Raw genomic sequence first — 55,083 nt, 5'->3', positions numbered from 1 at the left:
AATTTGAATTTAATTGCTCATCCTGATCATAGAATGGAATAGACGGCTAGGCTTGATATGGTTAGTAAAAATAGGAGGCCTATATTAAAATTAATTAGACGATCTGATATAGGGAGGGGGGTTCACAATAGGAGAGCGATAGAAAGGGACAGGGTGGAGCCATAACATAAAGGGTAGTAGTAGATGTTGAGGGCCATAGGGGTTCTTTGCTGAAAAGTGTTATTGTGTCAGCGAATGGTTGAAGCAGTCCCTAAGGGCTTACAATGTTAGGCCCTTTGCGTAGTTGTATGTAGCCTGAGTTTTCGTTAAGTGAGTGATTTAAAATCAATACCGATAATAATGATAATAATTATTAAATAGTTATATTAATGATAACAATAAAATTATTAATATTAATTATTAAAAATGACTGATATTAACAATTGATACTGATCTTATTAATTAGAAAAACAATAATATTGGGTACCAATAATTAATATTAATATAATATGAAAACTTTTATTGCAATTATTTTCTCAATATTGATTTGGTAATTAATATTAATGTTAATAATAAGTAATAATTAACAATCATATTACTCCTATTACCGCAGTGGGTGTACACCCACCTATGATATTGTTCCTAACGTCCAGGGAGGGAGAGAGCATGGTATTACTTTCAATATCGCAGTAGGTGTGCAACCCACCCGGTGATATTGATTTCCGAATATCCAGGGGGTGGAGTATTGGACGTTACTCCCAATATAGCAGTGGTGTACATCCACCCGGTGATATTGCTCCTAATATTCACGGAAGAAGAGAATGATATGACTCCCAGTATCGCAGGGAGTGTACGCCCCTTCTGTGATATCGTTCTAATATCCGGGGGGGAGAGGGTGATATTACTCCCAATATCACAGGCTGTGCACACCCACCTGCGATATTGTTGCTAATAATATCCAGGAAGGGAGAGGATGATATGACTCCCCACACAGCAGCAGCTGAACACCCACCCTGGGATATTATTCCTAATATCCATGGAGGGTAGAGGCTGATATTCCTCCCAATATCGCAGGGGTGTACATCCATTCTGTGATGCTGTTTTTAATATTCAAAGGCGGAGAAGCTGATATTACTCCCAATATCACAGAAAGTGTACAAACCCGTGTGATATTGTTCCTACTTCCGGAAGAAGAGAAGATGATATTACTGCCCATGTCGCAGGAGGTGTACACCCACTCTGTGATATTTTTCCTAATATGCAGGGCGGGAAGGATACATTATTGTTAATAGCGCAGGATGTGTACACCCCCCTGTGATATTGTCCTTAATATTCCAAGGCGGAGAGGATATTACTCCCAATATCGCAGAAAGTGTACACCACCCAGTGATATTGTTCCCATGATCCAGAAGAGAAGAGGATGATATGACTTTCGGTATCACACGGGGTGGACACGCCCCCAGTGATACTGTTTTGAATTTCAACGTGGGAGAGGATGGTATTACTCCCAATATCGCAGGTGGTATAAACGCTTCTTTGATATTGTTCCTAATATTCAGGGGTGGAGAGGATGTTATCACTCCCTACATTGCAGACGGTGTACACCCATCTGTGATATTGTTCATAATTTCTAGTGGGGGGATGATATTACTCACAATATGGTAAATACGCTGTGTGTCCACCGTGGGTCATGATATCGAGGGAGGGAGAGGAGGGTGATGTTACTCCCCATATCGCGGGGGGTGTCCTCCCCGCCTGTGGTACTGTTTCTTATATGCAAGGTGGAGGGGATGATATTACTACCAATATCAAAGACCTGTACAGCCCCCCTTGTGAGATTGTTCGTAATATCCACGTTGGGAGAGGATGATATTACTCCCAATATCACAGAGGGTGTACACCCCGCCTGTGATATTGTTCCTACTATCCAGAATAAGAGAGAATGATATTACTCCCAATAGTGCCGGGGTGTACACCCCCCCCCGATATTGTTCCTAATACCCAGGGAGGGAGAGCATGATATTAATAACTGCCAATATCGCTATGGATGTACACCCACCCTGTGATATTGCTCCTAATATCCAGGGGGTAGAGTATGACATTACTCCCAACATAGCAGTGGGCGTACATCCACCCGGGGATATTGCTCCTGATATTCATGGAAGAAGAAAATGATATTACTCCCAATATCACAGGGAGTGTACACCCCTTCTGTGATATTGTTCCTAATATCCGGAGGGCGAGAGGTTGATATTACAGTCAATATCGCAGGCTGCGCACACCCACCCTGTGATATTGTCCCTAATATCCAGGAAAAGAGAGGATATGACTCCCCATGTAGCAGGAGGTGTAAACCCACCTTGAGATATTGTTCCTAATATCCTTGGAGGGAAAGAGCCCGATATTACTCCCAATACCTCAGGGGCTGTACATCCCCCTTGTGATATTTCTCTTAATATTCAAAGGCGGAGAGGATGATATTACTCTCAGTCTCAAGAAAGTGTACCCTCCGAGTGATATTGTTCCTAATATCAGAAGGGGAGAAGATGATATTACTACTCATATCGCAGAAGGTGTACACCCACTCTGTGATATTTTTTCCTAATATGCAGGTTGGGGAGAGGATAATATTATTGCCAATATCGCAGAGAGTGTACACCCGCCCTGTGACATTGCCTTAATATTCAAAGCGGAGAGGATGCCATTACTCCCAATATTGCAGAAAGCCTACACCTCCCATTAATATTGGTCCCATGATCCGGAGAAAAGAGGATGATATTACTTTCAATATCACAGGGAGTGTACACGCCCCCAGTGATATCTTCCTAAATTCAACGTGGGAGAGGATGATACTACACCCAATGCCGCTGTGGGTAGAAACACTCCTGTGATACTGTTGTTAATATCCAGGGGGAAGAGGATGCTAATACTGCAAATCGTGCAGAGGATGTACACCCGTCTATGATATAGTTGGTAGTCTCCAGAGGCGGAGAAGGTATTACTCACAATAACGTAAACACGCCGTGTGTCCACCGTGGATGGTAATATCCTGTGGGGGAGAGGCGGGGTGACATTACTCCCTACATCACGGGAGCCGCCCGCCCCCCAGCGATGTGGATCCTAATATCCAGGCGGGGAGAGGGGAGTGATATTACTCCACTACTAGGATTTTACCTCTACTGCCACACTTGGTTAACACCCTGGGACATTATTATCCATATTCTAGGAGGATGGCCCTACCAAAATCACAGGGGGTGTACACCCTGCTATATTATTCATAATATTGTAGGGGAATGTTCATCCTGATGTCACAGGACTGTACACACCGTGACATTATTCACAATATCCTAACGGGACATTAATAATAATGTCACAGTGTGTGTACACCTTGTGGTATTATTCGTAATATCCTAAGGGGAGGTTACTTTTATTGTCACAGGGCGTGTGTTCCCTTTGATATTCGTAATGACCTAGAGGGATTTTACTCCTTATGTCACAGGGTTTGTCCACCTTATCAAATTACTCCTATTATCTTTATAAGATGTTACTCCCTATATCACAGGGGGTGTACACTCTGTTGATATCATCATAATATTCTAGGCAAATGTTACTTTTAATGTCGCAGAGGGTGTACACCTTGTGAAATTATTCGTTATAGTTTTGTGGGATGTTACTCCTAATGTCACACGGGGCGTACACACAGCGTAATATTCTATGGAAATGTTACTCGTAAATCACAGTTCCTGTACACCCTTTAATATTCTTTGTAATATTCTAGGAAAACGTTACTATGAATGTCACAGGGCATATACACCCTGCGATAAATTTCATAATATACTAGCGGGAGTTCACTACTAATTTCACAATGCGTGTACACCCTTTGATAGTGTTCGTATTATCTGAAAGAGATGTTATTACTGATGTCCCAACGCATGTACATTCTCTGACTTTATTCTCTTTATCCTCAGGGGATATTATTTCTAATGTCACACGGGGTGTACTTCCTGCATTATTTTTCATAATATCCTAAGGGAATTTTACTTTTAATGACACAGGAGGTGTACACATTGTGATATTCTTCCTAGTATTCTAGAAAGATATTACTCCTCAGGTCACAGGGGATGTACACCCTGTGATATTATTCATACTATCATAGGGGACGTTACTCCAAATGTCACAGAAGGTGTAAACACCGCGATATCACTTGAAATGTGTCAGGGAAATGTACTCGTAATGTCAAAAGGCATGTACCTCATGTGTGCACAGCCCCTGTGATGTTCTTTGAAATATTCTCGAGGGATGTTAATCCTAATATTACCTATGCTGTTAACTATGTGTGAACACCTTTGTGGTATTATTCCTAACATACTAGAAGGATGTAACTCCTAACATCACCTGGGGTATATGCCACGTGTGTACTCATCCTGTGATATTATTCATAATACCTTAGGGAGATGCTCATAATTTTAAAATTATTTACGTAATATTTTAGCGGGATGATACCCCTAAAGTCACAGGAGGTGTAAACACAGCGATATTATTCAGAATATTCCAGGGGGATGTTACTCCTAATGTCACAGGTGTGTATAACCTGTGATATTATTCACACTATACTAGTGGGATATTACTACTAATGTCACAATGTGTGTACACCTTCTGAATATTATTTGTAACATCCTGGGGGAATGTTACTCCTAACATCACAAGGGTGTACACTCTGTGTTATTATTAGTAATATTCCTGGGGGATTTTACTTTTAAAATCACATGAGGTGTCAACCCTATGATCTCATTCGTAATATCCAAGGAAGATGTTACTCCTAAGGTCGCGTGGGGTCTACACCGTGGGATATTATCTGGAGTACCCTAAAGGGGTGTTGTCTTAATGTCATAGGGTGTGTACACCTATTGATACTATTTGTAATATCCTAAGGAGATATTACTTTAAAAATCACAGTGGGTGTACACACATGATATACACCCTGTGATAATATTTCCAATATCCCAGGGAGGTATAACTTTTAATATCACAGCAGGTGTTCTCTATGTGTGTACACCCTGTGATACTATTCATAATATTTTAGGAAAAATGACTCTTAATGTCACAGTGGGTGTACACACTGTGATATTATTCGTCATATCCTAGAAGTATATTACTCCTATTGGCACAGGGGTTTAACATCCTGTGACATTATTCGTGGTAATCCAGGGGAATGATTTTCCTAAAGCCACAGGGTGTGTACACCCTGTGATATTATTCGTAATATTCTAGAGGGATGTTACTCCTAACGTCGCAAATGTGTACACCCTGCGATGTTATTCACAATATACTAGCCGGATATTGTTACTAATGTCACAATGCATGTAAACCTTGTGATATTATTTGTAATATCCTAAGGGGATGTTACTCCTAGTGTCACAGGGGGTGTGCTAGTATCCCAGGGGGATGTTACTCCTACCATACAAATTGTGTGCACTTTGTTATATTATTCATCATATCCTAGAGTGATGTTACTCCTCATGTCAAGGGGGTGTACATCCTGTGATGTTATCCTTCACATTCTAGGAAGAGGTTAACTCCTAATATCACAGAGGGTGTACAATCTGTGAAGTTATGCGTAATAGTTTCGGGGGATGTTACTCCTAATGTCACACGAGGTGTACAAACAGTGATATTATTTGAAAGGTTTTTTGGATATGTCACTCCTAATATCACAGGGGCTGTACACCCTGTCATATTATTTGTAATATCCTAAAGAAATGTTACCACTGATGTCACAGGCGGTGTATACGGTGTGGTATTATTCCCAATATTGTGGGATAATGTTACTCCTAATGTCACAGAAGGTGTTCACACTCTGATAATATTCATAATATCCTAAAAGGATGTCACTACTGATGTCACCATGCGTGTACACAATCTGATATTATTTCTTATTTCCTTGGGTGATGTTACTTCTTATGTCACAGGGGGTGTACTCCCTGTGATATTATTCATAATATCCTAGGTGGATGTTACTTCTAATGTCACAGGGAGTGTACCTTTTGCGATATTATTCATAATATTTTAGAAAGATGGTACTCCCAATGTCACAGAGGATGTACACCCTGTGAAGTTATTCCTAATAGTTTTGTATTCCTAATGTCACCCGTGGTGTACACACGGTGATATTATTCGTAATATTTTATGGAAATGTTACTCCTAATATCACAGGGCTGTACATCTTGTAATATTATTCATAATATCCTAAAGAATTGTTACCTCTAATGTCACAAGGAATGTACACCGTGTGATATTGTTCCCAATATTGTAGGGGGATGTTACTCCTAATATCACAGGGGGTGTTCACAATGTGATAATTTTCATAATATCCTAAATGGATGTTACTGCTAATGTCACAATACGTGTACATCCTCTGTATTTGTTCATTATATCCTTGGGGGAGGTTACTCCTACTGTCACACGGGGTATACTTCCTGTGATATTATTCATAATATCCTAGGTGGATGTTACTCCTAATGCCACAGGGGCTGTACATTTTGTGATATTATTTGCATTATCCAAGAAAGATGTTACTCCTCAGGTCACAAGGGATGTACACCCTGTGATATTATTCGTACTATCCAGGGGACATTACTCCAAATGTCACAGGAGGTGTACACTCTCTGATATTACTCGTAATGTGTCAGGGAAATGTACTCCTAATGTCATAGGGCATGTGCGTTCTGTGTGCACACCCCCTGTGATGTTATTTGTAATATTTTCGAGGCATGTTAATCCTAATATTACATACGCTGTTATCCATGTGTGAACGCCTTTGTGGTATTATTCCTAACATACTAGAAGGATGTAACTCCTAACATCACATGGGGTATAAGCCATGTGTGTACACATTCTGTGATATTATTCATAATATCTTTGGGAGATGCTGCTCCTAATTTTACAAGCTATGTACATTATGGGTGTACACCCCCTCTGATATTATTTGTAATAATCTAGGGGAATGTTGCTGCTGAATCACAGGGGATACACCATGTGTATTACATGGTATATTACATTTTTACACTACTTTCCAGGAGTCAATCAATTTTGTCAATCAATTCACTATTCTTGTTGCCCCAAAGGGTAGAGATAATCACAGATCACAGATCTGTCTAGCATTAGCTAAGGCCGTTTTATTACAGAGATGGATGCATGTGTGTGCCTGCGCATGTGTGTGTGTGTAATTCAATCATAAATCGAAGGTTTAAGTGTTGTGTGGGTGGAACATAATTCATTCTGACTCCTGGCTTCAGAGTCCCATGTTTATTGGGAGAAAAGAGAGTCATGCTGGGAAGAATAGTAGTCCTGTGCCCTCCAGAACTGCAGCATGCTTGGGAATTGTGAGGCTTCCTGCTTTCCAGGAGATTTTGGAACTAGGAGGATGTCACCAGTGACTAGCACAGTACCACCTTCCTTACATCTGCCTGTCATCCCTCCTCAGGGCATCCAAATGTGGCCCTCTCCTCAACTCCTTCCTCTGCTTCTCTTCTCACAACCCTGGGATCTGAGCACTCTCTTTACCTGTGCACAGTATCTACTTAGGGAAGCCCCAGCACCTGCTGCAGTCAGGGCTGCAGCCCTGAGCTGAGTCTAGTAGAAATTTTGTGAACTAAACATAGAGCAAGAAATGTAAATTAGTGCACCCACTATGGAAAACAGTCTGGACATCTCTCAAAGAACTTAACACGGAGCTACATTTTGATACAATTATCTCATTACTGAGTATATACTCAAAAGAAAGTACATCATTCTACCAAAAAGACACATACCCTCCTATGTTCCTGGGTGCACTATTTAAAATAGCACAGACCTAATCAACCCAGGAGTCCATCAATGGTAGACTGTATAAATAAAATATGGTACATATACTCCATGGAACACTAACAGCTGTAAAGAGAATGAAATCACGTCCTTTACAACAATGTGGATGGAGCTGGAGGCCTTAATCCTAAGCAAATTCATGCAGGATAGAAAGCAAATGCTGTATGTTCTCGCTTACATGCGGGGAGCTAACTATTTGAAACACACATAGACATCAATATGGGAAAATAGACCTCTGTGGACTACTTGAGGGTGGCGGGAGAAGGATGGGTTAAAAAAATACCGACTGGGGGCGGTCTCTACAGCCTGCCTTGCCTGTCACTCTCTGGGATCGCTCCTCCTCCTGCTCCTGTCCTGCTCCTGTTGGGCCTTGTGACCACCTGGTTACCTGTAGGCAGGCCTCCATTCAGAGTAGCATTGCCAAGGGATGGGTCCTGTCAGTCCCGCACCCCCACCCCCAACCCAGTTACCCTCCCCTGAGCCCGGTTTCCCTGTTGAGGTCACTCAGGGAAAGGAGACCTGGGACCACGCGGCCCGCCGGCCCTACCAGCGCTTCTGCCCTGGCGTGGGAGGCACCACACCCCTCCCTCTGCCCCATGCTGGGCCTGAAGGGGCCCCTTCAGATCACAGCCGCCACCATGGCCACTGCCTCACACCTGGAGGGCATGACACAGGGGTGGCTTTCCCAGCTGGCTGCCACAGGGGAGCTCTAGATGCTTAGCCCGCCCCGTGGAGAGACCTAAAATCAAGGCATGACTTAACAGCTTATTTTGTAAGAGAAAAGCTCAACCCAAAGGCAGATTGTTAGTTTAGACTTTATTGCAAGCAGAACTGCTATGATGTGCTTTTAGCACTGAAGTGAGTTCCAGGCTAAGAACAGACAGCGGCTTCTCTGCTTTCCCTCCCAAGCACAAGTGTATTCACCTTGCAGACTTGAATCACTGAAGATGTAAGCCAGCTGTTACTCTCATCTTGGGAGACACCCTGTGGACAACATGAAGACTCCCTGATCAAGTGAGGAGCGCCTCTGCCTGGCCGCCCTGTCTGGGAAGTGAGGAGCCCCTCTGCCCGGCCACCCATCGTCTGGGATGTGAGGAGCGCCTCTGCGTGGCCCCCCCGTCCTGGAAGTGAGGAGCCCCTCTGCCCGGCCGCCACACCATCTAGGAAGTGAGGAGCGTCTCTGCCCGCCACCCCATCTGGGAAGAAGTGAGGAGCGCCTCTGTGCAGCCACCCCATCTGGGAAGTGAGGAGCGCCTCTGCCCGGATACCCCATCTGCGAAGTGAGGAGTGCCTCTGCGCGGCTGCCCTGTCTGGGTAGTGAGGAGCGCCTCTGCCTGGCCGCCCTTCTGGGATGTGAGGGGCGCCACTGCCCGGCCCCCATCTGGGAAGTGAGGAGCACCTCTGCCCGGCCACCCATCATCTGGGATGTGAGGAGCGCCTCTGCCCAGCCGCCCCACCGGGAAGTGAGGAGCCCCTCTGCCCGGCCGCCACCCTGTCTAGGAAGTGAGGAGCGTCTCTGCACGTCTGCCCCGTCTGGGAATTGAGTAGCACCTCTGCCTGGCCGCCCCGTCTGGGATGTGGGGAGTGCCTCTGCCCGGCCGCCCCGTCCGGGAGGTCTACCACAGAGGCCAGAAGCAATGTGTGGGCTGGATGTGGTGGCTCACGCCTGTAGTCCCAGTACTCTGGAAGGCTGAGGGGGTTGATCGCTTGAGGCTAGGAGCTTGAGACCAGCCTGGCCAACATGGCGAAACATATGAAAAATACAACTGTCAACCCAACCAATCAACCAAGCGACAACAAAACAGGTCTACCCTGGAGTTATACTCTAATTTTTTCTATTTTCCTCCCTTTCTGATCCTTTATCCCACTTTCTTTTTCTTCCTCTTCCTTCTCCTTCTTCTTTGTCAAATAGAGGATTGAGTTATTATCATTGATCCATACAAAGTCCCTCTCTCATTTATTTTCTTTAATTCCCACCCCCCATTTCTATTTCCCGTCTTCCCATGTGCAACCTTCTTAATAAGTTTGATATGCATCTTTTTGTTTGTATGTACTTTTAGAAAATGTTTATTGTTTTGTGTGCAAAAAATAATCCCTTCCTTACACCTTATACAAAAATTAATTCAAGATGGATTAAAGACTTAAATGTTAGACCTAAAACCATTAAAATCCTACAAGAAAACCTAGGCATGGGCAAGGACTTCATGTCTAAAACACCAAAAGCAATGGCAACAAAAGCCAAAATTGACAAATGGGATCTAATTAAACTAAAGAGCTTCTGCACAGCAAAAGAAACTACCATCAGAGTGTACAGGCAATCTACAGAATGGGAGAAAATTTTTGCAACCTACTCATCTGACAAAGGGCTAATATCCAGAATCTACAATGAACTCAAACAAATTTACAAGAAAAAAATAAACAACCTCATCAAAAAGTGGGCAAAGGACATGAACAGACACTTCTCAAAAGAAGACATTTATGCAGCCAAAAAACACATGAAGAAATGCTCATCATCACTGGCCATGAGAGAAGTGCAAATCAAAACCACAGTGAGATACCATCTCACACCAGTTAGAATGGCCATCATTAAAAAAGCAGGAAAAAACAGGTTCTAGAGAGGATGTGGAGAAATAGGAACACTTTTACACTGTTGGTGGGACTGTAAACTAGTTCAACCATTGTGGAAGTCAGTGTGGCGATTCCTCAGGGATCTAGAACTAGAAATACCATTTGACCCAGCCATCCCATTACTGGGTATATACCCAAAGGACTATAAATCATGCTGCTATAAAGACACATGCACACGTATGTTTATTGCGGCACTATTCACAATAGCAAAGACTTGGAACCAACCCAAATGTCCAACAACAATAGACTGGATTAAGAAAATGTGGCACATATACACCATGGAATACTATGCAGCCATAAAAAATGATGAGTTCGTGTCCTTTGTAGGGACATGGATGAAACTGGAAAACATCATTCTCAGTAAAGTATCACAAGGACAAAAAACCAAACACCGCAAGTTCTCACTCATAGGTGGGAATTGAACAATGAGAACTCATGGACACAGGAAGGGGAACATCACATTCCAGGGTCTGTTGTGGGGTGGGGGGAGGGGGGAGGGACAGCACTAGGAGATATACCTAATGCTAAATGACGAGTTAATGGGTGCAGGAAATCATCATGGCACATGGATACATATGTAACAAACCTGCACATTGTGCACATGTACCCTAAAACCTAAAGTATAATAAAAAAATAAAAAAATAAACAAAAATTAAATAAATAAATAAAATAAAATAAAATAAAAGACTGTCCCTGATCAAGGTCTTTAGTAAGCAGGAAGGAGTCAAGGTTAAAGAATGTGTTTGCTTACCCTGGACAATGCACTCTCTACCTATATATAGCCATACATTGTAACACAGGCACATTACCACTAGTACAGTAGAATGTAACACATTTATACACATAAATTACAACACCCATAAGCCATTTATAGAACACACAGAGATTAAAAAATTACTAGATATTTGGAAACTATTGCAAAACACTTACAATCTATACAAATAACTTAGAAATACATTAAGTAAAAAGTTAATCATAACCTTAATTTGAAGAACATGTAGCAAGTCAGATGACGAAAATGTTAATTTGTAAATAGGTTAAGTAAATGGAGCTTGTAAACCTATGGATTATGTTTAGAATAATTTTAAAAAAGAAATGGAGCCGTTTTTTTAAAACTCAGAAAATGAGATCATTTCATCTATAAAAAAATCTAAGTTTGCAGATAAATTAAAGTCCCCAAATTTTGTTTGTTTTGGTTTGTAACCTAATAGTAGCTCCTACTCTGGAAATCGTGTGCTTACCTCAGAAAAATATCTATGTTCTCACCAAAGCCTGCTGTCAAATAAGATGAATTCAGTTCAGGGATCAGAGCCTCACCGTGCAGTGCTCGTAGCTTTTGGAAGTCTCCAAGGCCAGTTGCAAAGCCACTCTGTGGGTTCTGGAGAAGAATGAGCTTGGCTCTTGAAGTGTCCTGATATAACTCTCTGAAGACCAACCCCTTTCTTTCAACTGACTGCATTTCAGGGGGCATAGGGGGGTGTTAAGATAGATGATGATTAAGTCTTTTCAAAACAGAAATGTTTTTTTTTTTTTGGATGGAGTCTTGCTCTATTGCCTTGCCTAGGCTGGAGTGCAGTGAAGTGATCTCGGCTCACTGCAACCTCTGCCTCCCAGGTTCAAGCAATTCTCCTGCCTCAGCCTCCCAAGTAGCTGGGATTACAGGTGCCCACTGCCATGGCTGGCTAATTTTTTTTTTTTTTTTTTTTTGCATTTTAGTGGAGTGGTTAGTAAAGTGCTGGGATTACAGGCATGAGCCACCGTGCCCAGGCGATTCACTTTTATTGTAATGTAAGAATTTAATCTAAGAACACTGTCGGCCTCCACTCCAGAAGGGACATTTCTCCTGCTCCTCATGCTCCAGACGAAGGCTTTCAAGGGCCTCTCAGCAACCACAGGATTTAGGATTCCCTCCTATAATACCTGGCATTGCTCATCCCAGCTCAATGGGTAAAGGAGGGAAAGTCTACAAAGCTCCATCTCAGGGATCTCCCTGGGCCACGGTAGTGTACGGCATGTTGCTCTGAGATAAATTGAAATGCATTTCTACTTGACAAAGTAATGATGGCAGGGCTTCATCTGAATGCATTTATTCTACCGCTCATGGAGAGGAGTGACATGCCATGTCAGACACATGAGAACACTCTCTGCCTAGTTACCGGTGGCTCCAGATCTTCATGCAGTTATGGAAACCCATGCTGCAGATTCTGGAGAAGCAGCTCAGACCTCGTGCAGACAAGAGTTCTTCAAGAACCACCTTGGCTATGCAAAGACTATCAGGCTCAGCAACAGTCTGAGCTGGATGAGAGATAGATCAAAGCTCCCAGGAGCAGCAGAAGCTGTAAGGGAGGGAAAAGGGAAGGAAGAAACTCTAGATTTCAGGATATCCCCTTTATCTCTATGAGAATCTCAGCACCCACAAGGCCACCTTTCCTTTATCTGACTCCTCTTGGATCCAGGAATTTTCCTGGGTTAAGCCATCCAGGGATAGGACAGGAGATGCCATTTGGCTCTAGGAGCAGAGGAGAGAAACTCAGCAGGAAGAGTATCTCTATGGGAGGAATTCAGTTGAGCATGTTTGTAGAGTCACAGGGCTGGATATGGGTAGAGTCTAGTGTACATGTTCAGAAGCCACATTTCCCCCAGGTCTTCTGATTCTAACAAGTACACAGAGCCAATCAAATGAAGGAGGGGCAGGTCAAGGGAATTCAGGGACAAGGGGAATGAAGGATATTAGTTGCAGGAGGATGCTGTTGAGGTCAATAGGCAGACATTCTCCTCTCCTCTTATACTGAGAAACAAGTAATGAAGCTTTAAAGTGTTGCTTGTGCTCTGTGCCAAAGGCAGCAGAGCACTTGTCTCTGGTCTCCATATACACTTGACGTATTTACTTTCAGTATTCCCAGTAAGATTTTGATTCATTTCACACGGAATAACGCTCACCTACCATGCTTAAATTGCCATACATACTATGAGACTTTACTGATCATAAGTAATTTACTCTCAACCTTGAGATCTGGCTTCAGCTTTCTCTACTCTCATTCCTTCTCCTTTATATCAGAAGCTTCATAATAGGCAATGGGGGCAAATATGGTGTGGAGAAATAATCAGTTTACATTTAGATATTTTTAATGTAGTTATCGCTTCCTAAAAAGCTAGGAAAAATCTGAAATACAAGAAATAGCCACGCGCCTTCGTTTCTGGCCTCCTTTAGGTATCTGCCCATATATTTTCTATACTAGGTCTTTTCTGACCATGATATTATAAATTCAATTTTGGGCTGGGTGCAGTGGCTCATGCCTGTAATCCCAGAACTTTGGGAGGCTGAGGCGGGTGGATCACGAGGTCAGGAGATCGAGACCATCCTGGCTAACACGGTGAAACCCCATCTTTACTAATAATACTAAAAAAAATTAGCCTGGCGTGGTGGTGGTCGCCTGTAGTCCCAGCTACTCGGGAGGCTGAGGCAGGAGAATGGCGTGAACCCGGGAGACGGAGCTTGCAGTGAGCTGAGATCGCGAGAGTGCACTCAAGCCTGGGCGACAGAGCGAGACTCTGTCTCAAAAACAAAAACAAAACAAAACAAAAATCAATTTTGTCTATGATACTTTATTTATTTTCCTTTCCTGCTGTATTTTTCTCTGAAGCACTTATCACACTGCGTTTCTCTATAAATTTTTTTTTTTTCAAAACAGGGTCTTGCTCTGTCATCCAGGCTTAAGCATGGTGCCATATCAGCTCACTGCAGCCTTGACTTCCCAATTTCAAGCAATCCTCTCATCTAAGCCAGTGTCTGAGAATACAGGAACATGCCACAATCCCAGCTAATTTTGTTTCTCTTTTCTTAGAGATGGGCTCTCACTTTGTTGCTGAGGCTGGTCTTGAACTGCTAAGCACAAGTGATCCTTCTGCTTCAGAATCCTGAAGTGCTGGTATTATAGGCCAGAGCCACTGTGCCAGCTTCACTTTTTCAATGTTGTATTTTGACTTGTCGACTTGTGTTTCTCACCCTGCGACCTCATTAGCTCTTTAGGTGCAAGAAAATCTGTCTCATTTGTTCATTTCTGCATTGGCTTAGAATGCTTATTAAGACACAGTAGGCACTTGATATTTTGAAGAAAAAAGTATTGTAGTTATATCCTTAAGGATATCACCTTTAAAGCATCAAGATGACTTATAACATAAATAATTAAGCTGATGATATCTCTCTCTTTCTCGCAGAGCCAATTTCTTTCTTAGTGCTTGGGAGTGTCTTTAATATTATTTGATTTTACTTTTCCATCAGGAAATCTTTACTTCTTTCAGAATGTATATGTAATTTCATTTCATCTCTTCTCTTCATAGTATTCATTTTATGTTTGAATTAGTAAATGATCCATACAGATTCTTCAGCCATGCCTCTAGGCCCCATCTTGAACTACCCTATGCTACCTTTTCTGCTACATCTCTAAGCACTGCCTCTCTCATCATATGTGTGTTAATCACATATGTGAACTAAGTGGAAATCCAATAGTACAATGGTTTATCTAGTGTAGTTTCCAGCACCCCACGCCCCAATTTACCTGCCTGAAATTCCAAGAAATTTTCTATTAATTTTTTTATGTAATGTATTCTAATTTTATTTAGAAAATTAGAGAATATAGTTTTAAAACTTTTGACCTATATATACTGTTGACCCTTGAATAACACTGGTTGGAGCTATGTGAGTCACTTACAATTGGAGTTTCTTCCGCTTCTGCTACCCCTGAGACAGCAAGACCAATCCCTCCTCTTTCTCCTCCTTCTCTGATTACTCAACATGAAGATGATGAGGACGAAAACCCTTATAATGATCCACTTCCACTAATTAGATTTAGTATGCCATTAATGAATATTAAATATATTTTTCTTTTGATTTTCTTAATAACATTTTCTTTCCTTTAGATAACCTTAGTGTAAAAATACAGTATACATATAACATATAAAATACGCATTAATCAACTGTGAATATTATCATTAAGGCTTCTAGTCGACAGTAGGCTATTGATAGCTAAGTTTTGAGGAAGTCAAACGTTATACGCTGATTTCTGACTACATGGGGTCTCGGCACCCCAACCACCATGGTGTTCAAGGGTCAACTCTAAGTTTATTAAATATCATTCAAATAATCTGAGAATCTCTTTGTGAACAAAGACTTTATCTTTCTGTGAAACCCTGTTTATCTCATACAGTAATTATTGCATTTCATAGTGATAGTGTATTTTATCATGCTTACTGATATTTTATATCATTTCCCAGGAAACAAAATTGTTTTAGCTGAATATTTTGATATTAGCAAGAAATCCTAATAAAAAGTTTGCTCCCATGTTGAAATGATTAGATAGAACCCTTTTGCTATTGTTCTGCTGCTCACAGTAGCATAACAAGTGACACCATGGTTGTGCCCATTGCTCTGTCTGGTACACTGAAGCATATGCTCTCCATGGATTTCTGATAATATCGTGCATTATATTAATATTTTTGAAATTAATAGCTATATATTTCTAAAGTGTCCAAGAACAGTCACAAAGTTCTATATTTTGTCACAGTATTTTCGTTTCTTGAATTATTTCTTAAGAAAAAGTCTCAAATTTGGAAAAGAAAGACTGCTTTGAAAAAGACTTGAGTTCTAAAATGATAATAGCAAGTATTTCAAAATAACCTCTTGCCTAAAGAAGTCGATATTCCCCAATGAGAACATTTTATAATCGTTAGAATCAATGATTAGAGTCAGGTGTCGTGACTCATACCTGTAATTCCAGCAATTTGGGTGGGTGAGACAAAACTCCTGAGGTCAGGAGTTTGAAACCAGTCTGGCTAACATGGTGAAATCCCATCTCTACTAAAAAACAAAACAAAAAAAACAGAAAAACAAACAAACAAACAAACAAAATACTAGCCAGGCGTTGAGGCAGGCACCTGTAATCCCAGCTACACAGGAGACTGAGTCAGGAGAACCACTTGAGCCCAGGAGGTGGCCAGCCTGGACGACAGAGCAAGATTCCGTCTCAAAAAAAAAAAAAAAGGTTATTAGAGATACAATATAAGAAGACATTTACAACAAAATATGAAGTAAGCAGAAAGAATGTAAAGTTGTATATATAATTTGATTAATTTTATTCACCAAATATAGGAAAAACTTAAAGGGAGTTAATCAGTTAGTATATGCATTGCATTATCTTCAGAGGAATATTGGGAGAATTGTTTCCTTATTGTTCACAATTCTTTCCAATTTTTTTTATGTGGGTAAAAGGTCAACAATGAGAATGAAAATGTAAGCAGATTCCATGAAGCTGATTTTCTATCTTTAAAAGAAAAATGATGTTTTCTCTCCCTGACAAAACGCCTCATCATTTGAATTATGGTTTGTTAAGGATACACAGCTTTTTCTTCCTTGAGTATTTCTATATTTGTTTCATTTTCTCCAAATGATAGTAAAGATTCAGTCTGTGTCTCTATAAGACGTTTACAATTCCTGAAACACCTGAGCAGTGCATTGCATGTAATAATAGTAATTTCTCACTAAGTAAATTAAGTTGAATGTTGAATTTCTCAACAAAAACTTTGAAATCTAAGGAAGAGACATGTCTTCATCCTGCTTTTCTTGTACGACTTCTTTCCCCTGTATCAAAGGATACAGGGTGTTAACACAGGATACAGAGAAAGAGAAGTGTGTGTGTGTGTGTGTGTGTCTTTGTGCATTTACATGGGTGTAGCCACATCAATTTTTGTATTTGTAGCAATGGATTGTGAATTTGATTCAGAAACCCATAGCATTTTATTGAAATTATGTTTTATTTGATTGTCTCATCTGTTTATGAGAGCTGCTAACAGATAGTCTGTGTTTCATTTACTATATACTATTTCAAAATCTGAGTTCATGATGCTAAATTCATAAATGTTGAATAGAGCTGATATCCAAATTATGGGGGTTGTAGTTATTCCTATTTTTCCTTTGTCAACAGGGTGCAGTTGAAAGAACAATATAGACCTCCCATTTCATTCTAAAACTATCTAGTGTGAATTTAGGTAAGTTATTTAACTCCTGATCCTTTATTATCTCATCTATGAAATGGAGCTACTAGCCTGCCCAACTTGCAGAATTGCTCTGAAGATTAAAAATCATGTATTGTATAAACATTCAAAACAGTAATTGGCTCATAGGAGGTGATCAGCCAGTTCTAAATGCCAACTGTTAGTAAAACTACATTATAAAAAGTAAGAGATAAATGAATGAATATAATAATTAATGCTTTCTTAATGTAATGATGGTTTCTCCTTAGTTAATTACATTGTGACAGAATGGTATATTCAATTCAGTGACTCATTGTTCATCTACTCAGAGCTTGTTGATACAGTTTCAATTAGATCGAATCATTCTTATTGCAATAGCAACCCCATCACTCCTTTTGGAATGTAAGTTCTGTGAAAGCAGGGAGCGTTTGATTCATAGCAGGCATCCAGATATTGTAGAAAGACTGAAATAAGCACCATGTTTTGTGTTCCTAATAAGTTTAGCTTTAAAAATTAGAATATTGTTAGTTATCACTTGGTAAATATTTATAATTTGTCAGGCATCTTACTAAATATTACCAGATTATTTTAATTTAATATTAATATTATTTCTGTGAGCAGATTACTAGGAGACCTAAGGTGAAGAAAGTCTTGCCTATATTTGTATACCTGGGTTTATCAGTTAGTTATTATCGATGCAAATAAAAATCACTATCTTTTTTCCCATTGGCACATGCAGCTGTTTATGTGCTTTCATAAGCTTTAGCAGAATAGTATTTTATAAGATTTAAAAATGTGGTAGCTATGTATTTTATTGTTCTTCATTTGCATATTAGAGGAATTTAAAATACACATTTCATACTTGAAGATCACTGATTTGAATTGCACAGGTCTACTTAGGCACAATGTTTTTAAAAAATACGGTCAGCCCTTTCGATCTGTCGATTTCACATCAGCAAGCAAAGATAGGTAGAAAATACGTGTTATTCACTGTAATCCCAAGTACTTAGGAAGCTGAGAAAGGAGAATTGCTTATGCCCAGGAGTTTGAGGCTGTGGTGAGATATGATCAAGCCACTGCACTCCACCCTGGCAAAAGAGCAAAATTCCATGTCTTAAGAAAACATAATAAAATACAGTATTGAAGGAAAGAACCCCACGTATGTAGAGGGCCAACTTTTTATTTTTAAAGATGGTAAACTTTATTTTGCCAAATTATTTTTTTCAAACTTATCTTTTTAAATATTAGTATTGCATACAGAAAATGATTTTGTTAAAAATATCACAAAGTAGGGAGGATATAAATCCAGAAAAAAAGGCTTTTAAGTGAGTCAATTTATTTCTATGTAACAAACCTCAACAATTATTTTTCCTTTAGCTTTGATATGTTAGAAATTTTTTCACAGAATGATACTCATTACATGAGCTTGAATCTGAGAACCTCAGATGTGGCCAATAAAGAACTAATGAAAAATGTGTAAAGTAAGAAAATTATGAATGTTTTTCTAAAAAACAAAACAAAATAAAGCAAAACTGTTACTTTCCATTGGGACTCTTAGCCATGTTTTTCAGAAATATTTTCTTTTATATTATTGCCTACTTCATTGTCTTAACAGTATGAAGACCAGGATGTCAAAGGGCATTAGGCACGTGGTGGGAGTTATATTATGGCCAGTTAACCCAAGGGAGATCAGATGTGGCTTCACATTCCACATCTGCAGCTACCTTTCCTCACTGAGGCAGAGCAAGGTAATCCAGAAAGTCTTTTCAGACTCTGAGAATGCTGGACTTACATTATTCGGAAAATCACTTGAAAAGATGAAATATTAAATAATTTATACTGAAATCTGGATTATTATTTTGATAAATCAATTTGATTTGTTTAGTGGTTTTTTCACATTTGGCTTGTTAATTCCACAGAAGAGGGGGCCATACTTTTCATGTATACGTGTCTTTTCTGCAGGACTTGAGTATGCACAAATTTTTATCTCTGTCAGTGTCCTGGAACCAATCCCCAGAGCTGACTGATTAAGTTCAGTTTTGTTCTGAAATTTTTATTTTGTCTATAGAAATGCATTTTCATGAAGTTATAACTATATTCATTTTATTTCTCATTCCAATATGATTGAGAATTATAAATAATCAACCAGTGTTTCTGTAATGAGCATTTATTGATCCTTAGGGTTACCAGATAGATGTTTTTATAGGAAGGAAAAGAAAAAATGATTCCCTGTTGTAATATCACTTTTTCTTTTTTTTGTACTGTGGAAAAATATCATAGATGATTTCTTGCAAGCCAGTAGAAAATTTCAATATATATGTAGTAATGATACATATAATATTCTCTCATACAATGTAATATAATTTTTGCATATCTTTATTTTCAGTATCCCTTTGTTTCTTATTTTAAAATGTTTATTTTAGAAACTGTAAAGATCAAGAAAGCCACAGCAGAAAGTAAATATCTCCCTAATTCTATCAGAAAATTATGAAATCATGGTTATATTCTTGTGTGTATAATTCTAGCCCGTTTCCTATTTTAAATATGTTTTTGTGTACGTATACACAAAACCCAGTAAATCTCTCTATATTTAAGGTATATAATCAACACATCTTTATTTGTTCTTTTTCATATTTTTGATATTTAGAGGTGTTTTTCTTCCTAAATCTTGACTATTGTAATTTTTTTCAGCCAAACATTGACTATCCCCAGGTTGATCTTATATGTATTGAAAGGGGTTAGGTCATTGGACAGCCAGAAATGGCTCCATCTTTCTGTCCAGGGATTATCAAAGTGTCTGGCTTGGGAGTAAGAGCATGTTTTCAACAGTTCGATTGGTTGGCCAATGGCAGCATATTTTTAACTTACCCATTGCCCCAGCTTATTTTGTTGTTGTTCTTAAGAGACAGGTTCTCACACTGTCTCACAAGCTGGAGTTCAGTGTGAAATCTCAGCTCACTGCAGCCTCAAACTCCTGGGCTTGATCAATCTTTCCACCTCAGCCTCCAAAATCGCTAGGACTACAGTCACGTGCCGCAGTGCCCAGCTAATACTTTTACTTTCATTTGTCGAGACAGGGTGTCCCTATGTTGCCCAGGATGGTCTCAAACTCCTGGCCTCAAGAAATTCTCCCACTTAAGCCTCCCAAATTTATGGAATTACAGTAATGAGACACCGCTCCTGGCCTTATTTATCTCTTCAGAGTTTGTCCTTCCTTTCTAGGTCTATGACATGAAATGTCTCTGTCCGTTCCATAAAACATTCGTCTGTCGTGGTCATATGAAACATTACAAAATTATTTTTGATGCTTCTTCATGTTTTATGTTAAGTATTCTAACATGGTAGTGTGGCTTTTTTAAAAAGGGCAAAGAAAACACAATAGATGGTTGACTAATCACAAACAGGACTTTAAGGATCACAGTTGTGCTGTCATTTATTATGATATATTAAAAAATCAGCACATACTCGTAATGTGCCTTGAGACAAACCGTTTAGCAACTTGATTTCTCAGACTTCAGTTTCCTCCTCTGGGAAATACTAATATCAACTGTGTGTAGTTTATCTTGAAGAATTAGAAAAATTCTTCAAAATAAATACTTTATTACCAAGCATGATTGCTGTGGTTACTTTATCATTGTTACTGTTGTAGCACTGAAGCACTTACCACTTTAGGTTATTTGTTCGAAGTCAAATATTATTAATTAACACATATTTCATAAACTAGTCTTTTCCATTTTATTTATTTATTTATTTTTTAAAGGATGGAGCCTTGCTTTGTAGCCCAGCCTGGATTGCAGTGGCGTGGCATGATCTCAGCTCACTGTGACCTCTACCTGCCAGGTTCAAGCAATTCTCCTGCCTCAGACTCCTGAGTACCTAGGACAACAGACACGTGCCACCATGCCTTGCTAATTTTTTGTATTTTTAGTAGAGAGGGGGTTTCACCATGTTTTCCAGGTTAGTCTCGAACTCCTAACCTCATGATCCGCCAACCTTGGCCTCCGAAAATGCTGGGGTTACAGGCTTGAGACACCGCACCTGACCATACTAGTCTTTAGAGTTGATTGAATGTGGAAGTTTAGATGACAAGTGGCTGGTTCAAATTGTTAAATTAGAAATATTCAATGTTAGAATTGTAGAGTGCCCTTGTGTTTCTCTTCCATATCATTTGGGCAACTAGTAGACAGTATACTGTTTTATCAACAGGTATGTCATCTATGCTCCAAGCAGCCACAGCAAGTATTCAGGGAAGTCATTTCCAGGAATTTCTAATGCTCTGTTTGATATTGAAAGGAAAGTGGACCCATGCAAGGCTAAGGGAGAAGTGAAGAGAAAGCTTTGTTGCAGCCTTCACCGTGCAGGCAGCTTCAGAGGCTTGAAACAAGTAGCCTAAGAGGATTCCTTAGAGAATCCATATTGAATTTGTGTGGTATGTCACTCAGAAAGAATCATGATGGGTATATTGATGTATCTTAAAATTAGTATTTTAGAAATAAAGATGGATAGTATACACAGTTATGTGAGTGTGCATATATTTGTCTGTGTATATATTTTTTCTTTTATTTTCTCGTTGTGGATTAAGAATAAAAAATCAAAATTTATAATTATACAAGATTATTCTGAAGTGGAAGAATCAAAGTCAGTATTAAATCCAAGGGGAATGGACAAATATCGTAAAACTCTCATCTGGCATTTTCGGGGAATCAAGTCTAATGTGTCCATGTCGCTTCATACATGGGAAAACATCAGTTTGTCATAGAGCACACTGCGGAATATGCACAACTGCTCCAAGCTAGAGGCCTCACGCCCTGCCTGGCCTCCCAAGGCTGAGAGGATCACTATCTCAGCACACTAGTTGGGACACTGATTAAATTACACTTTTAGTATATGTAATCACTCTATAGCATAATACATCATTATTTTTTATTAAAATATTTTATTTATGTAAAAGACTATAATATAACACACAAGTATAGAGAAAAATAGTAATGAACATTTGTGAACCTACTAGCCATATTAAGAAAATAACATTTCCAATATCTTTGGGTTCCCTGTACAATGATGACAGTTTTGCTTTTTCACTTTCTTGAATTTTGTGTTTATCTTTATTTCCTCTGTTATTCTTTATAATTTTATCACACATGGCTATATTATTTACGTGCTTTATGGTTTGGCTTTAGGTAGTTTTGAACTTTTTAAAATAAAATCATACCACGTATAGTTTTGTGGTACTTGATTTTTTTCCATTGGTCTTTAAGTGTTCACATAGATAGATAAGTAAGTAGATAGATAGATAGATAGATAGATAGATAGATAGATAGATAGATGATAGATAGAAAGATGATAGATGATAGATATAGATAGATAGATAGATAGATAGATAGATAGATGATAGATAGATGATGATAGATAGATAGATAGTATTTATTCAAATAAAAGGAAGATTCAGGGTCTGTCAAGACAGAGAAAACATATAATAATGTGAATAGGGAAAGTTAATATAAAGAATGATTAATTATAACAGCATTTGAGCAAGGAAATATTGTCTAGTAGAATGTAAGAAGTGTAAGTAATACGTGATGAGCACATACAAGGAATTGCTATTATTTCCAGGGTGAAGTTGGAGTAGCCAATGAAGAGTCCCCTCACCCCTTGGCCTCACTGAATGTTAAGAAATCGCTGTGCTGTTGCGCTTGAAAAACTTGCTTTAAATCCACACTTCAGAGCTCCCCAGAAACTTGCCTTCTGGGCCACTTGTAAAGCTGTTTACAAAGAAATGTCACGCCAGACAGGCTCCACTTCAGATTTGGCAAAGGGCAGTATCAGGAGAAGCTCGTGGCTGCTGAGTTCTCCTGGCCACCATGAACTTCAGGAAGTGGCTACTATAGCTGCTGCCTGAACTACACAATCTGGGCATTGGTGTATCCCTGTATGCCCTCCGGGCCAGACACTGGAGGCGTCATTTCCAAAGCAGATTGGAAGCACTTTTTTGGAATTTCTCTCCAATGTTTTCTACTCACAAAGATTGACATCTTCACACGTGGCAAAGAAAAAAATATTTAAAGAGTCCAGATCTATTTATGTAAACAATCAAGAGTGAGTTTGTAGTGGAAAACCCAAATGGTGCATAATAATATATATTTGTTCATTTTCTGCTGTTGTACATTTGAAATGATTTTTGTATTTTGATTTTGTGAACATGTCTCCTAATGTAAATAGCCAATAGATTCTCTTTCCGGACAGTATCTTCCGATAACTGGAATGTCTGGGTTATAAAATTGGTGGATCGTCAATTCTATTGGGCAATGCCACAGAGCTTCAAAGTAATTTTATTTATTTATATTTCCACTGACAAGGTAATCATGTTATACAAAATAATAGAAGTATAGATGATTGTGGCAAGTTAAAGAAATACAAGGAACTCACCCTTACTAGAATCCAAGGCATTTGTGAGAAGAACAATTCATACACTGAGCACCAAATACATCAAGTACGTTTTGTTTGACACCGAGAGGAATGTAACTACTTTCCTGTAGTTTATCAAAATCCCATAATAAGGTTAAGCAGGTAGGAATATAGGCACATTTCCATTTCAGAAAGCATTCTGGCCTAGATAGAATAGAAGGATATCAACCCAGGAAGAGGACAGAACTAATATTTTTTGTGTGTGTGTGTGAGACAGGGTCTCACTCTGTCACCCAGGGTAGAGTCAGTGGCACAATCCCTGCTCAATGCAACCTCTACCTCCTGGGCTCGGGCAATTGTCCAGCCTAAGACTTAGCTGGGGTTACAGGCATGCACCCTCATGCCAGTCTAATTTTTGTATTTTTTGTGGAGATGGAGTTTCACCATGTTGCCTAGCCTGGTCTCAAACTTCTCAGCTTGACCAGTCAAGCCACCTCGGCCTTCCAAAGTGCTGAGATTACAGGCATGACCCACCATGCCAGGCCCCAAAATCTTTTCTCATGACAACTGCTGTCACTTAGATTTTACTATCAGAAAAGACAAGGCTACCCTCATCCTTTGGGTTTCAGCTTAGGTGTCATTTCTTTTAGGAAGAATTTTAGGATGACTGTCCCTTCCTTTGTATCAACTACTAGACCATGAGCTCCTTACGGACTTAGTCTTGGTTTTTTTTACACTTTTTTTTAAACTTTTGCTTTAATTTTTGGGATACATGGGCAGAACGTGCAGGCTTGTTACAATTTTGGCTCCAATCTCTACCAGTAAGGAGAGTCCATAGCAGACACTTATTTTGTGAGTAATCAGAGTAGCGCACATAAGAGACCCTCTGAGACATTCTGTGCTTTGAAAAGAAAAGCTGCACTGCACACTAGGATTTCCACAATGCCTTTGTTATGGGGTTTGGCCGAGCATGCCCACAGGCTTTTTGTGATGTCATTGATAGAGGGTTGGATGGTATGGTAGATGTAGGACAGTGTGCATATTATTATTCAAAAAAGTGGACCAAAGCCTGCACAATACTTGAAAGCTTTGTCAACTTTCAATCAATTCTGCCAGCATGCAAGAAGCGTCCCACCAAAATATTGTATGAAATTTGGTGGCTTAGGAAGACACTTTGGCAACATATTTAATGTCACTGAAAGGAAAACAGTTTTCAGAGACAGACTGCCTGGTTTCTAACCCTAGTTCTCCTACTTAATTAGAGTATGCCTATGGACAAATTATTAAAGTTTCCTGTTCTTATGTTTCTCAATCTTTAAATGAGTATAAAATATTATTTATCTTACGGGGTTGCTGTAACAATTAAGTAAGCTAGAACATGTGAAGCACTAGAACAGTTTTTAGCACAGAATTGGTAATCGATAAATGTCTGATATTTTCACTTAAATGACAGAGTATTTTTTAGTTAGGTAAGGAAATACTGCCTTTTCTCTCTTACCTACCCTGCATGATAACACACTTGTAGTAAAATAGATAACTTTTTCAGCTTCTAGCACTAAAATTTGCAACTATTTTTTATTCTTTCATATGCATCTCATAAGTTGCTTATTGTTTATTTCTGTCTAATACAGGGCAGTCTACAAAATGTAGAATCAAATTTTTACTGAGAAGTGAGAATACCAGAAAGTCTTTCTTCTCTACACTTAGGTAGATAATATGCAACATTTTAAGAAGTGTTTGAATCTGTTTCCAAAGAACAACATTTGTGGAAAAGTCTGCATATATATTTCTATGATTACCTTTTCTTAACTTTATTGGATATATTTTTTGAAGCATAATGCTGATCAAATGACACTTCAGAAAACATACTAATTTGCAATGCCATGGACTGATTAAAAAGACAGCCACTTCATCTTTTTCTAGGATACGCTGACTTTTATGAATTTTATAATTTTTTAAATGTCTCTTAATATGTAAATGGTGACTTTTATATAGGTTTCTACTTTTTCAACTTCTAGCAAGGTTTGTTAATTTTAAGTTTATAGAAATGACCTAAATCCCCAAACATTAGATAATTTATGAATACAACTACGTATAAACACTGGTGATTTATTAAATCGTGGTAAAAGACAACAAAATCTGTTAATATGGCAACCGTGTTACAAATAACTTTCATGCACTATTAAAGATAATTATGGACATAATTATTGTGTAAATAACAGCCAGGTGCCATGGCTCATGCCTGTAATCCCAGCACTTTGGGAGGCCAAGATGGGCGGATCACCTGAGGTCAGGAGTACCAGACCAGCCTGGCCAACTTGGTGAAACCTTATCTCTACTAAAAATACCAAAATTAGCCGCTCACGGTAGCAGACACCTGTAATCCCAGCTACCTGGGAGGCTGAGACAGGAGAATCACTTGAACCTGGGAGGCAGATGTTTCAGTAAGCCGAGATCATGCCATTGCACTCCAGGCTGGTTGACAGAGGGAGACAGCATGTCAAAAGAAAAAGTAATAATAATTATTATTATTGTGTAAATTAATTATTATATAATTTTAAAAATATGAATGAATAACATTGTTATAGATAGTTATGTACATATATATGTAAAGTTTCAGTTTTAAAATTATTCAAAAAGGTGGATAAATAAAAAACATATTTTATTTTATAAATCCATCATTAGGAAATAGTCATAAAATAGTAAAAATAAGAAAAACAGCTAATTATATCAACCATTATATATACGATTTTGTGAAACACAATTAAGTTCCTTGTTATACTTTTTTAAACAAGAGAGTTACACAGCACAGATGTGTTGCCAATCCCAGTTAATGTTTTATCTTTGAACATATTCAGATAAATAATGGCAAGGCACTTAAGCAATTGTAATTTTAAAACGGAGTGAGAAACAAAATTTTAAAGTTAGCATGTGGCCCAGTGCAGTGGCTCACGCTTCTAATCCCAGCACTTTGGGAGGCCAAGGTGGGCAGATTACCAGAGATCAGGAGTTTGAGACCAGCATGAGCAACATGGTGAAACCCCGTCTCTACTAAAACTACAAAAATTAGTTGAGCGCAGTGGTGGGTGACTGTAATCCCAGCTACTTGGGAAGCTGAGGCAGGAGAATCGCTTGAACTCGAGAGGCAGAGGTTGCAGTGAGCTGAGACCAAGCCATTGCACTCCGGCCTTGGTGACAGAACGAGATACTGTCTCAAACAAACAAAAACAAAAACAAAATAAAAGAAAAATTAGCATGTGATAATATTTAGTGAAATAATTGTTATACTTAAAATATTTCTTTGAATACCCTGTGTTAAGTCAACTTTCTTGCATCTCAGTCCAAACTTATCTGTTGAGCTTTGAGCCCCCAAGTGTGGTTTTCAATACTTTATAAACCTAATCAGCCAAGGTTGGTATCAACCTTTTCAGACACTGTAGATGAGACAACATTTCCCTAAGATTGGGTATGAGGAAGGTGAAAGAAATAGGATAGTATATAGAGTATATAGAGTATATAGAGTAAAAATATAGTAAAAGTAAAAAAAACTGCATAATGCGGTGTATGGCAAAATGTTTTTTAACATGTAGGTGAATCAGACATGGAAAAATCCTAAAAGAGAGATTAATAGAGGAAATAATTGACTCAGTAACAAATGTGAAGAAGCGTCACAGTGACAGAAACCAGGAGTCTTTATAAAGGTTTGATTTAAAAAGGAATAGAGAATAGGAACATTGAAAAAGATGGACAGAAAAAGATAGCAAATATTCAAGACTCCTTGCAAGAGTGAGGCAGAAAGTTTCTAAGTTGCTTGATTACACCCAGCATATAATTATTTGAAGTTTTCTATTGAGAGTGAGAACATGTAATCCTTTTAACCAAACGTCACTGCAGCACTATGTGTCATTAAGGAAGAGGATAATCAGTATTCAATATCAAAAGATGCATATATATCTCGAAGAGGAAGAGCAACTGCATCTGCAGGCACTGGAAAGAGAAGCAAAAGAGCTTTTCCAACAACTACAAGACAGTCAAGTGAGAATGACCCAACATTTAGAAGGGACGAAAGACACATACAGAGAGCTGTGGGAGACATGCCGCATGCCTGACGTGGAGCTGCTCCAGGTGAGGAGGGAGGGTACATCCTCAGAGACAGGAAGGCTTTGCTGGACAGTGCTGCCAGGACATGCAAATATCAGCTGCATATGTCACTGCTCTAAGCTAAGTGACACATGCTGTCTGACTTCCACCATTTCATTTCTCCATTCAGTTATTACTGCATACTTTGGTAATCTTTGGGAAATTTTTGCCATTTTAGCTGATAACATATAACAAAGTTCTCTTCAATATAATTTGGAGTGCTACCCACACAGAGAGATCATCCAAAATCATTAGAACTCTAGGCCAGGGGAAGGTTAGTAATACTCCATTTACATGCCCTAGTTCCTCCTCACTCTGATGTTCCAGACAGCAGTGATTTGCTGAAGACATTGAGGGGTTTCCCCTTGCCTGGGCAAGATTTCTCAAAGCTGCTCATCAATGTCCATGTACTCTGTTTCTCATATGGTTCTCTGTTTTGTTTTAATAGTTGTCATATGTGGTCAGACCTTTCCTTGGAAATAAGATTAGGAAATTAATGACACTGGAAACCTAGATATCTTTGCTTTACTTCACCATCTCTTGCTGAGCTCCTTTCTTCTTAATGCCCACTGATGAAGCTTTTTATTGTTTAGTTGAGGTTCTGTTATTAATGTAGGCTTGAATGATTCCTTAGCAGGAAATAAAAAGATATACATTATTAAAACACTAAAACAGAAAGAAACAAGAGTATGAGAAAAGATGCAGAAGGAAAAATCTCTCATAATTAACATTATCTTTTATTTTTTTTCAGGATGTGGCAAATGTATCAGCAAGGTGAGTTTACACTAAAAATAATGCTATTTCTGAAAAGTTTGTTCTCTTGTGAATGAAGGGGATGTATACATTTTGAGTACTAACATCGTTGTCAGGGGCTATTTCCAATTTTGTTTCAAAAGCGGGCCTGAGGTCTTCTTCTCTTTGGTCTGGAAAGTTTTCATCTTAAAATTTGTATGAATTAAAATATACATAAAAACAATTTGCCATTAGGAAGTTTGTTCACCCAATTCATCCATCCTGACCAGCCATACCCCACAGATCTTAATACAAAATTACTCTGAGTAATCATAGAGGAGTCTTCTACTCTAGAGGGGTCAGAGGTTAAAAAAAAAAAAAAGACAGAGGGAGGAGAGAGATTCCCTAAGGATGGGCTGAGGAGGGATGTTTTGTTCCTAAAAGCATCAATGACCCAGGCCTGCTCCATCACCGTACACCCAGTTCTAGGAAAGACCTCAGGAAAATGGTTGCCTCGGGACCCTCAGCAGCAGGGTTCTCAGGCTGGAATTAGACTCCTTTGATTTGCACAAAAGATTAAAGCCTTTTGTCTCAGTGAACATTCTCTGTTAGACACTGACTAGCGTTAGTGACAACTGCAGCCTGAGGTCCCAAAGGTTTTTGTCTGAGTTTTCTGCTCTCTGAAATATTCCCAAGATTTCTGCCTACCCTCAGGGGGTGTGATGGGCAGAGGGAGGCAATGACTTTTTATGACTTTAGAAGTTGTATAATGTCTGAGAATAACATACCTGGGGAAATTGGGTTTTTATGGAATTAAAATTTAGAAAAAGTGACATCCTTATGGCCCCTAGAGTGTGGAATAAAATGTACAACCAGTTAACCAAAACGGGCAGAATTCTGAGGAAACATCTTATATGAAAATGTGATATCTTTGTATGACTGTGTGATTAACTCTGGGCCTGGAAATATAACTGAGACCATTTTTTTTTGCAGGACTGATTTGGCACAGATGCAAAAGCCCCAGCCAGTGAACCCAGAGCTCACTTCATGGCGCATAAGTGGGGTCCTAGACATGCTCAACAACTTCAGAGGTAAGAGCCAGCTGCTTGGCAGTCTAGCCTCAAATTATTTCCTTATTGGGTCCCTTGGTTGAGGCTTTTCCCATTTAAGTTTTATTAGTTTTGACATGTAGGTAATACATACTTTTCCAAAACATGTGCATCTTCTCTACCTGCATAGTAATATTACAATGATCAAAACTCAATTTCCTGACTTACAGTTTGATGAAAATGTAAGGAAATATACACACTTTATCTGCAGAATAAGAGGACAAAGAATATTCAGATCATGTAGTTATGAAGACACTGGTTCTCATGGTGGCATCAGTATTTCGTGTTTATTCGATTTAATTCAATTTTGAAGGCTTAGATTTGGCATAATGGTTTTTAATTGTTTCCATTCTATGTGCATTTACATGCATTCTACAAGTAACTTTTATTATGTACAAAATCAGAACATTTTGATCAACAAAGAAAATGACTGAAATATCCATAATCAGGACAATTCTAATGCCATCAGATACATCTCGTAACAAGTGAAAAGTGAGGGATCTGTGAACATGGCTGAACCATGTTAGGCCCATTCTAGAGAGCAGGTCTAAGTAGCAGAGGGCAGGAACCCAGAGTAGATTGAATCAGGAGCTAAACAGATAATGTAAAGCCAGAGTATTCTTTTCAGAAACTTATAAATTTTACATGTGTTAATTTCTACCAAATTTTTTATGTTTCAGACTATAACAGGCATCACTTACATGCCAATAAATATATCACAGCAAATTGATGTCTACCTGTTGATGATCTTAAAGACAAATAATACAAGAAGATTTCTCTATTGAAGAAAAAAAAACATTTTAGATACATCCTGAAACAAAATATGCAGAGACAGACATTAAATCATTACTTCACCCAGTGACATGGTCGGGTTTTTTCTCTATTATTTAAGGAATAATACATAATTGTACATGCTGTAGAGGTGTAATAACTTTTCATCTTCATGGATGCATGGGGCTGAACTCTCTTGGCTTCCTTTTTTCTGTATTTTCTTGGAAGAGCAAATGAAGTGAACAATTGAGTCACAGAGCCTCTGTCCCTCATAGCACTCACTAATATAATATTTTTTCCTTGTCAGTGGAGAATGCTCTGAGCATGGAAATGAGTCCTTGCTATATAAGCCTTGCTGAGGATGTGAGATATGTGATATTTGGAGATGACCATCTCAGTGCTCCCATGGATCCCCAGAGAGTGGAGAGCTTTGCTGTGTGGGGAGCACAAGCACAGACACACAGACAAAAATATTTCATGGTCCCACTCATATTTGAAATCGATTTTTAAAAGTTCAATACATTAAAAATGGTGGTTACATTCGTGGGAAGAAAATAGGTAAATGAAGGGTAAAAGTGGTAAATGTGCAGTAATGTAGAATAAATGAATCTGATGTACAACCTGTAGGTATATTAGATAATCTTGTATTGTTTTTGGGAAATATTCTGAGAGACTAGATTTTTGGTGTTCTTATCATAAAAAAGAAGCACAGCTAAGTGGTATGATCGATTTGTTAATTTTCTTCATTATAGTAATCATTTCCTTGTGCACATGTATCTCAAAACGGCATATTGTGCACCTTGAAAATATAAAATAAAACAAATTAAAACATAAAGATAATTTTGTTCTTGCATCTAAGCTGAAAATAAGTGAAGACTGGGTCAGTAATAACAATGCTTTGCTGAATTAAGAGAATTCTAATAAAATGTTTTCAGTTGGGAAGCTATCTGTATTAAATAAAATTGATCTAAAGCTGGTTACAGTGGCCATACTTATAATCCCAGTGCTTTGGGAGGCCAAGGCAGAAAAATCACTGGAGGCCAGGAGTTTGAGATCAGCCTGGGCAACATAGTAAGACCTTATCTCTACCAAAAAATAAACAGAAAATTAGCCTTGAGTGGTGGTGTGCACCTGTTGTCCCAGCTTCTCAGGAGGCTGAGTTGGGAGGATTGCTTGAGTCCAGGAGTATAAAACTGCCATGAGTTCTGATTGTGCCATTGCACTCCAGCCTGGGTGACAGAGTGAGAACTTGTCTCAAAAAGAGCAACTAATTATTTTTTGTAGCCATTTAACCTGAAAGGTATAATTCTTACTTCTACAATTAAATCCGCATATGTCTAGGCCCGCTATATCAGGTAGAGCTTGTCCTCTAGTGCTTATATCTATAAAACAAGACAATTATAAGGAGGCTGTAAGCAAAACAATTTTTTCTCATTCTGGACTTTGAGGTCTTAATTCTTTAGACTAATTTTCTGTCTCAATAGTGGATATCACCTTGAAACTTAATTTGTCCAAACACCTCACATAACCTGAGATTTTACAAAACATATAGTTCATAGAGTCAATACGTTCTTATGCCTTAAAAGTCTCCAGGCATTGAAGGATACTACTATGTGGAAACTCGGGCCTTCTACTGCATTATTGAAGGAGCACATTTGAGACTCACAGCACTGGTTGCAGGAGTCTGTTAACAGGTCTGGACAATGAGTAATGTCAGTCTAGATAATTCTGAGGAAGGCTTTCTGTATTGTTATAAGGAGGATAATCATTGGAGACTCTAGACGAGTTCCTGGTCATCATTCCAGCATTTAGTTGCTGTTTTTGTAATCCCAGCACTTTGGGAGGCCTAGGCAGCTGGATCACTTGAGGTCAAGAGTTCAAGACTGGCCTGTTCAACATGGTAAAACTTTGTCTTCACTTAAAATACAAAATTAGCAGGGGGCGGTGGGTGGGGAATATGCATTAGAAGGGAAGGAGAACATACTTAACATGCCATTGGAAGGTGAAATTCCTAGTATTTGAGAATATTGTTGAGAACTATGTTTAATTCTCTGTATAGAAAGATGTACCCTTTGAATGACATTAAAAATTCACTAGAAGAGTGAAGAATAATAGTTAAAATGTCACATAAGTAACAACAGTCTCAAAACAAAGTGTTCTAAAAGGTTAAAGTACGTATTTGAGATAGAGGAGAGAATAAATAATAGTTAATTAATTAGATTTTATTATGTGAAGAGTTTTCTAAAATCCTTCCATAATAATGGAAGATATAAATTACAATAATTAAAATATACAAAAAATAAAAGCATTAAAATAGTGAAACATTTAAAAAAGGGTAAAGTTGAAAATTATTTAATTTTTTATCTCAAAAATCAGAAAGTGATTTTATCAATGTCCTAAAAACTTAAAATAAAAACAAACAATAATGTAAAAGAAGCCAGGTTTCCATTGGGCTGGGGGCGGAGCTAGGGCTTCCCTGGGGACACAGAAGCAAGAAGCAGGGACCTTGGCGCCCACCAGGCTTTCCCGGACAGAGCCTCCGCCCCCCGCCCACGCCTCTGGCGGCCAGGGTGGTGCTGCTGGCTGGGACCCAGCCGCAGGGTGGCAGGGCGCGCTGCATGACCCCGCCACCGCTGTCCCCACTCCTAGGCACACAGGTCTGGGAGGACCGCGCTGAATACAAAGAGTTCCAGGACTTCTGCAGTCTGCCCGACACCCGCAGCATCGCCTGGGACGACTCTTTCTACCCTTTCCAGGACCAGGAGGAGCACGGCGTCCATGGTGTGGAGAGCGTCCTGGAGGAGGGTGTCCTGGAGCAGTGGGGCTGCTGCAGACTCTGGTGCAGCGGGGGCTGAGCGTTGAGAAGGCGCAGGAGACTGACCACAATGGCTAGACTGGCCTTAATGTCGCCTGCTACAACGGCTTTGTGGATATACCGTGGTGGCCTTAGCTGAGTGCCCCCAAATTGACGTCAACTAGCAGGACAGGGAAGGGAATGCAACCCTAATCATAGCTGCACAGTCAGGAGCTGCCCCTGGCCCCATGGGCACAGTTGCCTTAGACCCTGGCTCTCAGCCTTTCGCTTCCTGCATCAGCATCACCTGGGCTGGTTCATTTGAGCTTTAACACAGATCTGGTGGAAACACAGACTGCCAGGCCCTGCCCCTGGAGTCTTTCTGTGAATAGGCCTGGGGTGGGGCCCAAGAATGAGCAGAACAGGTTTTCTGGTGAGGCTGATGCCGCTGGCCCAGGGATCCCACGTTGAGGATGGAGGGCTTTGACGTTTTCATGGCTGATGATGGCCAGGAACGCTTCTGAGTAGGCATTGAGAACAGCAGAGTCCCAGACCCCAGGAGAGATGTCGTCAGACGGACATAGAGGCATCACGGAATTAAAGTGAAAATGAAGAAAGGAGCTGAGCATCTGTTTCACGACTTTCCTGCGCTGTTTTACTAAAGAGGCTGTTCTGGCCCAGTCAGGGCACGCTATCACCACCAACTACTTGTTGAACTATGTCCTGGGTCTTGACCTTGAAGAATGGACCCGTTAGGGGTGAAAGCCAACATGAAGGGTCGAACCGATCGCATCCGAGCCCTGAGCTAGCAGGGGCAGGTGTCCACGCGAGGGCCCCTGCCATGGGATGTCGCCAGAGTGGCCACTTACATGTCTGCCTCATGCAGAGGCTCCTGGAGCGCCCCTGCCAGGAGCAGTTGGGGGAAAATTACCAGCTTGAGCTGCCTCCGCTCCATGGCCGGAGCCTGCAGAGGCTCAGGGACTGCAAGCTGTCCGCGCTGACACCGCGCTCCGTGCGTGGCCCGGAGGACCGGGGCGCCCTGGACCACATGGTCAGGATGACCATCAGCCTCTAACAGCACCGCCGTGGCCCTCGCGTGCCAGATCGTGTGCCCCGAGTGCTCCCTGTACATGGAGAAGAGGCGGCTGGCAGTGCAGGAAATCCTGGCGGCTCAGGAAATTCTGGCGGCGCGGCGGGGGACGGTGAGGCAGGCTCAGGAGGCGGGTGAAGCGGAGGGCACAGAGCAGCACAAGCGGCCCTGCCCAGTGGCCGCGTGCTCCTGGGAGGGCTCCGCAAAAGCCAGCCTCGCACCTGCCCCGCTGCCGGGGTCCTGAGGCTCCGCTGACCCTGCCCGGCGGAAGGCCAGCCTCCTGCCCCTGCAGCGCCTGCGGTGGAGCAGCTTGCGGCGGGGCATGGTGCCTGGGGTCCGCCTCAGCAAGGCGCCCGCGCCCACCTTCCAGCCCCAGAGGCCGGCGCGGAAGGGCAGCACCAAGGTCAATGGCCACCTGCGGATACCCAAGTGGCCTTACAAGGTGGCCAAGGAGGAGAAACCGGAGGCTGAGGAGGCCGAGAAGAAGCGCCAGGCCAAGGTGCAGAAGAAGCACCCGCCGCCCTGGAATAAGAGGACGTGAGAATCCGCGGGCGCTTGACAGCGGGTTTGAGGACAGGGTGAGGCGGCGGGGCTGGGCACCATGGCAGCTACGGGGACCACCAGGCGGCGGGCGTTTCCACGCTGTCTTTCTAGGATGCTCCCAGGAAGGGGCTGGGGGAGCCACATCGATTCGCCTGACACTAGCCACCCTAGCCATCAGTACACGTAGCGGGCATGTTGCCTAAAAGGCTCCCTTTAGAGAACCTCAATTAAGATTTGTTTAAAGATCAATTTATGAGGCCGGGCGCGGTGGCTCACGCCTGTAATCCCAGCACTTTGGGAGGCCGAGGCTGGCGGATCACCTGAGGTTGGGAGTCTGAGAGTAGCCTGACCAACATGGAGAAACCCCGTCTCTACTAAAAATACAAAATTAGCCGAGCATGGTGGCACATGCCTGTAATCCCAGCTACTCGAGAGGCTGAGGCAGGAGAATCGCTTGAACACAGAGGCAGAGGTGGCAGGGAGCCAAGATCGCGCCATTGCACTCTGGCCTGGGCAACAAGAGCCAAACTCCGTCTCAATAAAAAAAAATCTCAATTTATTAAAGGGTATTTTCTGTGTAATTTTGTATTTTTAATTGTTATCCAATTTGCCAAGTTTTACAAGTGATAGGGCCCCTTGTATCCAAGGCAGTTTTAATACACTTGCCTGAAGACCTTTCATTTAAAATACTGTTTCTAGCAATAAATGTTTTTGATATCTGTAGGAGTTTACACAGAAATCATGGGATTCTCTCCTTTTTGGCTGTTTGTTTTGGTCTTTTCTTCTCATTGTGGGTGCACGTGCACAATGGATGTTTTCATTAGTTAGATTAAGTAATGCCAGATATTTCTATTTGATGGAGGGATTGACTCATTCAGCCACATGATCAAGTGAGAAAGAGATAGCATATTTTATTGTATCTTTTTAAAAAGTATTATCCATACAGTCATATATTGGGGAAAAACATTTATCGTAAAATTATAAAACAATGCAGAGATAAGCATGTATGTATTGCTAGAATTAAACTCATTTTAATCAAGGAGTTTTAGATAAACTGGATACAAAATCTTTAACATATTAAAAATAGATATGAGGAAAACGTGTCATTTGATAAAATGCGGGAAATGTAATAGATGATTACCAGAAATACAAAATTAAGCCATATATTCTCTTAAGTAAATCGAATCCAGACATCCTTAAAATGTAAAAAAAAGGATGCAACAAGAGTAAGGAGCCCAGAACGATGCAAATTAAGGGAATGGGGGGAGGTGATGTTTAGAACAAGCAAAGAGAATACAATGGGAAGCAAACTTATTTTAGGCAAATTCTCCTGGAGTGGACCAGGCAGCCCTCTCTTCCAGACTCAGTTACAAAGAGTCCCTTATGTGGGTATTTATTTTATTTTTCCGTTGAGGACTGCACTTGGTGTTTAGTTCAACCTCATGCGGACCTCATGGAATTTCCAAGACTTGGGGCCTTGGCATTGTGGCACCTTCCTGCCACACGTACATAATTCACAGCATTACCAAGTCACCACAAGCTCCACGCTCACCTCTGTCAGCCCAGGACCCAGCCAGGCAGTGTCACATGGTCTCCCAGGCATGCCTTTCCAAGCCGGCTATCCCTGCTGCGAAAGTTCTCAAGGCACTGGTCCGGGAAGCTGAGCCCTGGGCCTGTCCTAAAGCTCCACAGGTGACTGCACTGCAGCCCACATGGAGAGCTGCAGCTCTAACACAGGCATTTTGAGAGGCCTCAGTCGCCTTTAAGTGGCACTTCCAGGACACCCATCCTGAGCTCTCACAAATGGCTCCACCTTCCCAAGGATGTCCTACTGTCATTGGAACAGCCAGTGTCAGGCAGCTTCTGCTCGGGCTGTTGTGGCATCTGACCCTTGGTGGGTGGCCAGACATTCCTTCCCGTTTCCTCCATGGGAAGTTGGCACTGGGAATGGTATGGAGCCCCCACGTCTACTCTAAGCCTTAGGTGTCTGCTGCTTCCAGGTCAAAAATGGACATTTCTGGTCCTGATCAGCCTCCACCACGCTGTAACCGATGCTCATAGTCTCCAGGGATGTGTAGAACAGCAATGGCAGGACAGCAAACAACTGGCGATTTCTCCAGTTCCCACGCTGTTCCAGAGTGGACATGTTGGATCCCTGTCCCCAGTGTGTTCCAGCCTTACCCAGGTGCACAGGGTACCCTGGGGCTAACACAGGGCTTGTCAAGTAATGCTCTTGGTGTCCACAAAACAGCTCCAGAGATACCTGCATTTTGAAAAGCCTGCCAAGCCAGCAAGTATGGGGCAGGACCCAGATTTCTTTGGCAAATCTGAAGGTGAGCTGGCCACTTGCCTGGTGAGTAGAAGCTGCCTTTACCTGGCCAGTGTATGCAACTTGAGAGAAAATGACAGCTTCATGGGGGGCTTTGGTGGGACTGGGAAGCCTGACCTCCCAGGGAGCTTTGGTATGGCCCCAGTGGAAAGACTGGATTTTGAAAACCCACCAGGCCCAACTGAAAGAAGGGTCATCCCTGATTGGATCCCAGACTCTCCCTGATCTCTCTGGACTCGTTCTAGAAGTGGCTTGCCTATGAGCAGCCCTTCCCTTTGGCCCATGAGGCAGGTCCAGGTAGCTTCTGCAGCTGTGTGCCTGGCTACTGGCCCAGCACTTCTCATCTTTGCCATGTGGGAGCAGATTTGCTAGTAGAGGAATTTTCCAAGTCAAAGGAAGTGTCACCAAGCCTCTTTCCTCGACCTGTGGCGAGCCCATGCTCTTGGTTTCTTATCCTCTTTGGAGTGGGCAGCAGAGGGGACAAGCAGGCCTCCAGCCAGGCTCAGGGAGTTTGGGAGGGCAGGGAGAAAAGTCTAGATGATGAGGAACTGGAGCCACCTTGAGGGGGGTGTCCTGGGGTCAGTGTCAGGGTGATCAGTTGAGCCAGTTTATATTTAAGCAACATTATTATGTTCAATTATTTTGGGTAAGGGATTCCTCAGGGGAGGTGTGGTCATCTGGTCCCAGAGGTGGAGTGAAATGCCCACTCATCTTCCTGAGCCATTTGGAAGCCCTTTCCTCTAGCTCTAGGTACTGGTGACACAGGCTCCTCGGTCTCAGATGGTGCACAGGGCTGGGGGGTGCAGGCTTTTTGTCACTTACCCCCTCAGCACTATTGGGCATCGGGCATTCAGAGGTCTCACAGTGGCCTCCCTAAAAGCCTGGTGTCCTAGGAGAACATTTATTATTTTTGTCTATTTTTGTTTCTTTGAACTGCTGCATTCACTCATTGAGGGCTCGCCCTCCCTGTACCCCTCATGTTGTTCAGGAAGGAGGGGACTGATGAGCATGGGCCCCCTTCTCCTCTCCTGTTAGTTGCCACCACACTGTCCCCCTGGCTTTGTCACCACGTTCTCCCACCCCTGTTACTTCATCTCTTCTTCCTCATTCACACTTCCTTCCTTTGCCTGTTTTCTTCTCCCAGTTGGTTAAGTTCTTTATGATCTCAGGCACCACCTATCCTGAGGTCTCCCAAGGACAGAAAAGCAGGGGCCTCTGTGAGGCAATATGGTGTTATCATGGTGGGACCTCCAGGCCCCCAGAGTGAGTGAACAGCAGGCCTGCCAGCATCTGTGCTGATGGCTAAGAATTCCTCCACCGCCGTGCCCCTCCCACCCCCTCCTCTTTGCACAGAAGGGAGACCAGGTTTGCTCTCCTGCAATGACAGCCCAGCCCCTGCTGTGCACAGGAATAGGGCTCAGGGTCCCTCCCGGCACCCTGATGTTAATTAACTGTAGATAGTGAATTTCAAGTTGACAGCTGCCTTCTCAGGGATTTCTATATAAATATAGTTAGAGGAAAATCTAAAGTCTATTTTACTACTTTTTAGTGTTTGTGAAAATTAAGCTTAAAGTGGACAGAATAAATATTTCTCAGACAATGTCGATGCTACTGATTACAAGTGAGATGGCTGGAGCAGAGCCCCTTGGTGGAGAATTTTTTGGTGATTGGAGATTGGGGACTCTGACAACAGAAATGGCTTTACGGTGGGTGTGAACTCACTTCTGTCCCTCGGAGAGCCTCTTGTGGATTTGAAAGCATGTATCAACACCAGTGAAATCCACCTCCCTGTACACTGAGGCAGCTGATGAGAACACAAATGAGCCAGTCCTAGCACTTCCCTCCAGAACCGGTCACTCCCGGTCTGACGTTAGAGCATGTGAAATAAGAGTGACAATTTTTTCTACTTGCTTCTGTGAATAAAGTGTTCTACAGTCAGCCAGCACTAAACTCACTAGAAAGGAGGTGGGAAGAGCGTGGAGCCAATCATCTAGAATTACCTCAGTGTGCAGAGGCTGTCCCTTGGCTGCCCTTGGGAAAAGCAGTGTGAAACATCATGTGCCTCTTTCTTTACAAGCTCCTCCTCACAGTCTCCTGGCAACACTAGAGACCTCAAAACTATGGAGATCAGAATTTCAACAGCTTTGTCATCTCAGCATTGACCACTCCTGAGACCCGAGCTTCCTCCTGGGAGCAGGAGACGGAGTTCATGATGTTCGTTGGAAAATACGATTTATGAATGCAGGAGGGCTGTGCTGGGCCCCTCTGCCTGCTTCTCTCCCTGCTGTCAGCAGTGACCAGGTCTCCGGTGTGGAGGCGAGTCTGTTGTGGGTGAAATTGTGGGTGAAACAGAAACCCCTGGGGTAAAGCCAGACCCCAGGCCTGAAAAAGATGCAAAGCCTGCTGTTTCATGCAGCCCACCGGCAAGAGGACTACATCCCCTGTAGTCTCGCCATCCACACTACGTGATACGGGAAGGCTGTCTCTTCACACTTACCCTGGGGACCCAAGCCTGCCTTGAGGAGTGAGTACAGCCCTGAGGTGTGCCTTGCATTACTCTTTCCCCAGGTGTGCCCGGAGACTCAAGCTTGCTCATTTCTGTCCTGACACATCTCGCTGGTCCTGTGGTGGTCAGAGTCCTCCTGTTCTGTGTCAACTCCTAGACATCATTAGTCTTTCACGTGATAAAGTATGAGTACTTTTCTCTTTTACAGTATTTGGGGAAATTCTAACAGACTCCCCAGGGATATGCGCAGGTCCCGCTGGCTCCCATGGTAGGTAATTCTATGGATTCTGCACCTGGCAGCCAGCACTTTCCCTTGGAAGCCCCTGGGGTTCCTGTTTCTGTGGTCCTGGTCCTTGGTTTATACCCCAGTACATTTTGACTGGGACCTGCCTGGAACTGCCTGGAGGGCCGTGGTCTAGGGAAGGACAGGTGGAACCCTGACCACAACATATCCTTCTAAAACAACAAAGTCACATTGATGACGACGACTGCAGTGGGGTGAATGCCATCAAAGTGGGTATGCTGGGAGCCGCCAAGGGCTTATAGCGAAAACAGTTCTTCCCAAGGCGCCCTTCGCATCTTCTCCTCCTCGCCTCTCAGTGCATTTGGAACTTGCTTATGCGTTGGAATGACTTAAATCAACTGCTCGTTTCTGTGCCCCTGCACTCACAGGTTCCTTCATTAACAGGAAAAAGAAAAACACACACTAACTGAAATGATTTTACTAATTTTTGAGTGACTCAGTGGAAAGTCAGTGTTGCATACACAATTTCCTCATGCTGACCCAGCTTGAAATAAGACTTGATAAAAGGCACAGCCCTCAGCAGCAGGCGGTGCCACTGTGGACAGTGTACACTATGGTGTGAGGGTATGCACAGGTGAGCGTAAGTGTGTTTACTCATACACACAGATAAACCAAAAGGACATCGGGCTTCATGCTGGCAAAGGTTATGATGCTGCTGTAGCTTGTTATGGGCCCTGGGCAGTGTCAGATGGGAAATGCTTTGATGGCATGTTGTTCAATGTGTATAATGGGGTCTCCTATGGCCCAAGGACCCACTATGAGCACTCCGCCCTCTGTGGTGGAGAACACGGCTGGAGTCATCACAGCCCAGGTCTTTATTGAAAGGCAGTGTTGACCCAGAAGGCTCGTGTAGAACCCATTTGGCCAGGTCTGGATCATCTCTCTCCATCTGACCTGCCTTGGCTGCACAGAGGGACCCAGACCCAAAAGGCCCAGAATCAAGAGGAAACTGAATGACATTTACCATTACATCAGCTTTCATTTATTTTTTCCATTTGACCATAAGGACTGTATTACTATGTATGCTTATATATGCTATTTACAGTCTGTTCCCTTTTATATGATGAAAGATTAATAAAAAACAAAAAATTGCCTGCAGTAAAACCATGCCTGAGGCCAAGAGTGGTGGCTCATGCCTGTAATCCCAGCACTTTGGGAGGCCAAGACGGGCAGATCACCTGATGTAAGGAGTTCAAGACCAGCCGGGACAACATGGCGAAACCCCAACTCTACAAAGTACAAAAAAAAAAACAAAAATTAACTGGGCATGATAGTGAGTGCCTGTTATTCCAGCTACTTGGGTGGCTGAGACAGGAGAATCACTTGAACCTGGGAGGTGGAGGTTGCAGTGAGCCAAGATTGCACCATTGCCCTCCAGCATGGATGAAAGGGAGAGAGAGGGAGGGAGGGAGGGAGAGAAAGGGGGAGAAGAGAGAGAGAGAAAGAAGAAAGAAAGAAGAAAGAAGAAGAAAGAAAGAAAGAAAGAAAGAAAGAAGGAAGGAAGGAAAGAGAAAGAAAAGAAAGAAAGAAAGAAAGAAGAAAGAAAGAAAGAAAGAAAGAAAGAAAGAAAGAAAGAAAGAAAGAAAGAAAGAAAGAAAGAAAGAAAGAGCAAGCCATGACTGAAGGGCACTGTGTGGTCATCACTTCAGCAGGTTGACACTCACCTGGAGGTCATGAAATCTGTCCATTAGGCCAGTGATGGGTTGAGCACTGAGCTCTGAGCTCACACATTGGGGCATGTGCCGCTGCTCTGACTCACTCCTTTAAAGAGGAAAATACAATTGAGCTTTCTAATACCAAATATTTCATCACAGGATTTAAAAACAAATAATCATTCAAGGCAAATTCGTCTTTAAAACCCTTTCCTGATGTAGCACTGCGAAATTATAGGGATTACGAACTTGAGCCACTGAGCCTAGACTGACTGATGTATTCTACCAATAAGCTATGTACATAAACTCATGTCTTCCCACTTCTCAGAACCATGAAATCAATCATTCCTCCCTTTCTTTCCTTTATTTTTATTGTTTCTTAACAATACTAGAAGCCAAATTCATTATTTTCTTAAACCACTTTTATTCATTATATGACTTCCTAAAACACCCAAATAAAAGTTATTATCCACCATTTCTTCAATATACACCCTTTGATATCAGACAACCTACATGAGAGTCATTGGAATTTATGGTGATTCACAGATAATTTTTTGCAGTATTATGTTTCTAATTAGTCTTTAGTACCAAACCTCCCTACTCCATAGCCTGACCACTCTCTCTGAGCAGTAATCAATGCTGCATTGTACTCTCAGGATTGGAAGCCATGAGAAAAAATCTTCCTCAAATCGTAACCAAGATGTTTTCCACTCAAGTCGTAAGTGGACACATTTGTAGCATGTCTGTCTGAGGCTGAATCTGAGGGAAAAGGCCCAATACTTACGCAGGGAGGGGAACATCACACACTGGGGCCTGTTGGGGGTGGGGTCCAGGGGAGGGATATCACTGGGATAACTACCTAATGTAGATGATGGGTTGATGGTTGCAGCAAACCACCATGGCACGTGTATACCTATGTAACAAACCTGAATGTTCCGCACATGTACCCCAGAACTTAAAGTATAATAATAAAAAAGTTTTATGTCTTAATGTTGATGTTAAATTATCATAAATTAAATTACAATATATGCATTTGAAAAATTAGGCAAAACATCAAATTTATTTATTTCAAACTTATTCTATACATTAAAATATTTAATATATATATATAAAATACTCTTCTGCATGAAAAATGCTTATAGTTTCTCTCTTTGATTTCAATGCTTCCTGTATCTTATCCTGGTTAATTTTTAAGTTTCCTAACCATTACCTTCCAAAATATTATTCAATATTCTAACTTCTAGTATCAATTAATGGAGTTCACAATTTATCTGAATAAAACACTGTAATATAACATTTGTGTGTTTCAATTCTTTTCTTAAACTTCTTTTTGAGATTCATTGATTTGTTGCATTTTGGTGTTATCTCTGTTTTGTAAAATTCTTTTGTATGATGAGATCACAATTTATTTAGCAATTCTACTGTTGATGAATATTTATTTTGTCTCCAATTTGGAGCTACTATAAAAATTGTTGCAATTATCAACATTGTGTTTATCTTGAAATACACATAGGCAGTCTGTGGAATATATTTTAGAATTAGAATATCTAGCCCATAAGTAATGCTCATAGTCAGTTTGCCAAAAAGTATCTCAGTTTACATACCTCCAGCCATGAATAACTTTCATTGATTCTTTATCTTTCACAACACACAATACTATGTGTCTTTAAATTTTGCAAATTTTTAATGGAGGCCTGTAGTTCAACATATGGATTAATTTTTATTATTCTGAAGACTAATAAAAGTAATCCCCTTTTCATATTTGTCCAGATATTTATGCCTCCAATTTTATGAAGTACCTGTTCAAATATTTTCCCAATTTTACACTGGGTTCATTTTCTTTTATTTATTACATTCATTAATCACATGTATTGTATTTTATTGCGTATATGTTGGGATAAATATTTTTCTCCACTCTTGGTTTGCATTTTAATTCTTGAATGGTATATTTTGAAACACAGACGTCATTATTTTTGATATAAACTAAGTTTTTCTTCTTAATTGTTACTTTTTTGTCCTGGTCAGGAAATCTTTCTGTATGAGAATATTTTATTGTGTTCCCTTCACCTTCAGAACATGAATCCATGTGGAAATGCACTGTATATGGTTTGAGGTAGGGGTCAGTATTCAGTTATGTCCATTTGAATATTTAATTGATTCAGCATTGTCCTGATCCCCTTGCAAATTTCACTGTAGAACAGCACTCTAATAATGCATGAACATTTGAATATAAGATGAGATTTACAAAGACAAGCACAGCATAGGAGGTCAAATAAGATTACCTCAAAGTATAGGTTCATAAATAAAACACATGGATAAGTAGAATATTGTTAGATGAAGAGAAAGAAAATATTTCCAGGTTACCATTGAGTCTTTTTACTCCAAGGTTTTTCATGAAGCCCAAGATCTCTACTTTCTTCCATTGGTTTTAACTTCATTTAGACAACTCTCTTACCTATTATTTCACTTTGTGACATTCAGAAATAATTAAAAACCAGAGAATATATTCTATGCCATACATCATGGGTAATGATTTTCCAAAAATGATTAAAAAAGGAAACAATACACATGGTTTTGTGTTTTCACCATATTTAATGAAACACTATAAATGAGTTTTGATGACATTAGAATGCAACTAAAGATATTAAATATAACTGATTTGTCCTTTTGATGAGGTGCAAAAAAGATGGCTTTCTGGGATAAACTGGTTCCCAGAACATATAGACACGTTTCTGACTTTTCTCTGGTCAGAAGTGACTACAGCAAAAGATGGGCCTGAGAGGAGGTGAGAAGGAGCAATTAGGGATGGTGTATATCAGGGAACTTTGATCAACATCAACAAAGCTCATGGTTCTACCTTCACAATCCAGGAATAATCCTACTGTGCTGGTAGGTCTTGGAACATATTGCACCACAAATGGGGAGGTGGTAAAGAGACTGCAGTGAGTGTCCTCCTTAACACATCCAAGAAGAAAGAGTCCCTCCTCTCCATCTATTTTGTCATTCTGTCTCTTCTCTTTCCAATAATTGTTACAGACTCCAAAAGCCCAATTCCAAGAGTCCCGCACGTGAACCTCCCAATAATATTTGCCAGATGTGAAAGCCTGAGCCCCCCACACAAGAAAACATTCAGATTTTGCAGTGATATCGGGATCATCTTGAGGGTCACATCCAACATTCACGCTTCTCACATCTCCACACAGGAAGATATGACTATTGGCTCTTTCATGCTGCAGAGTAAAATCAACTGCAAAAATAATTTTAAAAAAGCATGGATACATGTAATTATTAGAAATTAGAATTCTTGAGTGAAAAGTTGTTCTACCAAGAATTTACTTTACCAAGAAATTTGAAGTTACAAGGACAGGAGAATTGTGACTAAAACATTTAATAAAGTATAAGGATGATTAATATTCTCTATAGGAAGAACAAAACCCTAAAAATAGACATTGAAAATTTATTGAAAACGTAAAAATTGAGAGTTCAATATAAGACCAGACTGTTTTAATCCAATCTCCAATGTAAACGTGAGATATTATATGCCTTGAATGCTCTTTAGCTATCAAGGTCATTATTATTAAAATATTTCTTGTTCTTAAATACTAGTGATATAATTTTGGCAAGAATGGGAAGATTTTAGCTTACTCAAGCACTGCTCTAGATAACTGGATACAAGTCCATACGTTCAAATTATAAGTGGTAACTTAAGGCAGATTTTTGCAAAATCTTTTACCAGTCACTCTGCGGACATCCCTGCTAGCTCTAGACTGAAACTGAATTTTAGATTTTACTCGTAGCTCTTCATGTTGTAACTAAACTGAAATTATCATTTCTATTTTTACTTCCTATTTACATAATAATTTCTTCTTTCTTTTTACATGTTAAGTCAAAATTTTACATTATATCAATAATATATATTTATTATAAGAAAATACAAATACTCCATCAAACTTCAGTGAACTCCATTCCCCAACGAAATGTGTTTAACAATTCAAATGAAATATGGTAATGTAAAATTTTTATGTAAGCTTGGATTATTAAGCTTCCTTCTGAGCATTGTTCCATTTACTCAATTTTTTATTTCTTATGTCATTCCATTTACCCAATATATAACTCTATACATGTGAGCCCAGAACATATTTGTTTTTTGCTATGTTTTACTCTTCATGTTATAAATTGGAATATAAATAGAAACACAGATATAAAAGGGTTGCACAGCCATATGGTTCACTTCCTGCTGAAATGAAATAAAGATTTGGCGAAGGGTAAAGTATTACCCTCATGATTCTAACAAGAAGTAATACACTGTGGGAATTCTGCCAATGGGCTGACACTTACCTCTGAATCCATTGAGCCTGTCCAGCAGTCCAGTGATGGGCCCTGCACTGAGCTCTGGATTCACAGGCTCAGACACTTGCAGCAGCAGAGACTCACACCTGCAACGAGAAAGACACAGTTACCACATCTACAGCCAAAAAAATAAATAAAAATCACTACTTTTATTTAAAAGATGTTTCATGAGAATCCCTTTAACCCACACATTTGCTAATTCCAAAATTATCATTTTCTTTTTCGAATTCATTCTTATTCACAGTTCCTGATTTTCAAGCATGATGGAAAAGTATATCTGAGTGAGAATTCATTCGAATCTTTCTTTGTATTGCTCCAAATTAGTAAGGATCATTAGTCTTAAGACTAGGAGAATATTCAAAAATGAAATTCTGGGTTCCAGACTTCCCCAGAAATTCCTGAAATCATTGTCTGGAAAAGTGGGATTATTTTTAAGACTGCTGCATCTGTTGCTTCCTTCTCAAGGCCAGGGTGTTGAAACTTGCTCCAGGCAGGGAGATCTGCCTTTTATAGTTGAGGTTCTCTGGAGGCCTACACAGTTCAAACATTCCGAATAGTTTGTTCATCTATTTTTCAGAATTATATATTTAAATATAAACTAGAAATCATCAACACTTTTCACGGCTAAAATACTTTCCCTTTTCTCTCTGGCTTCCCCTGGTTGACTTTGTAGCCATGTAGTAAATGTAACATTTTCTCTTTCAAATATGAAGGCTTTTGAGCAATAAACATGAAATTAGGAATAGAGATGCTCACTTCCTTTATTTTTCTTTCATTTATTTATTTTTTGTTTTCTTTCTTATTTATTTACTTATTTATTTATTTTTGGTTTTGCAGAACTTTCATTGAACTGCTTAAGAAAATCACTGTGTATGGCAACAAAATAGATGTCTACCTGTGGTGGGGGATGGAGAAAGTACAACCAGCACAAGGCAGTATCACTATCTGAATTAATTATACCTTCAATATCAAAGTTCCTGCTTGATATTTGTGGAAACTGAAAGCATCTGCTAAAATCTAGGTATGCACTCACCTGTGTAATATGTATCCAGAAGCCTGTAAAAAAAAAAAAAAAAGAAAGGCTTAGTGCTTTCCACAAGATGAATCTTCCACTAAGTTCAGTGTGAGATTTGGAGACAGTTTCTGAAGATATAATTTTCCTACAATGTTCCCTCCTGGAAATCATTTTCTGTTTCTTTTCTCATGAAAATCCCAGTCTATCATATGTCATGAATTAATGTCCTCATAAAGTCTAAGTCTTGAAGACGTTCTTTTTACAAGTGAAGGGAGAGGAGGCCCACAGAGTCTACGCTCTGCGGTAACCATAAAGAAGCTACTCAGTCATCTTCCCTCAGCCCTGTTACCAAAATGAGTGGACCCCAAAATAATATTAGTGTGATCCTAGATTCCCCAACTTCTCCATCATGCCATGTCTCCAAATTAGCCTAAATGCCAATGAATCACTTCTCATTTTATCCACTTTCAAAAATCCTAAATACATCACTGACTTTTGATGGGAAATATTTCTTGGGGCTGTCTGTTACCTTGGCCATTCTACAAAGTTTTGTTGCTGGTGGATAAAGTAGGAGGGATCTTTGGCCTGGTAGGATCACTAGGAGAGGCTATACCCTCCCAACCAAGTAGCATTAGTTATCGAATCCTATTTTTGGAAACAAATCATGGAAGTAAAGGGGGAGACGGATTTCAGGAGAGAGGAAAAACACTCATGCATGTGAATGTTCAACACCATGATACCCCATGGTCAGTCCATACCTGGAGTAGCTCCACATCTGCTTTATGGCACATTTGCTTCAGATCCTCATACATTCCTCTTAAAAGCTCCCTCAAATGTTCCATTCTGGCTTTGCTTTCATTGAGTTGCTGAAAAATGTCCTCGCCTTCCTTTCGCAGCCTCTCCAAGTGATGTTGCTCTTCTTCATGGAGAAATGCAGGCATCTTCTGATATTCAGCTCTGATTGCTTCTATCCTTAAACTCACATAATCCTGCAGTGACAATTAGTCAAAATAGAAATGTTTTATCCATCTTCTCTTGAATTTCACTGATTCCTCTTAGCATTCTGAATACCCAATATTTTAATCCTCAATATTGTCAATTCTCAGATTCCACAAAATTTTATTACTTTCCTTTTTTTTTCTGTACTAGTATCAACATAGTTGTTTCTGCCCAGTTACATTCACCTGATTAATGATAAAATGTTTTCTAAGATAGGTATATAAAAATGGATTTCTCTCTTCCACACCACATTTATAGAAAGAAAACACAGCTCTTGCATAAGAATCAAACTATCGAGTTATATTGACTAGGTAAGAAACCATTATTTCTATTTTGGAGAATTGGGGCAAGTTATGTAAAACCATTATATGAGAAATGATGACATGACCACAGACTAGCATTGTCAACTCAATGCATTTCACCCAGCATAACATATTCTAATAAGGTTTCATTTATTCTCTTCCAAACTCACCCTAATCGGCAACATGGACTTCTTTGTGGTTCCTCAATCCCCCAAATAAATGCAAATTAAATATTACTGCCCATGTTGTTTTCTATACGTAGAATTATTTTCATGTATATATATATATACATATTTCTCATATATGTACTCATATATATATTTCTCAAATATAGGTATATATCGATATATGAGGAATATATATTTTTATCTGTGTGTGTGTATATATATATATATATTCCTCATATATATCCATATATATATATATACACCCAGATACACATATATATTCAGATATATTCATATTTCCTCCTGATCAAGATTTTGTTTCAGTGTGAATTTTTCCATGAGCCTTTTTTCTGACCACCCTATTTAAAACTCAAACCCTCATCCCCAGTCCCTGGCCTCTGTGCTCCTTTTCTACTTTCCTGCTGGATTATTCTCCAAAGACACTACTACACTCTAACACATCATGTACTTCACGTATCTGCATGGTGACCATTTGCTTTTCTCATTTCCATTGCAAGATTTGTGTGTTTTCTTTCTTCTTTACTCCTTAATTTTCTAAGTTGATATTTGACATAGACTAAGTACTCATAAAATATCTTTCAATTAATATTAGAATAAATTAATGAATTAATATTCGATGCCATACCCTCAATATAAACATCCACAAAGAGAAAATCATTTCTAGAATTCTTCTCAAGTCCTTAGAGTTCTCCTTATATTAAATACTAGTTCCCGTATTTCTCACATATTTATATCTTCATCAAGACACAAGTCTACATTTCTCACCACTTTTCCCATTATGTGTTATGACTTATTCAATATTAATTAGTTCTGATATTTCATTTCATGCATTCCCTAAGTTTGCGCGCTTGCTCCTTCCGCCTGAAATTTAGCTCACATTTCAATATACTTGCCCACCAAGATTCAAATTCATACTGACTCAGCCTTAGAAAGGTCACCTGAAATTTCCATGACTGATAAATAACTCTCGTGTCCAGAATTTATCCAGGCAGCCCATTGGGAACAGTGTGAAATGGCCCAGTTTCTTGTATTTGTTGGGGTATTGCTATAGGTTTGTATGGAAACAGATGAGCATGCTTGGATAACATCTGTGGTCTGATTAGAAATCCTACCGAAGAGTCACACTAACTTACATAAAAAATTAGCGTGTTTTTTTCTCAAGTGTTTTATCCTTGTTTATTGAATTCCAGAAACATTATGGGTTGAGATCAAGTTCCTATTTTAAGAGTCACCCATTTGTTCACTATAAGTTCCTGGAGAAGGTAGAGTAATACGGTACTAACCTTCCAGCATCTGGTTCTGGTGGTTTCCATGCCCAGTTTTCTGTGATTTTCACAAGCTTTTTCCCATAAAGACTGCATTTTTTTAGGAGCTCCTCCTGCAAAAGAGCCATGAATTGAAGCACAAGTGAAGACAATAAAGTATCATTCCCACTCTGATATACGAAGGACCCAAAATGAGAGACAAATTCGCCCACAGAAAATAGAGTTTGCTTTGTTTCTCCTCATGTTTGTCAAATCTGAGAGGTGTGAAGTCAAGGAAGCTCATAACAGACATGCTTAAGGGGACACAGAGATAACATCATCCAATCACCAAGGAAATAGACTTACAACAATTTCATGTGTTCTGTGTAGAAATAGATCTTCAGAGGCATCACTTACCCGGTGTTCCTCAGCAGCCCGCTCAATGGGACAGTGTGTGTGATTCCGGTGCTCCTGAGAGTTACTGGAGCACAGCAAACAGAGCAGGCTCTTGTCCACTTCACAGAACATCTTCTTTGTCTCTCCGTGAGTCCCACATATTTGCTCCTCAGAGCTAAGGAATTGCCGGAGACTGGCTTTTCTGGCGATGGAAGCCATCTTCTTCAAACAAATGTCAGTTTTGAGGTTTCTCTGCCGTGTTGTCTTCTTGCATTTAGAACACTGAGCAAGAACTGCAATGTCTTGCCAGTGGAGGTAGAAACAGGGCCGGCAAAAGCTGTGCCCACAGTCTATGGTGACTGGGTCTATGAAGTAGTTCATGCAGATGGGACAGGTGAGTTCCCTCTGGAAGACTTGCAAGATTCCAGAATTCATGTTTCTGAAGAAGAAAGAGCAGCATGTCATTTTGGGGTCGGGTTGGTGAAGATCTGTGAACCTGTGGTGATATGTGATAGCTATATTTTCTTCTTGACAGTGCTCATTAAAGCAGAACAAACTATTTCCTCTGTAACAAAATGAAAAAATGCATACACAAGAGAGTCTTTAGGCTTTATAGCCGACACTACTGACTAGAGGACTCACAACCTCTTCTACTCCTAGTTCCTGCCCATAGCATAATGCAAATCTGTTCAAAAACCTATTCCCTGGATGTCGATATGGAACTCGGGTTTTAATCTTAAGTGGTCTAGAATAAAACATGCTTGTCCCTATTTCTCTTTCAAATAACTACTGAATGACTATGAGAGAGGAGTAGAAAACCTACGTTGGGGCCGGGCGCGGTGGCTCACGCTTGTAATCCCAGCACTTTGGGAGGCCGAGGCGGGCGGATCACGAGGTCAGGAGATCGAGACCACGGTGAAACCCCGTCTCTATTAAAAATACAAAAAAATATTAGCCGGGCGTGGTGGCGGGCGCCTGTAGTCCCAGCTACTCGGAGAGGCTGAGGCAGGAGAATGGCGTGAATCCGGGAGGCGGAGCTTGCAGTGAGCTGAGATCACGCCACTGCACTCCAGCCTGGGCGACAGAGCGAGACTCTGTCTCAAAAAAAAAAAAAAAAGAAAACCTACCTTGGGTAACAAAACATGAGAAGATGGTCAGAGAGCTCTATGACATATTTTTAGAGAGAGGGACCCAGAAGCTGGCTGTTTAACAAAAACAACCCCACAACAAACCAACCGACCAGATAAACAAAAAGACAGCAATTAAACCAGTCTAGGATCACTAGGAGATAAAAGAAATAATGAAAAATATTGGGTTTATTTTTCTTATGGCTTAAATTAACTTCTTCTTTGGGCCACTCAAACTATGAACCGACATATAGTCAGTTTTTTAAAAACTGAAATATATATAATTATATTACTATGGTATTATGGTTAATTTTAGGTGTTGACTTGACTGGATTAAATAATACATGGAGAATTGCTAAAGTATTTTTTCTGGGTGAATCTGTGAAGCTGTTTCCAGAGAGACATGTAAGTTGGTGAGCTGAGTGGGGATCAGCAGCCCTCAATGTGGGTGGACACTATCCAATCAGCTGGTAGCTCAGACTGAGATAAAGGGCAGAGAGAAGGCAGTTTCCTCTCTCTCTCCTGAAGCTGATTCGAACTCAGGCGGGATATTGGAATTTCCACACTAGCTTAATGACAGCCTATGTTCAACTTCTCAGACTCCATAATCAAGGGAACAAATTTCCCTAGTAGACTTCCTCTCCTGTACAGTGTCATGTGTAGAGTGATGACAGATATACGATCTGAGGGAAACATTAGACAGTTTTGTTATTGTTTGATCATAGGTTATACTTACACAAACCTAGATGGTATAATCTACTACACACCTATGATATACTGTAGAGCATATCCATCCTAGGCTGCAAACCTGTATGGTACACGATAGGAAATTGTATCACAATGGTAAGTATTTTCGTGTATATATATATATATAAATATATATACAAAATATATATTTATACATATGTATTTATATATTTATATATATTTATATTTATATATATTTATTTTAATAATTTTATTATTTTTATATTTATATTTTTATATATTATATATATTTATATATTTTATATATATTACATATATTTATATATTATATATATCTCATATATTTTATATATTTATAAATATCTATATAAATTATATATATTTTTTATTAATATATTTATATATTATAATATTTATATTTATATATCTTATATATTATATATTTATATATCTATATATATTTTATATATGTATATATTAATTATCTATATTTATATATTATATATATATTTATATATTATATATTATATATTTATATATATTTATATATTTTTATTTATATATATTATTATATATATTTATATATTTATTATATTTATATATTTATATATTTTATTTATATTTATATATATTTATATATATTTATTATATTTATATATTTATATATATTTTATATATTTATATATTTAATATTTTATATTTATATATATTTATATATATTTTATATATTTTATATATTCATATATTTATATATTTATACGTATTTATATGCATTTATATATATTTATATGTATTTATATATTTATATATATTTATTATTTATATATTTATATATTATATATATTTATATATAGTTACATATTTATATATATTTATATATATTTATTTATTTATATATATTTATATTTTATATTTTCATTATATTTATATTTATATATTTTCATATATATTTATATATTATAAATATCTATATTAAATTTATAATATATTTAAATATATTTATATATCTACATATATTTATATATCTATATATATTATATATTATCTATATATATTTTATATATGTATATATTTATATATCTATATATTTTTATATATGTATATATTTATATATCTATATATTTATTATCTATATATATCTATATATTATCTATACATAATTATATATATTTATATATCTATATATTTATATATATATATATCTATATATTTATATATATTATATATATTTATATATTTATATATATTTATATATTATATATATTTATATATTTATATATATTTATATATTTATATATTTATTATATTTATATATTTATATATTTATATTTTTTTATTATTATATATTTAGATATTTATTATTATATATATTTATATATTTTATATATTTATATATATTCATATATTTATATATTTTACGTATTTATATGCATTTATTATATTTATATGTATTTATTATTTATATATATTTATATTTATATATTTATATATTTATATATATTTATATATATTTAATATTTATATATATTTATATATATTATTTATTATATATATTTATATATTTATATATTTTCATATATTTATATATTTATATATATTTAACATATTTATATATTTATATATTATATATTTTACATGTATACATATATATTTATATATTTATATTTATATATATTTACATGTATACATATATATTTATATATTACATATATTTATTATATTTTATATATTCATAGATATTATAGATATTATATATTATATATTGATAGATATTATAGATATTTATAGATATTTATATATTTATATATATTTAGATATTTAGAATTTATATATTTATATATATTAATATTATTATATATTTAGATTACATTTAGATACATTTAATATATTTAGATATATTTAGAATTTTAGATATATTTATAGATTTATATATTTATATATTTAGATATATTTAGATATATGTATACATATGTAGATATATTGATATATATTTATATATTTTATATATATAATGTTTTATATATATATTTATAAATATTATTTATATATTTATATATATTTATATATTGTATATATTTATATATATATTTATATATATATCTATATTTATGTATTTATAGATATTTATATATATTATATATATTTTATATATTTTATATCTATTTAATATTTATATATTATGAATATATTTAATAGTTATATATAAATTTATATATTATATATTTAAATTTATATATATTTATATATATTTATATATTTTATATATTTTATATATATTATTTAATTTTTATATATTATTATTATATTTATATATATTTTTATTATATGTTTATATTTATATATTTTATATATATTATATATATTTACATATATTTATTATATTTATATATATTTATATATTTATATATATTTATATATTTATATATATTTATACATATATATATATATTTTATTATTATATATATAATATTTATATATATTCATATATATTTGTATGTATTTATATATATTCATATATATTTATATATATTTATATATATTCATATATATTTATATATATTATATATATTTTATATTTATATATTTATGTATATTCTTTATTTATATATGTTATATATTTATATACATTTATATTTATATATTTTTACATATTTATATATTTATATATATTTATATATTTTTATATATAAATATATATTTTTATATATTTATATATATTTACATATATATTTTTATATATATATAGTTTGTACACATCCTGTGGTTCTGTCTTTCTGGAGAACCCTGACCAATACAAGCTGTAATCTTTGCTTTGGCAGTTTGAAATCCTTTACCTTACTCTCTTTTACTAATCACTGCTGAATTTAAGTGCCAAAAGTG

At 38.6% G+C, this 55,083-nt stretch overlaps 1 protein-coding gene across 1 annotated transcript; it reads right to left on the bottom strand.

Moving 5' to 3' along the window:
* Positions 1 to 44,621: 44,621 nt before the first annotated feature.
* On the bottom strand, positions 44,622 to 50,803 carry LOC115834344 (tripartite motif-containing protein 51-like). Its single transcript, XM_030809095.1, has 6 exons — positions 50,386 to 50,803; positions 50,012 to 50,103; positions 47,998 to 48,228; positions 47,258 to 47,280; positions 46,213 to 46,310; positions 44,622 to 45,121 (listed from the first exon to the last, which is right to left on the bottom strand). The coding sequence occupies exons 1-6, from the start codon at positions 50,801 to 50,803 to the stop codon at positions 44,622 to 44,624; spliced, it is 1,362 nt and encodes a 453-aa protein (XP_030664955.1).
* Positions 50,804 to 55,083: the final 4,280 nt, after the last annotated feature.

Source organism: Nomascus leucogenys, unplaced genomic scaffold (genome assembly GCF_006542625.1).
Source record: "Nomascus leucogenys isolate Asia unplaced genomic scaffold, Asia_NLE_v1 001090F_54911_qpd_obj, whole genome shotgun sequence".
NCBI classification, from domain to species: domain Eukaryota; kingdom Metazoa; phylum Chordata; class Mammalia; order Primates; family Hylobatidae; genus Nomascus; species Nomascus leucogenys.
This window is presented reverse-complemented; position numbering and strand designations above follow the sequence as displayed.

Excerpts from the sequence above, each read along its gene's own strand:
- LOC115834344 (XM_030809095.1), bottom strand. The coding sequence starts at position 50,803 with ATGAATTCTGGAATCTTGCAAGTCTTCCAGAGGGAACTCACCTGTCCC. Across the intron at positions 48,229-50,011 it reads CCAGAACCAGATGCTGGAAG|GATTATGTGAGTTTAAGGAT; the intron begins GTTAGTACCGTA and ends TTGTCACTGCAG. Across the intron at positions 46,311-47,257 it reads TCTGGATACATATTACACAG|GTGTGAGTCTCTGCTGCTGC; the intron begins GTGAGTGCATAC and ends TTCTCGTTGCAG.